We start from the raw sequence: 70,809 nt of genomic DNA, 5'->3' as shown, positions 1-70,809 counted from the left end.
ATCTCTTGGGTGTTTTTTTTTTTTTGGTGGGGAGGGTCTTTGTCCAGGATGTTATACTTCTGAGCTGGGTGTGGGGGTGCATTCGTGTCCTAGAGTGTAATGTTTGTTAACTCTGAGCATTTTGGCATTGTATGTCTGATAGGTGAGGTCTCTGGCCTGTTTGTGGGTCTGCTTTCCAGATTGTGAGGTTAATGAACTCTTTGAGGGTTTCTGTCCCATTATGGGAGGTGTCAAGCTGTGTGGGCATACATTGCCAGGATGTGCTGTCTCTGAGCTCTTTTTGTGTCTGCCTTCTGGGTTAGAAGTTCACTGGGTTGAGAGCCTGTGTCCACAATGTGACATCCCTAAGCTGTTGTGGGTCTGTGCCCCAGTCTCCTCTGTTTGTGGCAGACTTTGAATAGAATGTGAGGTTTCTTGGCTCTTTGGTGATGTGTCCATTGAGCGTCAGGTATCTGAAATCTTTCTGGATAGGAGTACAAAGTGGGAGTTCCATAAATGGTTTAGGGGTCTGAGTTCAGGGTATATTTCTGAATCATTTGGAGGTCTGTTGAGAGTGTGAAGATTCTGAGCTGCTCGGGGATGTAACCCTAGGATAGGTTTCTAAGCCGTTTCGTGTCTGCGTCCAGGATATGTGATCTCAGAGCCGTTGGGGGTCTGTATTACACGGTGTGAAGTCTCTGAGCTATGTAGAGGATTTGTATCCACATTTTCAGGTCTCTGAGCGGTTTGGGGATCGGTCTCTGTGTATGAAGGCTCTGAGCTATTTTGGGGAAATCTGCGTCCAGTACATGACAGGACATCTGTGAACAGGAATCTGTATCAAAGGTGCAAGAACTCTGAGCTGGTTTAGGGCCTGTGTTTCAGTGTGTATGATTTCGGGGCTCTCTTGTGTTCAGAGTAGGTCTAAGCGGTCTGGTGGTCTGAGAAGAGGGTGTAAGGTCTCTGAACTGTCCATCCTTATCCCAGTTTGGAAGTTCTTTTGAGAAATTGGTGGGTCTTTATCCCTAATTGTGAAGCTTTGTGGAGGTGTGTAATCAGATTTTCAGGTCTTTGAGCTCTTGGGGAATGTGGGTTACAAAGTGTGAGGTCTCTGGGGTTTGGTAGTCTTTCCTAGGATGTCCTGAGTGAACCGTCTAGAGGTCTGTCAGGTGTGGGGTCACTGAGCTGTATGTATATAGATGTTTCCCAGGGCTGGAATTTTTTTTTTAATGTTTATTTTTGAGAGAGAGAGAGAGAGAGAGCACGAGCAGGGGAGGGGCAGAGAAGAAGACACAGAATATGAAGCAGCCTCCAGGTACTGAGCTGTCAGCACAGAGCCCTGACAGGGGGCTCGAACTCACAAACCATGAGATCATGACCTAAGCCGAAGTCAAATGCTTAACCAACTTAGCCACCCAGGCATCCCAGGATTGAAATTAACAAGGATCTGTTTCTGGGCTGTGAGACCTCTGTGCTCCTTGGGGTCTGTGTCTAAGGCTTGAGCCTCTGAGTTATTTGTGGTGCTCTGTTCTAGGTAGAGGTCTCTGGGATATTTAGTGCTCTTTTCCAGGGTGTCCCTGAGCAATTTGGGGGGGGTCTGTGTCCAAGGTTTCAGAATCATTTAGGGATCTGTGCTCTGAGCATGAGGTGTTTGGGCCATCTATGTCCAGGGTGTCACATCTCCACTTTGGGAGCACTGCCCCAGGATGTGAGGCCTCCAACAAAACAGTTTGGGAATTGATGATCAGGGCGTGAAGTTTCCGAGTGGCTTGGACAGCAGTATCCCAAGTTGTGAGGTCTGGGAAATGTTTGTGCATCTCTATCCCAGAAAGTTGTTCTCTGACGTGTATGGGGTCTGAATCCTAGTGTGCAAGGTGGCATTCGAGGTCCTGGAGCTCTGTGGGAGTCAGTGTCCCACAGTTTCAGTGCAGCCTGAGTTACCTGGGGTGTCTAGATGCGAGCTCTCTGAGCTATTTGGAGATAGATAATCCAGGGTGTGAGGTCTCAGAGGTCTAGGGTCAATATCTGGGTATAAGGTCTATGAGCTGTTTGGAGGCGTGTGTCCTAGGTGCCCTGTGAGGTCTTGGACCCATTTAGGATTCTGTCACCTGTGTGCACAGTCTTCAAAATAGGTATCTGTGTCACAGCATGTGAGGTCTGTGAACAAACCAAAGGGCACTGGCTCACATTCCCGACTGAGGGGTGATGAAAACAAGTTTATCAGGAATGTCATCTCTGTTCTAGGTTTTCTACCCTGGTACCTACAGGCACTCCATAAGTATTTGCAGAAAGTTTCCCCCAGCATGCGTAGACTTTTCTCTTTGAATGCAGTAGGTAGGCTCTGGGTTCAAAGCCTGTAAGAGCAAGGGAGGGTCCAGCTCAAATTATATCCTATTTCTGTATTTCCACTGTCTTTATTTCTCTTAGTGATTTTTGTTTATGGTAAATGATAATAGTCCATTTAAACAACAGTGGATTTACTTCACTTTCACAGTATATTTAAAAAATTAAAAGGCAAGCTTATTTTAGGTCACACATTACATGGGTGATGGTGCAAGTGGTACCCTGTAGGGAGCATTGTACCAAATGGCTGCAGTCTGAGGAAAATGTTCCCAGGCACCCCAGCACCCAGCCTCTTGTGCCCCCCACCCCCACCTACACAAGGCCTTCAATCCCCACACCTTGCTTTGTTCAGTCAACGATTTGTTTTATTGATGCCCACCCCAGGCTGGGTAGGGCCAAGGGATATACAACAGGAGAATCAGATTCAGTCCATGCCTGAAGGTCAGTCTGGGGGGCAGGAAGCACGGACACAGACAGACACACAGACACACAGACCTGGCATCTGGTGGCAGGGCACACAGTCTCACATAGGGGCACTCTGAGCACAGGTAGTCAGGGAAGGCTTCCTAGAGAAGACCTCATGGGGGAAGCAAGGGGGCAAGGCAGCCATCAGAGCCTTTGCCTTCTGTACGTTTGCGGGCAGGTCACTTTTGAGGCCAGCAGACCGAAGGGGAGTGCAGAGGGCTGGGGCTGGCAGAGGCTTCCCTCACCTCATCGTACCCTCATGGGTAAACCATGCCCGCCCCACCCCCATTCTTGGCCTGCACTTTGCCTTCTGCCACATGCACCCTTTCCTGGGGTCCACCTCCATAGTTTCCAAGGCTTCCCTGAGACAATCCATGTGGAGCAGGTGCTCTGCCCAGTGCCTGGCACCTCATCAACACCCCATCAATGCACATTTTTGTCCTAAGTGCTATCTACAGCCTAGCTAGGTCTTGGTTCCAGCTCTAAGTAGTCCCAGCAGTCATCACGCCCCAGGTCAGGGCTCCCATTACCCTCCACACTCTCAAGAGCCCCAGGTGGCTTTCTATATGCACTCCCAAGGCGAGTTCAGACCCAGCCCACCTTAAGCACTGGCAAAATCTGGACTGCCTTCCTCTCACTGGTCAGTGGGCCGTGAGCACCCACTTCTCTTCCAGTGGCATAAGAACGTCCATTTCTCAGCTGTGCAACCCTCAAAAAGACCCTAGGACTCTTGGGCACGACACGACCCGGTACAGGAGCCTAAGCAGAAACCAGCCGCAGCCCCAGCCCTGGAGATCCCCTTTCTTTCACTAGTACAAAGTTTCTGTGGTAGGGGAAACATCTGGGCTGGGAACTCCAGGCTCCGATGTCCGCCTGCCCTGGGACTGCTTCCCCACACCCTTGGGGCAGTAGGGAGAGAGCCTGCAACAGACCCAAGTTCCAGGCAGAAGCAGGTGCAAAAACAGTTCTATTCTGGGGCTGGGCTGGGGCTCATCCCTTGGACTTCCTGGATAGGCCATGATTCTCAGCTGCAAAAAGTCCTGGTGTTCTGAAATTACTTCTGAAGGTGGGTGGGGGTTTGTAAGTGCAACCCACAGATGGGGCTGGGACAGGGAAAAGGGGCTCCTAGAGTCAGTCAGTCCTCACCGCAAGCCCACAGGCCCAAGCACGGGGCAGGTGGGGGCAGGTAGAGGCAGGCAGGAGGCCCAGGCAGTCATTCCTCAACAGGAGGGCAGCGGTGGGTAGGTGGGGCAGGCGGCTTTAGGCCCCCACTGTCAGTCTGGTCTCAGACTTCAAAGGGCTAGAAGAGGTATTTGCGGCAGGATTCAGTCCCACACTTGCATTCAATACGGACCCGCTTCTTGGGGGAGCCGGGGAGCCCGGCCAGGCCAAAGTTGGAGTCCATGCGGGTGCTCTCCATGTCCACGGGGTCCACTGTGGAGTCACAGCCAGGGAAGGCAGGGGGGAGGGGACTTGTTAGAAGGCCAAGGTGAAGTGTCCCGCTGCCCTTTTCACCATAAGACCCAGGAATCTTGGGTGCTGGGAGCACATCTGGGATTTGGGTCAGGTGGGGGTTGTGGGGTTGGTGGTCTGGGCTCAGCACTGGTGGTGGATGGGGTGTTCAGGTGTAAGGAAGATGGCTGGAGGTAGGGGTTTTGGAGGGAGGCAGGGGGCTGTCAGGGGGAGGGCCATGTCAGAAGTCAGGAATGGTCACCTAGACGTCCAGAGGGACATCTGAACTCTCCTGTCAAAGATCTCCCCCCACCCCTTGAGTGTCTCCGAGGTGGCTAGCTTGTCAAGAAGGGGACTGGTTGGAGACCCCAAGAGTGTCCAGATGCTTGGAATGAGCAAGGCCAAGGGGGTTAGGAGCGGGGAGGGTTGGGTGACTGGGGAAATTCAGATGAGTCAGGAGGAATATCTGAACTCTCGAGCCAAATATCCTCCCCAGGAGTCTTTAGGAAAAGTCTGTATGAGTGTCTCAGGGTTGGGGTCCAGGGATTGGAAATGAGGGGACCCCCGAAAGGTAGGCAGAGGTCCAGGAATCCAGATGGGAGGCTGGGAGTCAGGAAGAGCATCTTAAAGCTCCTTGGGGAGGGGTCCTTGTGTCCCATGTCATTGTATGCCCCTGCCCCCAGTCCCTTGCCACCCCCACCTTGCATGTTGTAATCAAAGGTGAGCTCCTCGCCTGCCCGGATGGTTCTTGTGGCAAAGAAAGCGATGCGGGGCAGTCGCTCATCAAGGTTGTCTATGAAGACGTTGTACACCTGGAGGTTGGGGTCACACTAGGCGAAAAAGAACAGCGGGAGGGTGAGGAGGGGCCCCAGCCTGCTCCTCCCGACCCCCGCCCGCCTGTGGGGTACCCACACTGTGGTTGACAAAGTGGGAGATGTTGCCATAATAGGCTGCATCCACGGTGTACACATCCTCCACGTAGTCCAGGTCGAAGAGGTAGGTGGCGCCCTGGCGGTCGTAGATCTGGCCCCGCCGCTCCGCCTCCTCTGAGGTAATGATCTGGGGAGAGGGCCGTGGGGGAGGGGAGAATGGCCAAGAAGGCTCAGGAAAACCAGCACAGCTCCTGACCCCCAGCCTGGCCCCCCCTGGGCCAGGAGAACAAGTGAGCAGAGCTGTGGCTGGCTCAGCAGGGGTAGCAGGTATGGACACATGGGGGGGGGCTGTGATGCAGAGGGTCTGTGATCCCCCCTGAGAAAGGAGCTGGGCCTCAGCTGCCCACCACCCATCCCTCCTCAGGCCTCTGGATGGCATGGTGTCTCTCAATGGTGGACAGAGGCTGGCCACAAGGTCCAGGAGTGAGACAAAGAGACCCATAGTGAGATACGCTAAGCAGATAAAAGGCAAGAAAAGGACCCAGGGCTCACAGAGAGGTGTGGGCGAGTGGGAGAGAAAGAGAGAGGCTGCAAGAGAAGAGAGCCTGAGGTGCTGTGAGACCCAGCACAAGAGAAGGCACCAGCGCTGGGCTGCGAACAAGGAGGAGCGGAGGACATGGAAAGGAAAAAGTGGCCTGGACCAGTGGGAAAGGGAGATGGAATGAATGGAAAGGAGACTCAGACAAGAGAGCTCAAGGCAGAGACTTAGACAGAATCTTAACACTAAAGACCCTGGTCCAGAGAGAAGATCAAGACCCCTGTTGAGAGTCTAAGATAAGATAGCAAGAAAGAAGCAGAGGCCAGAATCTCAGAGGCAGAAGGTGTAAGAAAGGAGGCAAGAACACGGGAAAGAGACCCTCCTTCAGCCCTGATGCTGCACAGTGCCAGCAGCCAGGATCTAAGACAGCAGTGGGCATTTCCTCCTCCCCAGATGGGTCCCTGGATGTCTTGGAAAGCCCCCGCGCCTCTCCGCCCCTCGTGTTCCCTCCTCCACCCCCAGCCAACCACAGCCTTGCCTTCTGGTAATTCCCAGGCACAGTCAACCATGCCTGACTCTGGGTGAGGGTCTTGTGGACCCCAAGACTTCCTGCTCCTCAGCCTAGGTTGCCTCCAGACTGGGGCAGATCTCATTCTCCACCCCTGGGCTTCCAGCTACCTCTGCGAACCCCTCAGAGACAAGTGCCCGCACAGCACAAAGCAGAAACACCATGAGTACCCTTTATTTTTACTCTGCTTTCTAGCCCAGTAACCTATCCTCAGTCCTGCGGAGGTCCTAAAAGCAACTCTAACACTCTCTTCCCCCCACACCCTTTCTTCCCCCCTCCCTTCATCAGAGACCCACTAGCCACCACCACCCCTGCCACTCGACACAAACCCAAAGCTGCTCTGGCTTCCTTCCTTGCTCGCCCTCATGCCAGCCATGACCATCCCCTTCCTACTTCCAGTCCTCACCACCCTCCACTTTTGCCAGCCAGGATGGCTGCACTGGTGTCTGGTCTCCTCCCTGCCTCTTACACCAGCACCTCCAGCCTCTGCTCTGATCCAATTCCTAATCAACACCTTGAGAAGACCAGGGTCTACCCCTCGGGCCACAGTGCTCACTGCCCTGCACTCAAGCTCCATTCTGAAGAACCTGCCTCCCTGACACTCCCAATTTGTGCTGGTTTGTTCACTCATTCATTCGGTGCATTTTTTTATGAGGCCTATCCCATGCCTGGTCCCAGTGCTCAGGGGCCAGTGTCTGCAGGGAGAGAGACAGGGACCAGGCTGGGCCCCTGTTGGGAGTCACAGTTGGGTCAGGGGAGACACAGGAACCAGGCTTGGTCCTGGCCCTCAGGGGTCACAGTCTGGTAAAAGAGAAATGGATTTGGATACCTGCAGTGCATGATGCTGATCGGAAAACACGGTGCTTAGGATTCCCAGGGCAGTAAAAAAGCAATACACCATCTAAAGCAAGCTACAGGTCAGAAAAGGGCTTTGACACCAGGTTGAAGAGCGGGGACTCTCTCCTGAGGGATGCAGTAGGAGCCACAGAAGTGTTCTGAGGAGGAGTTCATCAGGGTCAGTCTCCCTTCACCTCCTGAGAACACATACTCTTTCCTTGCGGAGTCAGCACAACAGACGTGACTTCTCTGCAGTATTCTTGAACCTCCCGATCCCCAGTCGCTGTGAGGAAGCTGCTGCCTCCCCGAAGCTCTCTGAAGCCCTGGGACTGAAGGGCAGCCTCTGCTGGCTCACAAGCATGCTGGGTGGTGTCCGAGTCAGCTATTTCCATTCCACATCCTCCCTGGTCTCCATCTTCCCGCCTGTTCTGCCTCTACCTGCTCCCCGAGTCTCACCAAGAGTGAGTCACAGGGTGAGCCCTCCAGGGCACAAACGGCTCCTTCTTGGTCTTCTTTCTTTCCACTCCCACTCTGTAAGGGCGGGTGTGCCCTGAAAATTTGGAAACAGAGCAGGTCATGTCTCTGCTCCCTAGCAGCTCTCCAGAATGACTGGGGAAGACAGATGGGCTATAAGCTAGCAGCCTGGAAAGGGTGTTGACGGTGAACAGTAACCAGAAGACTTAGAGTCTGGTCACTGCTCTGCCCCCATCTGGATATGGGATCCTGAATGTTCTCTCCTTCTGCCTGTTTCCTCAGCCAAAACAAACAAACAACAACAACAACAAAAAACCCACAACCCTTCACCAGGTCTGGCAGCACACCAACTTTAGACACTTGGACTTTCTTTTTTACCTATTAGCCTGATGACTCTGAGCACATTACTATACCTCTCTGGGCCTCAGTTCTCATCTGTAGAATGGGGGTGACAGTGACAATAATCCCAACTGGCAGGAGCTATTACTGTAAATATCCAATGCAATCAGGGTCGTGAAAGAGGTTTCACTTTTTGCTTTAGTTAGGATACGGAGCAATGTTAGGAATGGCTGAGTAGTGATTTTGTCCGAATCTAACATGCTCCCTTATTTTATGTGCCCTTTCCCAAGAAAGGAAAAACAGCTAATTAAATGATGCGCCATCATTTAATTAAAATAATTGAGACTCATCTTCATTTCAGCGTCGTTAAAATATGAAGAGAATTCAGGTTTCAGAATGGATAAAACGGGCTGTTGTTCTCTTCTGGGTGAAGGTGGGGATGTTCAGACAGAATGTGGAAGGGTGCAAAGGCAAGGAAGGGCAGCTCACGTATGTGGAGGGGCTGTTGGTGCAGAGACGGGAGAGTGAATGTTATGTCCAGAGCGTAGAAGGATAGCATGGTGAACAGGTATGGGGTGCATGCCCTCCATTACAGGACATCAGGTAGGGGTCTGGGACAGCACCATGGAACGGAGTAAGTTAATAGTTCTACAATGAAATTCACGAATATTCACCCCAAGTGGGATAAATAAACTACAAATAGGCCCCTATCAGGTCTGGTTGGGTTTTATAGCCAGATGGGTTACAAAAAACTTTGGGGTTTCTGAGCATTTGGGATTTTCTGGATTTTGGACTGTAATGGCTAACACATATTGAAGGCTTACTGTTAGAGAGCTTCCTCCAAGCGCTGTACACATAACTTATTTCAATCTTATAACAAGTGAATGATGTGGCTGCTACTATCACCCCCATTCTACAGACTGGGAAACAAACACAAAGAGGGTAAGTGCTGCTGAGTGGTGGAGCTAGGCTCCAACCTCAGGCAGTCGGGCTCCAGGGCCCTGCCCCCCCCCAACCATTTGGCTGTGCTGCCTCCTTACAGGGGACGCACAAAGAGGAGTTTGGCAGTGTTTGGGGGCCTATAGTGCCATGAGGAAGCCCCACAGCTCTGAGAGGTCAGAAGGGGGCCTGGAAGTCACAGAATGTGGCAGGAAGGAGGCCAAGAAATAGCTTGAGAGAGTGTGTGGAGTGGGAAGAGCGGGGACTGAGGTGAGAAGCCCCGGAAGCCACAGTGTTTATAGCATGGAACAATAGACACGAAGAAAGAGCAGCCAGAACAGCATCCTGACCAGGGGACTCTGGGGTGCCTGGGGACTGTGGACTCTCCCTCCTCTTCACTTGTCAGGATCCTCTGTTATAAAGAACTTTTCCTCAAGATTGTCAGTACAGCGAGGCTGGAGACACTCCCTTCTCTGAACTGTCAGGTTCTTGTGGGGGCTGGATACCTCCTCCTCCAGACTGTCAGGGGCTCTGGAGTGTACACACATATTTCTTCAGACTGGTGACATCCCTCTAGGCTGTTAACATCTCCTCTACACTGTAGCATCCCTCCGAGGTCTGGACATCTCCTCCAGAGTGTAAGGACACTGAGGATGTGGACATTTCTTCCAGGCTGCCAGAGTTCTCTTATGTATAAACCTGACCTCCTTTAGGCTGTCCTGATCCCTCTGGGGTGAGGACACTTCTTTTTCCTGACTGTCAGGACAGTATGGGTGTGGACACTTCCTAAGCTGGACCACCAGGGTTCTCAGGAGTGTGGAGAGCTTGCTCTCTTCCTCCTGGTCACTCTGGGACATAGACCTCTCTTCCTGCAAATTGTCAGGACCCCCACCCCAGACTGTCAGGAACCCTCTAGGGTGTGGCCACCTCCTCCTCCCCCAAGACTGTTAGGTCCTTTGATGTGTGGACATTTCTTTCACCAGACCATCAGGATTATCTGGGTGTGGACGTCCTGTCTAGACTATCAGGGTCCTCTCTGCAGTGTAGACTGCTCTGCCTCTAGGTCATCTCTGCCCCCTGGAGCTATGACTCTATAGTTCATCACTGGAAGCCTCTCCCCTCCACCAGTGTCATTACTATAGTGTGAACACCCTTAGGTGTGTGTCCCTTCCCAACCATATCACACCCCTAAGAGACCTGTGTAAATAGGAAGATATTTGGGTTGTCACCATGACAGCACACACATGGATTTAAATGGTCAAAACCCAGGGATGTTAAATGTTCCCCAATGCAGGAGATGGTCCTACATAAAAAGAATAGCTCCACCCCCAAATGCCCACCACATTTCACCTTAGAACATGACACCTGCTGTTACAGACCCTTGCCAGTTACTCGAACTCCTTTTGTTTTCCACCTGGGTACATAGCTAAATCACACTTCCCAGCCTCCCTTGCACCGAGGTTGAAGCCAGTGACTCAGTTCCAGGCAGTGGGTGTGGGCAGAAGTGATGGGTACCGTGTCCAAGCCTGGACCATTAGCAACCTCTCCTTCCACCCTCTCAGCCCACTTGCCAGCAATGCTGAGTGAGGATTAAGGGTGGCTCCAAGGCTTGAAGGCACAGCAAAAAACACAAGAGGGAAGGAGCCTAGGTGGCCACACCACTGTATAGAAAGATACTACCCAAATACCCATGATGGACTGTTATAGGAGCAAACAGACTTCTAGTGTGTAAAGCCACTAAGATCTGAGGGTTGTCTGGTGTATCAGTTAGCCTGCCTAATACAGCTGACCCTTGAATAACACAGGTTTGAACCCTGTGGGTCCACTTACGTGCAGATTCTGACAAATACAGTGTAGTACCGTAAAGGTTACTTCTTCCGTTGTAAGAATACAGTATATAATACACGTAACTTATAAAATATGTATTAGTCAACTGTTTATGTTATAGGTGAGGTCAACAGTAGGCTGGCTATTAGTAGTGAAGTTTCTGGGGAGTAAAAGTCACAAGCAAATTTGACTACATGTGCTGGGCGCCCCTAACCTCCCCCTCGCCCCCCCTCCCCTGTGTTGTTCCAGGGTCAACTGTATACACAGGCTTTCCCCAGTGTCCCGCAAGTCTGGAGAAAGAGGCAGCCAACATAAGGCATGTCTATATCCTACTCCAGAGTGATCGTGTTCCTTTGGGCAGATTAGTCAAAGGTGCTCCTCCTGGTTAGACACTGCTTGGCGGTAAGCTGGACCCTTGTGAAATGAGAAATAGTGCCTTTTTGGGTGATGCAACCTTGTGCTGACCACAATGCCTGTTAAAAGGAACACTGCTTGGATTTCAGTTCCCACTTTCCTCGTTGCTAGGTACCCTTAGGAGGTTAAACCCAGTCCAGAAGTACCTCAATGTGCTTTCAACTACCAGCTTGAAATACGTGCCCCTGCCAGGGTGTCCCTATCACACTCAGGTTAAACACCCCCACCTTTCCCTGGACAGGAAAAGCAGGGAAGTCACAGGCACACAGTGAGGCGAGCTGGGCACACACAATGGGAACACATGGTGGGAAGAGCTACACACGCGCGCACACCACACCAGGTCCCGTCTCCCTACCTCTCCCACGTACTCCATGACGAAGCTGTTCTTGCGGATCTTCTCCAGCGTGCGGACACCCCAGCCACGCCCATCATCCGTGCGGAAGATGCAGAGGTCATAGCGGATGCCTTTCTGTACCACGCGGTTGGGGCAGTCATAGCCGCAGCGGCAGCGGGAGTTGCACTCGTAGATGGGCAGCCCGGCGCGCAGCCGCACCTGACCCTGGTCATTATAGGCAAACTTGTGCAGTGATGCCCCAGGGCAGCAGCCTCCAGCGGGTGCCCACAGACAGTCCTGGCACTCACAACCCACTGCCACCTGGTTGAGGGTGATGCCCTCACCCACACGGTACTCGTTGATGTATACGAAAGCCCGCGGGGGGCCGTCCAGGTCCACCTCGTTCTCCACCGTGATGCGTCCCAGGTGGCTGCGTTTGGCATTGAGCTCCTGCTCCCAGCGCCGGAGCGCCCGCCTCTGCTTGGCCTTCTGTACCAAGTAGTTGGCCAAGCTTGGGTCCAGGTGCCGAGGTGGCTTTGACCGTTGGTGCCGCCGGAGCAGCTCCCTTTCTAAGTCCTTGTGGAACTGCTTGAGAATGCGCACACACTTGAGATTCTGCCGTGGCTCCCAGGTGCTCTCTGAGTCTGGGTATCCACGCCATTTTACCAGGTAATACTCTTGTTCCTGTTGGGGGACCAGGGGATGGAGGGGGGCACCATAAGTGGCAAAACCCTTGGACCAGCACTCCTGGGACTAACATCCCAAAACCAGTGGAGAGCACCCAAACCATCCCCTCATCTCTTCTGGAATGACTCCATGCAGTGGTTAAAAAGCACGGGCTCTAGGGGTGCCTGGGTGGCTCAGTTGAGCAGCTGACTCTTGATTTCGGCTCAGGTCACGATCCCAGGGTCAAGGGATTGAGCCCTCTGTCAGGCTGCGCCAGGAGCATGGCACTTGCTTGAGATTCTGTCTTGGTCTCTGTCTCTCTCTCTCCTCTACACCCCACCCCGCCATATAAAGAAAAAAACATGGGCTCTAGACTGAGTATTCCTAGGTTCAAATCCCATTCTCCCCCTTATTATTGCCCAAATTCCAAGTTTTAATTTAACCTGCTTCCTCCTCTCTCTTTCCTCTCATCAGCTCCCTCCCTCTAGCTGTTCAGGCCCCAACTCTTGGGAGTCATGACGGACTTCTCACTCCCACATCCACCCTCAGTAAACCCTGTCAGCTCACCTTCACACTACATCCAGAATCCGACCACTTCAAACCATCGTCACTGCCACCAGTGTCAACCCTTGCCTGGATTGCGGTAGTATCCTCCTCACTGGCCCCCCCCCCAGGTCTACCCTGGCCCCTACAGTCCATTACCCACTCAGCAGCCAGAGGGATCTTTTCTTGCAGAGAGGCAGCTATACGATACTGTTTAACTACACAGATTCTACAGTCAGACCCTCAATCTGCTGCTCCCTGGCTGTGTGGCCTTAGGCAAGTTATATAACTGTGCTGGGCCTCAGTTTCCTCATCTATAAATAAGAAAAAAAGCTAACATTTTTACAGTATTCAGTATGTAGTAGGTACTGTTCTAACCAGTTTAATCCTCATAACTCTATAGGAGCTAGACATGGATAGTCATCATCTCTACTTTACAGATGAGGAAAATGAACCACAGAGAATCTGTGTAAGTATCCCGGGGTTACAGGGCCAAAACCTGAACCCAAGCATGCTGGCCACTCTTTATCCTGCCATTACCTCCTCTGGCACTGGTAATAGTTCCCATTTTGCATTGTTGTTGGGAGGATTAAAGCAGTTTCTGAGAGGAAGTGCCCAGCCCACTCAAAGTGCTCAATAACCGCTAGCTATCATCATTTCTAGTCCTGGACTCAGCATCTCAATCTTTGGTCTGTATTCCTGTGGAGGTGGCAAGAGAGACTTATTTATTTGGGGATTCATTCTGGCTCCTGCCTCCCTGAGGAAGCCACTTAGTTTCCTCACCTGTAAAACAAGGATGATCTAAGAAGGCCTACTAATCCTAATTTTTTAAGATCAGAGGAGAAAACTCCCTTTGGAAACAGATGCAGGCAGTGGGGAGCAAGGGGGCAGTAAGCCAGCTTCCTTGACACACCCCTGCCCTGGCCATGGTCACCCCAGACTCACGCGGATCTTTTTGTAATCACACAGGTACTCGACTTCAAAGTCATAGAGATTCCTCTTGGAGATGCCGAGGGCAGGGCAGGAGAGCTTGGCCAGGCGACACAGGTCCTGTAGCTGATTCCAAGAAGACTTGCAACACACACTGCAGCCTAGAACAAGGAGGCCAGAAAGAACTTACTGGGCATCCTGGTGAAGCCAGGGATCAAAGGGGACCTCAAATCCTCTTTGGAACTTGAGTGAGATTTCATCCACAGGCTTTACCAATGCTAAGACCCTTCTACCACGAAATTGTGCCACTTCCTTCAAACCCCAGTGCTCATTCCAAAGCTACCCCTAGTACAGCAGACCTCAAAGCAGACCTGCTGCAGGGATTGTTCCGTACTGTTCCTAAAACTGCCCGCAAACCTGCCTTGGGTTCAGGACCTAATCATCCCTCTCCCCACTTAGCAAAATAAAGAGAACAATCCCCCACCTCAGTAGGGTGCATTGCCCCAAGGGAATGGGTGGGGATGGGATTACAACCTCTAGGCACCAAACAAAAGCTTAACTGGAAAGACTGGTCGGGGATCCCGTATCTGAAACTCCTGGAGCTAGAGGTGTTTAGGAATTCAGATTTTCTTGGATTTTTACAAATGTAGTTTTAGGTATACCCCATACATTACCTAACACCCTCTGTATGGTCAGGGACATCAATCCACAAACATATTAATAGTTCTGCAGCAATAATCAGAATTTTCACATTAAATAGGAGAAATAAAGAGGCAAGACAGTCCCACTTTACAATCCAGTTTTGCCACCAAATTTAAGTTTTCAGGGCTTTTTTAGATTTCAGGATTATGAATAAGAGATTGCGGAGTGGTATTAGATTTCAGGAAGCTTCCTTGAATGATTAGTCTGGGTGCCTTAAACCTACAAGGTACATTTTTTCCCACGGCATTTTGATGGTCTGTCTCATCTACATTTCTCTGAAGGGTAAAGCTCACCCAAAGGAGTATGCTCTGAATTCAGGAACCAGAACAGTACAGGTTATTGACAATTCTTTTAAATATAACTGGAATGTTTCTGGGGTTGCCAGAAATTTTCAAGACATGGATTTAAAAAAAAAAAAGGGCTTCTGATTCAAGGCACAATGTGCTTTAGAAGCCATTTTATCAAATCGTTTCACAGGAACATTTATTCTAAATGCAGTCTGCCCTCATCCTATTATTATTCTCTACCTCCCATTACGAAAACCAAACATTTGAAGTCATAACGAAATACTATAGACGTCACCCTGAAAATGTACAAGAGCTTTGCAAAATTATTTCGTGTGCACATCCCCCCCCCTCCACTTAGGCAGGCCTAGTGGAGACTCAAGCCTGTGCCCACGCTTTCCTCTCCTCCCTATGATGACTCTCCCTTTCAACCCCCTTAACTTGCATTTGAAACCCCACTGAAGCGGTCCCAAGTAACATCTCCAGCAGCTGGCTCCGCACAGACCACAGGTGGATTCCTACCCCTCAGACGTCCCCCTCACACTGTGGACCCCATCCTCCCCGCAACTCTCCTCACCCAGAGGAGCCCACCCTCCCCAACATACTGGAAAAGTCACCCCTCTTTCCCTGCACACGAGGGAGTCCAGCTCTTCTATTAGAGAAGCCCCATTCCCCTCTTCCTGGGGGAGTCTTCGCTACAGCAAACCCTTCCCCCATCACGCTGAAAAAAAAAACCCTCTCCCTGAAGAGTCCCCTGTCCCCTCACTCTGAAAAGGAGGTCCGTCCCCTTCCCTTCCCTCCCCTTCCGGCGTCTCGCGTGGACACCAACCGGGTAACGGTCACCGGCGGCCGATTTTCCCGCGCGCGGGCGCGGCCTCCCCGACAAGCCCCCGCGCGTGCGCGCGCCGGCTGGTCGCGATCAGAGGCGCGCGCCCCCCTCCCGCGTCCCCACTTAGCCCCGCGCCCGCCGCGTTCTGAGGCACGCGCCCCCTCCCCTCAGCCCCGCCCAGCCCCGCGCGCCAGGCCCGGGCTCCCTGAGCCCCATCCTTTCCGCGCCAGGCTTCCGGCTCCCGGCTCCGTGGCCTCGGACGCCGGGGCCCCGAGCCCGCGACGCCACCCCTCCAGCCCACCCGGCCCGGCCAGCAGGCCCGCGCCGCTGCCGCCACTGCTTCACCTTTTAAATTTTCCGCCATCTTTCCCCACGGCTAACGACATTCGGGCCTAACCGGCCTCGCGAGAAGAGAGCTCGCGCGGGCGTGGCCGAGAACACGCAGCCTATTGGCCGCGCGGCGCCGCGAGCAGCGCCCGCGCGGACCAACCGGCGAGCCGTGACCGGACCCCTCCCCGCCACCCCGCTCCGTCCCGGAGGCGGGTGCTCGCCAGAGCTTTCCCAGAGTGCGTCTGGGCGGTGGCGGCGGCAGCGGCAACTGAGTTCGCCGGAGGCCCTGCCCGTACGCAGGCCTATTACGTCGTCAGCCAATCACGTTGTCAGCCCGCCGTACGGGGGATTCTCTGTCCTGTCAGACCCCCAATTACCACCGTCAGTCAGTCGTCACCACGTTTTAACCCAAAGCAGGCCGTGACTCTCAAGATGGACTGTCGCCACGGACAGTCCCCAGACTCGAATCAGACAATGGGCCCATCACCGCAGAGAACTGTTTAGACTCCGCCACCACCACCCCCCCTTCACGCTGTCTACCAGTCAACAGCAGCAGCATCCATTCCTGCCTCCAGGCAGACACACGGCGCTAACAACTACCCTGTCAGCCAACCTGTCATTCCCTCTCTCTTTCATACAGTCCAGCAGCCGCTCTCTCCATTTACTTTGCTCTAGGGGCAGCTCTGAATCCCCCTGGGGAAACTATCTCAGAGCCACCAGCCATGCCCTCAGGCAGGCCGTGATTATTACTTCAGGACAGTCTGTCACTGTCAGCATCTTCTGTCGCCCTCTCAGGCAGTCACGCATCCAATGCTAGTTGGTCACTCTCTAATTCCCTCGGGTTACTCCTCATTCACACCATGATCAGGCAGTTATTCCCTCAAAGCAGTCACAGCAACTAAAGCCTCCACGCCACCTGACAGTGGCTCAGCAGCCTGTCCCTTCTCAGGCAAGGTATGCCCAACATTGGTCATTCAATCAGTCTCCTCTGACCCAGGGGGCTGCCTCAAGGCGGCTTTGATTCCAGCCTGGCACAGCCATTGAATCCAGCAGCTACACTGATCTTTCAATTGGTCAGCTGGCCTGTGACTCATTCGCTGCCCTTCATCATATTGTCAATCAGCCAGGCAGCCATTCTCGGCATCTGACTACAGGGTCTGTCAAGCATGCCGTGATTTGCCCAGGGTGGACAGTCACCAGATACAGCTACCTATCAGGCAGTCACAGATCTCTCCATCAGGCAGCATGAAATTCCCTCTTACGCTTCATCAGACAGTATAACATCCAGACACTCCCTCAGGCCAGATGTGACTCCTAGCAATAGTCAGGCCATTCACAACGTCCTGCCACCCAGGCAGGCAGCCTGGCAGTCTTTCAGGAGGCTGCCCATCCTTTACACTATCTGACCACCAACCAGCCCCAGACAGCCCCAGGCTGGTGTAATTTAGTTACACATTGAGTACCCCACAGCATCAGGAAATTGCACTGTCAGTTCCTCAAACTGCCCCTCTCCCTGTTGGTCCATGAGTTATGTAGTCAACCAAACAGTTACACAGTTAAGCAAATGGCCTGCTAAGTCTAGCTACGAGCTAGTTGGAGAAACGGCTGGTCAGTCTGAGGTTGCATGTCAGCCCCTGCTTACCACGAGTGGAACAGTCAACAGCGCACGTCCCACCACGCATCTTCTTGCATTCATTATTCCTTCTAGAACACATGCTGGTCTTCGCATGTCCCCTGGTCTCCCTGGACGGGCAGAACTTTCCCATCCCAGGAGTCCAGGACTCCTGTCCAACCCACAAGGATGATTTAAAGCATGACTGAGCCTGGGGGTGGGTCATGTAGGGGGTCCGTGGGTGTGGGGAAACATTCCTTTGTTAAGGTTAAAAACTGCCAGTTATTTAAGGAGCAACAGCTGCATTTATTCAGGAATAGCTGAGAATTGCAATGGAAGACTAGCAAGGTGTGGCAAAACCATTTGCCAGTTCAATAAACAAAGGAGAGGAACGTTACATTCTGGAGAAGGAGGAATTTGGGAGGGGTTGTTTGGAACCAAAGTCTATTGGATAAAAGTAAGAGTTCCTAGTGATGATGGGTTGTCATTGGCAAGTTACAGGACTAGTCTGTTTCTTGTAGGAGATACAATGCACCTCTTTCCCTGCAAGGGGCCTGTAATTGATCATTCTTGCCTTTTGACATACTTCTCTTGGGGGGGGGGTGTAATTGACAACCTTTCTTGTAATTGATATTGAGTGGTAAGCTTCTTATACCAGCCTCCCCTTCTAGCATCCTGAGTCCATTTTAGAAAGGTTTCCCTCTATTAATTTTTTATACCTCGGTCCTCCCCAAACATTGTATATAGTGTAGTGGATCCTGGAGCCTAGCTATCTGGTTCAAATACTAGCTCCATCATTGTGTGACCTTAGGCAGTTTCTTCATCTGTAAAACCTCAGATGAGTGACCTTGGGGTGGGAGCATCTCTAGCTCATGTGGAAATGAATCTTTCTCGACTAGCATCTGTTCAGATATCAAAAGTAAGATGCCACCTTGTTATTACTGTGTCCCACTCCCAGCCACTTGTCTGTTTATTCAGCATTAATTTAGTGCCAACTGTGTATATTGCCTTACCTAGTGCTGGGGCCAGTATAAGGTCTTTTCCATTCCAAGCTGTACAGGTTTGATCTGTTTTTAATGTAAACCTCATATTTGATTGTACTACACATACATGAGTGCACAGACCATGGGTGACCAGTATCATGAGTTCTCACAAGCAAACATCCATGTGGAACCAGAACGCAGGTTAAGGAACATCCCCAGCCAGCGTTCCAGGAGCATGTCATTTTTAACATCTCTGAAATCAGGCTGCATCTCTCAAGCACTGGTGAGTCATAATTCAATCCGCAGTTTTTTGTCTTTCTTAGTGATACATAAAATAATGGGGCATTTTATAATCAGCGGTGACTCAGGATCAGTGACAACCGGTAAGAACAAGAACAGTAGCAGCAGCAGCATCTAATGTTTACAGAGGACTCAAGGAGCCAGGCACTCTGCAGACGCCATCTACTTTAATTCTCTCCACAACCCTGGGAAGTAAGCATTTTTAGTCTCCATGGAAAGACTGAGGAAACTGAGGTCCAGAAAGGTTCAAGCAACTTGTCCACAGTGGATACTTTTAAGCCAAGTCTGTGCCTGCTCCAGGCAGCGCTCCTGGGGATTCAGAGGTTGTGTGATGGAAGTTTCTTCCCCAGGACAAAGCCTGCTGAGGGGGTCCCAGAACACTGGATTTCTAGGGTTTCCTAGCAGGGGGTGGGGAGGCAGGTAAGTGATACTGACAGGCCCTTCCTAGACTCAGCTTGCTCCTGGGACCTGGCCGACGTGCCTACGTGCTGTGCAGTGGGGAGGGGAGTAAAAGGTGAAGAACAATGAAAGAATTAAAAAGAACCTGAGACTCCCTCCTTCTTCAGCTTCTGAGGCTGCAGGCGAATTCTTAAGGAGCAAAACCAACTCCCACCTCCCACACCTCCACCCTCACCCTGGCTCTCCTTCGTTCCCTCCCCTAAGCCCTTGCCTGCACCTTGGATGGTTCAGAAATTCTTACACTAGTCTTGCAGATGGATGAGGCCTTTCCTCTCTGGATTCCTCCTCACTGTTATCTTTCTCCCCATTCCCCTCCTTGTTCTCTAAAAGGTAGGATACTTGAGATCTTGAATCCACCAGATGTTAGAAATGGGAAGGAGTAGGCACCTCTTCTAAGGCTCTGGTGAGCAAGAGGTACTAATCACTCCCTTGGAAACAGCTTTAAACACCAAGGACAGTTTTGACTTGCTCCTTTTTTCTTTCTGGTGAGTAATTCCTAGAGGAGGAAGGGTGTCTCAGTGCGATCTCAGTTGGGAATCGGTTACATATTGTAAAACTCCATTGTATAGATGAAGAAACTGAGGCTCAGAGGTGGGGCATCTTGCCTGGGTTCTAGTGCAGATCTATCTGATTACTAAGTCTTTGCCTCTTTCATTGCCATCGGCCAGGACTTGGTTTGCACTGAGAACTGGGCAGAACCAAATTTAAAAATTGAGAGGGGGTCCTGCCCATCAGGATCCTGGTGTGTGAGTTGTGGGCATGGAGAGTAAGTCTGACCACTGAGTAGTCTCTTGATCTAATATAATGCTGATTTAATGTTTTGGGTTTTTTTTTTAATTACTAAATAAGTAAATTAATAATAAATAATTCCTGCTCATTCACCACACTCACCCTCACACCAAGCACCTCAGGGCCCTTGCACTGGCTGTTCCCTCCAACTAGAGTGCCCTCACACTGGCTGTTCCCTCCACCTGCAGTGCCCTCCCCCCAAATATTTATTGGTTGACTCCTCTCTTTAGGTTCTGCACAACTGTCACCTCCTCCAGGTGACTTTCCATGAAGTTTCCATCTGAATGTCATTCCCCCTCAGCATATCACAGCACTTAACCATGATCTGTATCTTTTGTTTCTATTTGATTCCTTGTTTTAGAGCTGTCTCCTCCACTAGAATGTTGGCCTCACTAGGTTTTTTTCCCCACTGCCTTATCCCCAGCCCCTAAAGTAGTGCCTGGCAGTAAATGTGGAAAGAAAGAAGGGCAAAAGGAAGCAAAGAAATCAATGAGGGAACAAATGAGTGAATATATACATGTAAGGCTAAATAAATGAAATGGTATAGATGAATAAAAGAGACTATATGGAAAAAGGACCCCAACTTTCCATATTTGGAATATAAACAGATTGAGAGAAACAAAAAGACAGTTATTTTATTTCTGTTTAAAAATCCTTATGTGAGGAGAACTAGAAATTTTATATAAAAAGGGGCCCTGGCAATTTGCTAGGGTGAATGTTGGGGATCAGTCAGAGATGACAGCATTGGAAGGGTTGGTGGGGGAGAAATGGGGCTTGAGGGCCTGGAGGCCAGGAGTGGAGGGCAGGAAACAGCGGCTGCCAGGGGAGGAGGCGCAGAACAGGTGGGCAGGGTGACTCAGTCATCCCACTCATCGTCCTCATCCTCATCACCGGCCTGGTCCTCCCCTTCGTCTGGAGGAAAAGAGAAAGCAGGTCTCAGGATGAGCATAAGGGTTCAAGGGACCTGAGTGGGGTGAGGTTCCTGGGGTCTGAGAGTCAGGACTCAGGGTCCTGGGGGACTGAGGTCTCCTGCTGGAAATCACATCCGGGGCCTGTGTAGTTGGATGAGGAAGGGGCCCCCTCAGAGGAACAAGAGTTAGGGTATGGGTTGGAGTTGGAGTTGAAGTTAATGTCATTGTCAAAAATATGGTTAATTGGGATATTACTGTCGCTCACACAAGGGTTAACGTTAACGGGTTTGTTACTTAATTGGGTGGATTTAAATATTATTAGCAAAGATGGAGTATATTACAATATTACTATTTCATACCAGGTTAATGTTTATATTGTTGATACATAATGGGTTATTGACAATATCGCTATCAAAGATGAGATTCATTACAATATTGTCATATAATGGATTCATAGTAATCTTGTGGATGTACTCTGGGATACATGTTAATACTGCCAATAATAGGTTGAGGTCCATATTACCCTCATATAATTGTCATATAATGACAATATCGTTGACACATCAGGGGATTAATGTTAACATTATTATATAAAGATTTGACTAGTTATATAATTATCACATAATGAGCTAATGTTCACCTATTGACACATGGAGTTAGAGTTAATATTATTGTCCAAGGTGAGGTTCTTTATAATATCATCACACGTGGACTAATGTTAACACTACTGAACATACAGGATTAATATTAATACTGTGGACATGCCTTGGCATTAATGATAATATTATCATCAAAGATAGAGTGAAACAGGTACGCCTGGGTGGCTCAGTCAGTTAAGCCTCCAGCTCTTGATTTCAGCTCAGGTCACGATCTCACAGGTTTGTGAGTTCAAGCCGGTCATCAGGCTTTGCACTAATAGTGCAGAGCCTGCCTGGGATTCTCTCTCTCCCTCTCTCTCTCTGCCCCTCCCCCTCCTGCATATGCCTGTGCCCTCGCTCTCTCTCTCTCTCAAAACAAATAAACTTTAAAAAAAGATAGAGTGAATTATATTATTGTTCCATAATACAATGTTAACATTGTCAAAAAGGAGATTGATACAAGAGTCATGTATGGATACTATTACTATTGATGGTAACCGTTGGGGTTATTTTTAGACCAACACTAGCCTTGGGAACCAGGCTCTGTCCTGGCAAAGGGCAGGCTCTCACCTGAGGAGTGGATGGCTCTGCTTCTCTTCTGCATCACGTGCATCAGGGCTCCCACCAACCCTTCCGATCTCGGAGGTGGAGGCTGCAGCGCTGAGCTCTCTGGGGCCCCAGGGGTCTGCAGCAAGCAGGGTTCAGCACAGAGGGTTCAAAGTCCGTGACTGGAGCACTCCTCCCTGCCCCTTCATTACTTCCCCTCCCATACACTCCAGTCCCCTTCAAGGTTCCCAGCCTACCTCGCCCCACCAACCTCCCAGCCCTGTTACTGAAACCCCAAAGACTGGGACCTCCATTAATTTCAGCCCTGGCCCCCTAATATCCTGGCTTGCCCAGCACACCCGAGCCCCAGACCCCCAACCCTCAATCCTGCCCATCTTCACCTTGTTCAGCTGAATTCCCTGCCGGATTTGATCCAAAAGTGCCCCCCGACCTCCACTGGGGGCCAGGCCCCCCACAGGCCCCAGAGCAGGAGGAGGGGGAGGGACTGGCCCATCATCAGAGCTGGGTGGTGGTGGTGGTGGTGGTGGTGGTGGTGGAGGCACAGGAGTCCCTCCAGGTCCAGAGGGCGGAGGGGGCGGTGGTCCAGAACGTCCAGTGGCTGGAGGGGGTGGTGGTGGAGGGCCCCCTCGGCCTGGGGGTGGGGGTCCCCGGGGAGTTGGAGGGGGTGGAGCACCTCCCAAAGGTACAGGGGGCAGTGGACCAGAACGACCCTTGTTGCTCCCAATAGTAGGGGGCCGGGGGGGCTGGTTTCCTCCTCGGGATGGCGGTGGGGGCGGTGGAAGTGGCTCTGAGGGGGGAAAATAACACATAGCTATTGTTATAGTTTTCTTCAGAGCCTCAGTTTTGCTCATTTATAAAATGGGTACCCCAACTGATCAACTCCTCATTCAAGGAGTATAAGGGTTTCCATGAGGACTGAGTGACTATATCTCTTAAAAACCAGCTACTAGGGCTGGAGAAGAAGGGGGGGACTCACCCTGGCGCCTCATCTCCTGCCGCACAGCCTCCAGCCCACCCTGGTCCTCAATGAAATCATAGATAAGCTTGGAGGTCTCGGCATCTGTGAGCTGGGCCTCACTGATTCCTGCCCTGGAGAACAGACTCCGCAGATCCGGGTCCAGGTTGTTTACCTGCCCAGGAGGAAAAAGGCCAGGGCAGGGGTGGGGGAATAAAGTGGATAGGGAAGGGGCACAGGTTATCAATAGGTCCACCCCCGAGAGGGATCTTCTGAGAGGGGTGTAGAAAGGGTGGGGTCTAGGGGTAGGTCTGAGCCAGTGGACTATGGAAGGGCAGGTGGGTAGTAAAGTGGGTCAAGGGGTCTTTGGAATTACTCACGTCAAATCCATTCTGGGGGTCCCACCCCACGTGGCTGACATGTCTGGGGGAGGTGAGGAGATCCCAGTGAAACCCCACTGCGCTTCCTTCCCTCCCTTCCTAGTGAAGCCCTCTTGCCTTCTGCCCAGAGAGACTCCGAGGAGCCAGAATTAATGAATGAGTCACAAGTGAATGACTGAGTGACTGAATGAGAGCAACAGTTATAGAATTAGAAGGGGTCCATAGTTTGTGGTGCCCATCTGTCTACCCATCCCTTTTTCTACCATCCATCCACCCATCCATTTGCCCACCTAGCCATTTGCATCCACCTGTCAGACCACTGATCTATTGTACATTTGTTTCTCTACTCATCTTCCTATATACATCTGTTTACCCATTTGTCCACCAATCTATCTTCACACATACTTGATCATCCACCCAACCACTTACCCATGTGCTCACCTTTCAATCCATCTACTCTTTTGTCCACCCATTCAACCACATACTTTTGTCTGTCTACTTATCCATTGAACTGTCCATTCATCCACATATCTGGCCACCTGTCCATCCCCATCCACCTTGTTTGTGAACCAACCAGATATCCATCCATCTGTCCACACACTCATCCACTCACCCATCCATCTGCCTACCCACTTTCCATTTACCCATTCACCCATCCATCCACCCACCTATCCATTCATTCCCCAACTCACTCACTCTTTCATCCATCCATTCATCCATTCATCCATTTACCCATCTACCCACCCATCCATTCACCCACCAGCCCACCCAGAGTGGGACTTAGGTGAAGCAAGTGAGGTGCCTAAGGCGTAAAATTTAATGGGGCCCTCACTCTCAGAGTCATTAGTTACAGTTGCATGACCCTTAGAGTAACTACCTCTATAAATTTTGCAACCTTGGCACCTCGCTTGCCTCTCCCTAGTCGTGGCCTTGCATCCACCCACCTATCCACGCATCTACCTACCCACCCACCCATGTGCCCATCCTTCCATCTACTCAGCTCTCTTCCTGTCCAACTTTTCATTCACCCCCCCCAGAGGGATCTGTGGGACCAGTGGGGAGAGGTTCTCACTTGAATCCACTGGGTGCACCAATATCAGCTTTGCTGATCTTTTTCTTCCCTGAGCGTTTCTTATCAGCTGGGCCAGGCCCAGGTGCTGGGAGCCCACGGTATCGTGAACTTGTAATGTCCGGGTTTTGGATGTCCACTGTTACTAGCCCCAGGGACAGGGGGCCAGCTGCTGGGCCTGTGGGGAAAATAGTGTGATTGAGCCATTGACCTACTTACCTACCAACCAAAGCATAGGGGCAAGAGACAGGAAGAGTGTTGAGGGAATCTGTGTGTGTGTGTTTGATGGTCACAGAGGGAGTGGGTAAGGGGTCCAAGTAGGGTTTATGGAGAAGTGGATGAGTGGATTCTACAAGCCATTCTTACATTCACCAATTCATTTATTTATTCATTCACTCATGCTTATCACTTAAGTATTGATTCATTCATTCATGGCTCATTGACCAAATTATTTGTTAAATTATTCATTCAGTCAGTCGTTCATTCAATCATTGCTTTATTCACTGATTGAAATGTTATGTCAATTATTCATTTATTTGCTGTTCAATTCATTCACTTATTCATTGATTTACTCAATCATCCATCCATCTATTCATCCATATATCCACATACTCATTCTCCTATACATCTATGTTTTCATCTTCCCATCAATTCATCCCCCACTCAACCATCTATCCACCACCAATCCATCTACCCACCCATTCGCCCACTTATCTCTACACCCACCCAACTACTCATCCATCCACCCACTCCCCACCCATCTATCCATCCACTCCCCCACCCACCTGTCCACTCAGAGACACAGGAAAGAATCAGCACTCACCCCCTTGGTCTCCACCTGGGTGCGGAGGCAGGGGTGGGGGCCCTCTTCTCTCTGGAGAGATGGAACGGATAGAGAGCTATTACAACCCTGCCACAGGTTCCTGGGCTAGCCCTTTATTACCTTCCTTGAACTTGAGGACTCACCTTCATTGGCTGGTGCTGGTGGTGGGGGTAGCTGGCGTCTATCTGTGGAGAGACGGATGGACTGGGAACCAGAACCATAAGAGGAGCTTTTCCAGCTCCCTACCTTTGCATGTACTCCTGCCCAACCTCGTTTTCTCCCCCAAGGCCTCCTCACCTCCACTTTGCCTCTGATTCCTTTTTTGTATCTTCTCCTGCACCAGGGCCCGGAAGGCCTGGGCCTCGCCCTCGTCTGCAAAGTTCAGCCCTGCTTGGCAGTCCTGCACATATCTTGGGTTCAATAGCCTTCCAGGCCCCCCACACCTTTCCCATCTCCTCCCCACATCCCAACTGAGGCCCAGGGGTTGAGTGGCCACTTACATCTCCAGCAAAAGTGTGGAAGTAGGGGGTGGGAGTGGAGTAGACCAACTGTGAGTACAGTTCCTGTTCCCAGAGCAGCTGGCCAGCCTGGAGAGGTGGGAAACACACTGGCACTGAGGCCTGCCCGGGGTGGCAGGCCTCTGTTATCTGGGCAAGGAGAATGATATCATAATTTGGGGCCCCAGGATCACATTAGAGATTTCCAGCTTAGCATCAGGGAGTTGGGGGTCTAGATGTCAGATGTGGAGGGTTGAGGTACAGTATGGGAGTTGGACACTGCAGTCAGAGATTTGGATTTGGGGTTCAGGGCCCTAGATGTGGGACTTGGGGGCTTGAATAGGAGGATTTAGGACTCTAGTCCTAGGAAACTGAACCCATTCACAGACTCCATCTTACATCCTTCCTTTATGGGGGCCTTCATTTGGACAGGTAGGGCTCCAGTCCTGGGAGTTGGGGTTGATATTTGAGGTTCAGACATATAGACTTGAAAGCTTTGGGGGTGGGGGATTCAGCCAAGGTGTATGTGCGATTTGAGGTTTGTGGAGCAGAGCTATGGCTTAGGAGCTAGGCAAACATTTAGGGTTCAGGAGTTATGATAGGGAATTTATGGGACCCAAAATGTTAAGTTTAGAAAAGATTTGAAGTTAAGGTAAAAATACAGGGCTCTTTTTGTTTGGAGTTCATTAAACAGAACTATACTGTTAGATTTAGGAGTTATACTAATATTTGGGGTTTTATAGATCTTGACATGGAGATTCTGGGTCAATTATCAAAAACAAAGAAAGGCAAACCAGAGTTTGACATCTGGATGAAGTCTTTGGTCCCGGGGCTCAGGTTTACTGATCTGTCCAAGGCCTTGGGGCTATGGACACAGGTATGGGTTTGCAGGGTTGAAAACTGGTTTGCATGTCCAGTGCGGGGAGGTGGGAGTCACCTGAAGGCCGTAAAGACGGATGAAGTAGGACTTCTGGGGGTTATCCTTCACGAAGCACACAGCCCCACAATGCTCCTTGGTCCAGTGCTCTGCTCCGGGAGGCAGTGCCAGGTAGAGCTGAACAACGGCGGTGGCCAGTGTCTGGGAGGGAAGAGCAGGGCTCATTGGAATCTGGTCAGCCAGAGGGTCCAGTTCTCCCATGTCCGTGGCTGTTAGGGCTCCAAAGGAAGAGCCACGGCCAGAGGGAGAGTTGACAGACTTGGAAATCAAGATCTTCCTGGGATCGGTGAATGGGGCTAAGTGGATTCTAAGAGAGGAGATGATGGAGAAGGGAAGGAGGAGAGGAAGAGGGGAAGGAAGAAGAGGAAAGGAGAAGGATGGGGAAGATGAGGAGGCAGAGAGGAGTAGAGGAAGAGGAGGAAAGGGAGGGAGACAGGGAGGGCTAGGAGATCCCCAGCTCACCCAGCATTTCCGACCCAGCATCTCGAAGAGTCGCTGGTTCTCGTGGTCCTGGAGGAGCGTGGAGGGTACGTTCTGCTGAACCCCTGGTCCTCCGCGAACCCCAGACCTGCCTCCCACAGGGCCCCCACTCATGGTGCCTCCTGCCCTTGTCCTCTCCGGCTAGGCTCTGGGTGCAGGGTAAGAAGAGGAACTTCCGCAGTGAGCAGGGGAACAGGAAGTGCAAAAAACCACAAGGGAAACAAGTCCTCCAGGGGCCCCTGGGTGGGCCTGGCCTCCTCCTCCCTCCCTAGAACAGGCTTGGACCCTCCTCCCTCAGACTGGGGCCCTCTTCCATTCAACTGGTTAAGACCCATCTTTTCGACCAGCTCAGGTCCTCTTCTTCTATTCTTACTCCCTGAGGCCCATCTCCCTCTGACTGGCTCAGATCCTCTTCCCTCTGATTGGATGACAGCAAGAGCTAGGCCACTGCTGCACTTCTGCCGGGGGACACTATGGCAGGGAGCAGTCATGGAGCTGGGCAGTCTCCTTCCTCCCCAAAGCATCCAGTTGGTCTGGGCCTGAGGCCCAAGGCCCCTCATGCTGAAGAATTACTGTGTTTAAACCTTTCTTCTAATGACACTGGGAGTGCCTGGGATCCCACCCCTCTCCTGAGACCCCAACAATGCGTATGCACCCAGCTCACTTCCCCATCCCTTACTCTTGCCTCCCCACAGTTCCCAAATGATTTTCTGCTTATCATCCTTTTATAGCATATATGAATGCCTAGTCAACATCTTGTTTAGTTTTCATTGCTTTTGAACTTTTAAAAGTCAGTCATCTTCAGAGTCTTGCTTTTTCCCCACACAACATTCTATTTTTATCCAACGTTTATGTAGCACTGAACATGTATGCCACACTGTTCTGCCCTCTTCGTAAATATCGACTCATCTAAATCCTCATAACAGCCTATGGGGCATACACTCTTACCATGTCCATTTGATAGTGGGAAATGAGGGAACTGAGGCACACGGCGTTTCCATGATTTTTCCCAGTAGCTCCCAGCTCGCAAGTGGTAGTTCAGTCCTCATTTCTCCGTGGGCCTCAATTTACCATTTGGGGACATGAAGCTCTCAGGCACATACAGCAGTCTGGGGGAGCTGAGCAGGTCTGGGGTGTAACTGACATTCTCTGGTACCTGCAGGGAAACAACACATCTCAAGGTGGGACCCACACTCGTGCCTGGAAACCTTCAAGCAAGTACAGAGCTTCTCTCCCAAGCCGAAACTCAAAGTTCCTTCTGATGGGGCAATTCCAGCCTCCCTCCCTCCCCTCCTCACAACTCAGCCTTGGGCACCTACAACTCACCAGACAATTTAGGCAATTTCGTACCTCTGCCTGGAGCGCCTTCTGGCTTGTCCATAGGGCAAAGCTCTGCTTTGTTGCTTTGTCAAAGAGCCATTGTATTCATTCATTTTAATACTGCTCATCATGCTCTTGCCCTGTGCCATGCGTATCTCCAGTATCTGGCACAAACTAGACACCAAATAAATGTTTACTGAAGGAATCAATAAGGGATTAGTGTCGGATTTAGGTTTTCTTTTTTTAATTTTTTAATTTTTTGTGGGGGAGGGGCAGACAGAATCCCAAGCAGGCTCCACACTATCAGTGTGGAGCCCAATGTGGGGCTCAGACTCACGAAACATGAGACCACGGCCTGAGCCAAAATCAAAAGTCGGATGCTTATGTATGTTAACTACCTTGAATTTATTTATTTTTTTTTTTATGAGAGAGAGAGAGAGAGAGAGAGAGAGAGAGGGAAGGGCACAATGAGTGAGGGGCAGAGTGAGAGAGAATCCCAGGAGGAGCAGAGGGAGGGAGAGAGAGAGAGAGAAAAGAGGGGCTCACCCAATGCGGGGCTCAAGATCACCCAAAGCAAGGCTCAAGCTCACCCGATGGGGGATTCAAACCCACGAACTGTGAGATCATGACCTGAGCCGAAGTCCTGAGCCACCCAGGCACCCACTAACTTGAATTTAAATAAATAAATTAATTAATTATTTAAAAAAAAAAGTCTGATGCTTAACTGACTGAACCACCCAGGTGCCCCTGATTTAGTGTTCTGAGCTTTTTCTAAGTGCCTTACATTTATTAACTGGTTTCACTTTCACAAATGACCCCACGAGGGAAGCACTGCTCTTATCCCCATTTTGCCCATAGGGAAGCTGAGGCCCAGAAAAGTTAGCTAACTTGCCCAAGATCACCCAGCTTGTGAACGGTGGAGCTGAGGCCAAATACATGAGAAATGATTCCTAATCTGTCAAGTGCCACGTGGGAACAGAGAAAATTCTTCTGCTCCTTCTCGGCCTTGTGTTCTCAACCTTCCACCTCCTTCTTTCTCTGCCACTAGATCTGTCTCCCTTGAGTCTACATCAGAAGGCCTTAAACCTCTGCCACATTTGCTGGTTGTTTTTTAAATTAACATTTTTTTAAATGTTTATTCATTTTTGAGAGACAGAAAGAAGAGTGAGCAGGGGAGGGGCAGAAAGAAAGAGAGAATCCCAAGCAGGCTCAATGCTGTCAGCACAGAGCCTGATGCGGGGCTCGAACCCACAAACCGTGAGATCATGACCTGAGCCGAAATCAAGAGTCGGACGCTTAACCAACTGAACCACCGAGGCACCCCTAAATTAATATTTAAAAGTTATATACTTCCAGTTCTAAGTAGCAGACAAGTTTAAAATTTATATTTTTTTCCAAAAATAAATAAATAAATAAATAAATTTTATATGTTTCTCTAAATAAAAAACCTAGAGTTTTATTTTAGTCCTTCATAGAATGAGTGTCCCCACCCTGGAATATAGTGACTTAGAAATCATTTTTCCCATTATCCAGATTATTGAATTACTTTGTTGACCTGCATTAATAATTTGGAGCTGGTTTATTTTACTTTTATGTATTCCCATTGATGCAGTGCTTTTCTGCACTGGATGACAGTACTTGGTGAAGTGAGGACCTCAAAGGTAATTTGCTCTCCAGGACCTTCAAAAAGACTTAAAAGAACAAAAACCTCAATTTAGCTTTTATGGTTCGCAGCAGGAGGGTGGGTCCAATACCAGTCCACCACAGCTGGGAGCAGTGGTTCAAACTCACTTCTTAGCAATCCAGTGAATACCAGGAACCCCCCAGAACCAGGATATAACCAATAACTTAGACCATCCTGATGTCCCTCCACCCCCCCCCCCCCGCCGGGGTCACCAGATGGAGAACAATTTCCTGTTTATATCCTGTGCTTATTTTGCTTTATTCTGAGAGGATCTTGCCTACAAGATCCTGATTGCCACACCTCAAGCCCTGAGTAGGAAATAAGACACAGTCAGTGATAAGACATGGGGTGTCTTCCCCACTTTGGTCCTACCACATGACTGAGTCCATGGAGGAGAAGTAGGCACAGGTAGGGCCCTACTGGGGGGCCCTACTGCTGTCCCATAAGACCAAACTGAGGCCAAGATGGCAAAATGTCCTTTGCCATGCCATCCTTCTCCCCTTCCTTCCCTGCCTCTCCTGGTCCTCTGTACCCCTGACTGAGGGGTGCTTCCTAGGGACAGGCCTAAGGAAACGGCAGTTCCCAACCATCTGACCCTGGAATGACATTCAGGTACATTACAAGGGTTGGTGGTGTGGGACTGTCCCCCAGCATCCTAGCCACCCCCCCCCCCATTCAATGCCAAAACACCCCCATCATTGTGACAACCGAAGTCTGCCTACCAGGAATTCCCAAAACACACTCCCAGGTCAGGAAGGAACATGACCCTTGTCTGTCTGGTTCTTTGCCAGTATCCCCACCACCCTAGCACAAGACCCTGCATGCAGCTCAGTCAGCATTTGTTGAGTAATCATCGTACAGTCCGGCTATCTATGCTGTGATTTACTGCCCGCTGTCCACAAGGCTCCCCTGTCCTCTCTTCACCCCTCCTGCCTAGGGAAAGGGGGAAGAAAAGAACTCAAGAGTGTGCAGGGGCCAGCCTCTCCCACAAAGGTGTCTAAACTGCTCATGGATGTTATGGGCAAATGGGTACTTTAGGGGTTCTCAGGAGAGGGGCTGATTTCTAGTCCTGATGGGGATGGAGTAAGGACAGGGGGTGCACAGAAAAGCAGAGATACCTGAAAAGATAAGAATGGTTCAGTGGTGGGGTGCCTGGCTGGCTCAGTCAGTAGAGAGTAGGTGACTCTTGACCTCAGGGTCATGAGTTCAAACCCCATGTTGGACTTAGAGCTAACATTAAAAAAGAAAAAGAAGAAAAAAAATTGAGAGAAGAATGGCTCAGTGGTTAGAACCACAGATTCTGGGGCCTTACAGCCTAGCTCCAGCTCTGGCTCTGGCTGTGCCACTTACCAGCTGTTAAAAGTCTGGGAGCCTCTCAGTGCCTCCCTTGTCTCATCCGTAAAGTGAAGATAATAGCAGTTAATGTTGTTTTGAAGGCTAAATGAGATAATTCATGCAAAGTGATTAGGACAGGGCTTAACATGTTATAATCATGCATAGTTGTTTTTATGAAACAGCAGTGACTTGGATAACCGAACTATCATCCCTTCAGCCTAGCATTTTCCCACCCTCTCCCCCTTCCTTTCCTCACCCTCCTCCTTTGCACTTTAATTGGTGGACAGTCAGAGACCCAGGGTACACGACCACCTTCCCACTGCCCTTTTTCAACTTTCCCTTGCATCCCTGAGATGCAAAGACCATCTCAGAGAGCCATTCCGTGAGCCCTGGCCAGACTCCTCCAGGGCTGTGACCTGTTCCTGGCGCCCTCCCGGCCAACCTGGGAGGTGCCACCCACCACTTGTTTCCTGCCCTACTCCCCCAGGCCCAGCACAGGAAAACACCGCCAGGCAAGCCCTCCTACCCCCTTCTAGGTTTGTGTCCCCTCCAAGTCCCTACCCTGTCCACAACCTCAAAGTCTCCCTAGATAGGTGCCCGCTACCTCTGTGCACCCCAATGTGTGTGTCCATTCCCTAGTCTGTGACACCAGAATTGTACACACCCAAGTGTGTGTGACCCCTTGCGTGTCCAAACCCGTGTGTGTGTGACTCTAGGAACATCCACTTGTGCTGACACCCTTGACTGTGAGCCCCAAACAGCCAAAACGCTGCAGCCTGGAAAGCACCACTGCTGGTGTGGGGAGGAACGCAAAATGGAGCAGTCCGCCCAGGATCATACCTCTAGAAAGGGGATGGCCACCTTACAACATACCATTTGTTTGTGGGGGAGGATTGCGACAGCTGCCTCACCCCTAATGGAGAGGGGAATGTCGCAATCTTGCTTGTCCCAAGATTCCCGTCCCGTCCTCCCGACTCCCACCCGCCTCAGGCGTGCCTTGCGCTCTGGTCGCGCCCTCAACCTCTCTCGCATCCGCCATCTTAACCACTCTCACCCCCCTCGATTCCTTAGAAGCCTCTGTCATTGTACCGGAACCTCCAATTGGCTCAGGGCTGGGGAATCAGAGACTGCCGTGGGCTCTTATTGGTCGATGGTAGAATTCCGCTTGGGTCTCAGAGCCTAACAGCCCGCCTCCGCTCGCGCGCGCCGGTCTCCCATTGGTCACGGGCTCGGGCATGTGCAGTGGGTGCCAGACCCGGGTGCCCAGCCACTGAAGCGAGGCTTTGGAGATTTCCGATGGCGGGTTCGAATACCATCTCGGGAGGGTCAGTTGGTTCACCTGTAAAAAGGTGGTGCTTCCTGTTGGGGGTTAGTGAGATGACATACCGGGCCATGATGCCCTGTGTAAACGCTAAATTGTAAACTCTAACAAAGCCAGTAGGGTTTTCCTGCCCGTACCCAGTTGTTCTTGGGTGCATTTATTTTCTAGTTAACGCAGAATAGAAAGTATTCTCTGAGTTTGGGTTCTAGGAAATACTCTACGTTACTTTAATAAAATAAAATTAAGCCGCAGTAGGACGGGCACAGGTTGGTTGTCTGGCTCTCCCAATACCATAAATTGCAGAGTGAACATCTGTGGTCTTTGGGTTCAGTGTGCTAAAATCATTATTTTACTCCTCTGATAGATGGGTACAAAATTGACAACATCCCTCATGGCGAGGACTTTGACAAAATATGTTTAAGAGAATAAATATTTTCCCCAGTTTTCGAACCAGAGGGGACAGGATCATTGTGATTGACGTGTTATTTAATATACGTAGGTGGCTCAGTCTGTTAGGCGCCGACTTAGGCTCAGGTCATGATCTCACATCCGTGAGTTCGAGCCCTGACTCGGGCTCTTGATCTCACATCCGTGAGTTCGAGCCCTGCCTCGGGCTCTGTGCTGACAGCTCAGAGCCTGGAACCTGCTTTGGATTCTGTGTCTCCCTCTCTCTCTCTCTCTGCCCCACCCCTGCTTTCTCTCTCACTCTCTCTGTCTCTCAAAAATGAATAAACGTTAAAAAAATTTAATATACATCGTAGGTGATCTAGCCAGTTACCTGTCTTAAAGTTTGCAATTTTTACATTATATATGTATGTAAATTAAAATTTAAGCATATATATGTGCATTATAAAATACATACAAATAATAAATACATGATTCATAGGGATGTAGATGATGTAGATGGAGGAGTGGGGCTTCGGTTCACTGTCCTGGGTCAGTTACATGCTGAAAGGCAAGTAACTGTTGATAATTTCACATGGTGATCTCAATTTTAGGAAGCCTGAGCCCTGAGCCCCCTGCCTTCACCAGGTGGGGCACATTTCCCTTAATTTGCTTGGAAACTCCAAATCTATGGCCAGCGCTGCCTCCACTGCTGAAAACACAAGCTGACCTCTGCGTCAGCTCTGATCCTGGGAAGATTGTTATTTTAAGTGTGTGTATGGGTGTGTGGCGTACTGGGTCGGGGTACTTTGTCATCACTGGATGTTTCTGATGGTGGCTGGGTTTATAACATTATATACTTCAGTTTAGTATCTTCCCCCCTGGGGGCCATTGTTGGTGAGAGGTGAATTGCTTTCATTTGGGATCTTGCCCTAATTATTATACTATGGTATAGCCCAACAGGCAATAAATACACCCCAAAGTGATACAATTGAAGAGGACTGGAGGGGAACTAAAGACAATCTTTAGCCTCTGAATAAAAGAATGAGCCTATCTAAAATAAAGTGCTTAAAGGAAACCTCCAAGAGGGGCACCTGGGTGGCTCAGTCAGTTAAGTGTCCAACTTAGGCTCAGGTCATGATCTTACAGTTCATGAATTTGAGTCCTGCTTTGGGCTCTGTGCTGACAGCTCAGAGCCTGGAGCCTGCTTCTGATTCTGGGTCTCCCTCTCTCTCTCTGGCCCTCCCCCACTCATGCTTTGTCTCTCTTTCTCTCTCTCTCCCAAAAATAAATAAATATTTAAAAATATTAAAAAAGAAAACCTGCAAGAAATGTAGTTTTCGTTGTTCATCTGTAGCCCTTTAAATTACGCAGATTTCATCATCAACCCCAGTTTAGACCTTGATTACAAGCAACTTGAAAAAAAATTGGTTTTTGTTTATTTGCTAGGTTTGGCAGCTATGGGAAAACACAGTGTGTGCGTTTATAATTTTATGATCAATGGAGCTTTTAGGAAATGGGGTGATAGATATGCACATATGCTTGCTTGAGTCCTGCAAGTTAGTCAGGAAGTTTTAATGTCTATTTCTTTCTTTCTTTTTTTTTTTTTTTTTGCCAACGATGGTCTTTTAAAGTCGAAGCAAAACCTTCTCAAGCTTTTTTTTTTTTCTCTTGATTTTCTTTGATTTGTGACTGAAAGATACTTTGTCAATGTTTGCAAATAGGAGTCTGGGTCTGGGTTCTAGCTCCACAGCAGGGAGGGATGGGACATTTGGGAGGGCAGGGATTTAGTGGGTTTTTTTTCTGATTAATTAGTCATAGTCTTATCAAAGATAGATGAACTCCTATGTAAAATTTGAATTATAAAAGAATTATAGTGGTGTGGGGTATCTGGCAATGAGTGAGGCCAGGTACCAAACAGAATCTCTCCTCCCTCCTGAATCAGGCTGTGAATATCTGCTTGTGAAATCCCTGAACGCCCTAGCAGTTTGGGTTCCACAAAGAGTAAAAATAGGTGCCAGGTAGGGTGCAGTGAGTGGCCAGGCGGCTTCTGAGCCTCATCCCAGATTTATTTTCCCAGATGAAGGAAACCACGTGTTGAAATCAAACAACCAATTGGAGTAAAATATCTTGTAATTGGTTTGTAACCAAGTGCACTTGGGTAGGTTGTTTGCAAAGATGAGCGTTATGGACTGAATTGTGTCCTTTGAAAATTCATATGTTGAGGCCCTAACCCCTAATGTGACTGTATTTGCAGATGGGGACTTTTAAGAGATATCTACGGTTGAATGAGGTCACAAAGGCGGGACCCTTATCCAATAGGGCTGGTGTCCTTACAAAAAGAAGAAGAGAGGGATGCCTGGGTGGCTCAGTTGGTTAGAGTTAGGCATCTGATTTCAGCTCAGGTCATGATCTCACCATTCGTGGGTTGAGGCCCATGTTGGGCTCTGTGCTGACAGCTCAGAGCCTGGAGCCTGCTTCAGACTCTGTGTCTCCCTCTCTCTCTGCCCCTCCCCCCTCAAAAATGAATAAACATTTAAAAAAAGGGGAGGAAGAGGCACCAGAGGTTTGTGTACAGAGAAAAGGCCACGTGAGGACACAGTGAGAAGGTGGCCATCTGCAAGCCAAGGAGAGAGACTTCAAGAGAAACCAGACTTGCCAACACCTTTGATGAGAGAGCGCTGAGCAAGCTGAGGGCGAAGTACAGGCTAACAGCACCCTCCCCCTCAAGGTGGGATATGTGTGATATTCCTCAGACACTCCGGCTGCCCAAGAACAGGGGAAAGGAAAGAAAGCAAATGGTTGACTGATAGAGATCACAGTCGTGCAGGACAGGAGTCTCCTTCAGTTTATGGACAACTTAGTAAAGTCACAGTATACTGCAAATAAAAGGCAATCTAATCCATAGCCTAATCTCCACACACCTATAGACTCCGTTTCCTGGAGCCCTAATATCACGCTCATCAAGATGTAAGGGAGTTTAAGTGCTTGCCATGGTGATGTGGGAAACAAAGGCAAATGAAAAATTATATTCCCTTACTGCCTACAGCCCATTGACAAGTCTTTCAAACAGGCAGAGTGACCTTCTTCTAGGAACTCAACTGCCTCGATGATGACACTTTGCTAGGGGCAAAAGGAATCTTGGCTTAACATTATCCCGACCCCCCAGGATCCTGTGAGTCTCCTCAAACACAGAAAACTTCCTTTGCAAACCTCCTTTATGTTTAACCCCCAAGTATATGTTGACAATTATACTCTAAGCATATGGCCCCTGATATACATATCTGAAGGCTCTCATGACTGAGGTTTTACTAAACAGTATTAAATGACGTTTTCCTAACAACAGCTAGCCCCTCAAGGTCCTGGAGACCTGGCTCCTAAAATTCCTTAGAGACTTATGCTGTCCCTAACCCCCTCCCAACCTGAAGGTATATAATCAGTCACTCTTCCCAACCCCAATGCAGCTCTTTCTGCCCACGGGTCCTGTCCCTGTGCTTTAATAAAATCACCTTTCTGCACCAAAGACGTCTTCAAGAATTCTTTCTTGGCCATTGGCTCTGAACCCCACCATCACCCCAAAACTCCATCACCTTGATCTTGGACTTCCACCCTCCAGAGCTGTGAGAAAAATATATTTCTCTTGTTTAAGCCAACCAGTCTGTGGTATTCTGTAATGGCAGCCCTGGCAGATGAACAGAGACGGCCACAAACATTCCCCCGTATCTGCAGTCCTGCCCCTTAGCAATGTGATTTTGCAGCTACCATATCCAGAGCTGGAGTCTGTTTCCTCACCCCTTGAAACTAGGCTGGCCTTGTGACTTGCTGTGACCAACAGCATACAGCAGAAGTGCCATTATGTGAGATCCAGAGACTAGTCCTCAAGAAGGATGCAGCCTTGGCCATAGTGGAGCAGGGCTCTGAGCCCTCCTGGTGAGGAAGCCGACCTGGCTTCTTGAGAGGAGGTGTGGCAGAGAACCAAGACACCCCTGATGACAGCCAGCACCAACCACCAGACTTGTGAGCCAACCCTCCAGTTGACTACAGCCAAGAGAGAGCAGAGGAAACTCTAAGAGAGGAACCACCAGCTGATCCCAGCTCACCATACACAGTTGTAATTCAAAGCCACTATGTTCTGTAGTTACATTGCAACAGCAACTGAACTGACACAGTTCTTCTCTCCCTGACCAGGGCTGAGTGGACCCGGCAGTGTTCCTCAAGAGCAAATTTTTTTTTGGTGGCCAAAGGCCCGATCCTTGGGAGGCCTGGAACTACCACAGGGAGACGGACCCTCCAGTCCCCCAGGGCTGGGAGTCCCAGTGTGACACTCAACACTTGTCGGCTTCAATTCTCTTTCCCCAGATTAAAAGTCAGTAGTAGCCTTTGCTGTCTTGGAAATTGCAGTGACAACTACTGGAAAATCCAAAAACAAAGAAAGGCTTCTTTAAGCAATTATGAGGCTTCGCTAGAGAAATGGCGCTACAAGGTATATTATGGACAAGTGATGGTATATAATTTGAATACCTAGTTATTAGTGTGAATAACCAAGATGAAGGTGCTGTATATGTTTGTTTGTTTGTTTGTTTGTTTGTTTGTTTGTTTATTGAGAGAGAGTACAAGCAGGGAATGGGCAGAGGGAGAGGGAGAAAGAGAATACCAACCAGGCTCCAAGCCCAGCGCAGAGCCTGACACAGGGCTTGATCCCACAACCTTGAGACCATAACCTGAGCCAAACTTAAGAGTCAGACACTCAGCCCACTGAATCACCTAGGCGCCCCTAGTGCTGTAGGTTTTTTTAAGTTTATTTATTTATTTTGAGAGAGAGAGAAAGAGAGAGAGAGAGAGGGAGCACAAGCAGGGGAGGGGCAGAGAGAGAGGGAGTGAGAGAGAATCCCAAGCAGGCTCCATGCTGTCAGCACAGAGCCAGACATGGGGCTCAAACTCATGAACCGTGAGATCATAACCTGAGCCCAAATCAAGAGTCGGATGCTTAACTGACCGAGCCACCCAGGTGCCCTTAGTAATGTATAAGTTTAAATGTAGAAAGGGACACCTGGCTGGTTCAGTCCAAAGAGCACTGACTCTTGATCTTGGGGTTGTGATTTCGAGCCCCATGTTGAATATAGAGTACTTAAATAAACATTAACAAAAAATAAGTGTATAAACAGCATTTTTCAAAATCAGAGAGAAAAGTGTTAAAATTGCCTGATTATTTTAATACATTCACTCAGCATGTTACAGAGTGCTTTACATTGTCAAAGAGTAGTTGGAATTTTTTCTTGATTTCAAGTTAAATCCACAATGTTAAAACACATTGTGGGGCACCTGGGTGGCTCAGTTGGTTGAGCATCTGACTTTGGCTCAGGTCATGATCTCACAGTTCGTGAGTTCAAGCCCCACATCAGGCTCACTGCTATCAGCCTGTCAGCTCAGAGCCTGCTTCAGATCCTCTGTCCCTCTCTCTGTGCCCCTCCCCCGCTTATACTCTGTGGGGGAGGGGCAAATATAAAATAAAAATAAATAAATAAAATAAAAATAAATAATAAATAAATAAAAATATTTTTAAAAACACACATTGTAATTTCCATCAGTAACTTGTTGGCATTGGGTGAGAGGAAACCCCTCCTCTTCCAAAGGTGTGATTTCTGCTGAAGACTTTCAAAGACATTCTCTAATGCAGTGTCATTAAGAAGGTCTTTTAGGGGCATCTGGGTGTCTCAGTCAGTTAAGCATCTGACTTCATCTCAGGTCATGATCTCACCGTTTGTGGGTTCGAGCCCCGCGTTGGGCTCTGTGCCAACAGCTCAGAGCCTGGAGCCTGTTTCAGATTCTGCGTCTCCCTCTCTGACCCCCCCCCCACACTCTGTCTCCCTCTGTCTCAAAAATAAATAAACATTAAAAAAATTTTTTTTAAAAAGAAGGTCTTTTATATCTCTGCCCACATGAGCACTGACTTTCGGGCTGAGACTTTCCATTTCATATTTTGATTAAGCAGTGAGTAGGTTTGTGTCCAACACTGATTGAAATAGGAAACTGAGGGGCACCTGAGTGGCTCAATCAGTTAAGCATCCAACTTTGGCTCAGCTCATTGTCTCACACACAGTGCAGAGCCTGCTTCAGATCCTCTGTCTCCCTCTCTCTCAACCCCTCTCCCGCTCTTTCTCTCTCAAAAATACATAAACATAAAAAAGGTAACTGAAATACATCCCCAGGTTGCAGAGGGAAAGGTGAGCCACATGGCTGAGAGATCTCCAGAAACTCTGGCAAACGAATGTATGTATATACTTCACATGCATACTCACACACAGACAGGAGCATGCGTGTTTGTGTGGCTCATAGAGCCGCGGATTGGTCAGGGACCTCAAGGGGGAAAAACCTAATATTGTCACTGAAGTGATTTGGTAGGTGACACCACCATCCTCAGTACTTAATTATTTTCCTCAAATAGTTCAGTGAGTAACTGCACAAGAGTTCAGGATTCAATCTTAGGCATGAGAGGAACACCTATAAAATTTGTAGAATGCATTAGATCCGGTGAACCAAAATGTATTCATTCAACAAATATTTTTGAGTGCCAGCTCTGTCCCAGGCACTGCGTTCAGCCTGGTGGTTAAAAACCTGAGCAGAGCTGCTGCCCTCACAGGGCTTCCATCCAGAAGTGAAAATGGACAGGTCAGCAGGCAAGAATTGATTGCTTGGCTCCAAAACAAGAGATTCATGATTAAAGTTTATAAACTATCTCATTCTTTTTTCTTTCCAGCTTTACTGAGAGAGAATTGACAAATAAAATTGGTATATATTTAGGGTGTACAAAGTGATGGTTTGATAGATGATACATTGTGGAATGAGGACCACAATCAAGTTACTAACACATCCCATCACCTCATAGAGCTACTGTGTGTGTGTGTGTGTGTGTGTGTGTGTGTGTAGAGAAGACTTCATTTCTATTCTCTTAGCAAACGTCAAGTATACAATATAGTATTGTTAACTATAATCACCATGCTGTGCCTCGGATCTCCAGAATTTACTCATCTTATAATTGGAAGTTTGTACCCTTTGACCAACGTCTCCCCATTCCCTTCACCTCTCTCTTCCTGCCAGGCCCTGGCAGCCACTATCAAATTCTAAAGACATCATTACAGGGCACCTGGGTGGCTAAATAGGTGGAGCATACAACTCTCCATCTTGGGGACCCCGAGCCCCACATTAGATGTGGAGATTACTTAAAAATCAAATCTTCTAGGGGTGCTGGCTCAGTCTGTGGACTGTCCGACTCTTGATTTCAGCTCAGATCATGATCTCATGGTTTGTGAGTTTGAGCCCCATGTGTGGCTCTCTGGTGGCAGGGAGGAGCCTGCTTGGGGTTCTCTCTCTCCCTCTCTTTCTGCCTCTTCCCTTCTCTCTTTCATGCTCTCTCTCTCTCTCAAGGTAAATCAACTTTAAAAAAATAAAATAAAATCTTTTTTAAAAAGGATATCATATGGGGCTCCTGGGTGGCTCACTGGGTTAAGTGTCTGACATCGGCTGAGGTCATGACCTCATGTTTCATAGGCTCGAGCCCCGTGTCAGGCTCTGTGTTGACAGCTCAGAGCCTGGAGTCTGCTTCAGACTCTGTCTCCCTCTCTCTCTTCCCCTCGCCTAGTCATGCTCTGTCTCTCTCAGTCTCTCAAAAATGAATAAATGTTAAAAAAAAGGACATCATACAGCATTGTGTCTTTTAAAATACAGTTAACTATGCTTCCTGAATTTGGCGAACTCCACAAAAATGTGGGATTTTTCAGTCTCCATAATTTTAATTCTATTTTAGGCACAGAATTGAGCATTGAGCATTTCCCTGCTTGGGTAAATCTGATCTGCTCACTTCCAGGGAAATTTGGGACCCTAAACACCAAATCTTCCCTCTTATTATAGAATGTGAAGCTGCTGCCAGTGGCAAGAGGTGGTAACTAAACCGACCAGAGCACCATCAGTGGTCCCTTCCCCAAACTCAGGGTGCAGATTGGCCCGTCTCCGCATCCACAGGTTGAAACTTTCAGGATCAATTTCCCTTTTGGCAGACTGTATAACTTGTGAAATACGGTCTGATGGCCTGCAATCGTGGATTGCAATCCAGATTGCAGATGCTGGTTCGGTCAGCTGTCCTCGATGCCTTCGCACACCAGAGATCTGTCCCTGCTTAAGACAGGGGGATTGACTTGATGAATTACTGAGGTATCTCTACGCCATCAGATGCCTGTTGCACATCTGCTACATGCTGCACGTTCTGCTGGATGCTTTATCTATATCCTCTGCTCTAAACCTTCATGACAAGCCCACAAGATAGCTATTTTGTCCCCATTTTACTAGCAAGGAAACTGAGATTCAGAGAGATCTGAATCGCAATAGTACATAAACTTAAAGACAAACAAACAAACAAATATAAATAAATAAATAACACTAAGGCATAAACCACAAAACTGGGGGGGAAAAAACCCGAAATGGCTATTGCATGAGTGAATAAATGAACGTGTGAATGATGCACTCCCCCAGTCTCCAGTACCCCACAGTCCACCCCCTTACATAGGGCCTGCCAGTGCTGAGCCCCCTGGGGTGGGGGACAGAGTACAAAAACAAATGAGACCCACATTTTCTAGTTCATTGCTAGTTAGGGAGACATTCCAGAAAATAATGGTAATGTAGAGTGCCCGAGCTGGAGGAGAGGATGGGGTGGAGGGAGGGCAGCTGAGGGAAGGAAAATCAACTGACATCACTAGAGATGAAACACATAGTTTGTTTCACCCAAACAATTTTCTCAATTCAAATATGAGAACAATCATCTCAATATAAATTGCAGACTAGAGAATTGAACCTCACGCCTTAACAGTCAGATGCTGATGCATAGACGAAGTGAGCACATTTTTACCTGTGAGTGATTTATTATTTACAAGGGGGTATTATTGCAAGTGACCTATTATTTGCCAGTAGTTCTAAGGCATTTTGCATGTCACTCATCCCCTAGTCCCTGCTTGCTCAGTCACACATTGCCCTCCTCCTGATTCCCAGCTCTGGCCCTCACTCCCTCACTAGGCTAGTTCTCTCTGGACAGTACGAGGATGAGTCCCCTGCCTCCCGGAAGGCTGGAAGCAATATGAGGACAGGAACAAAGAGTGACTCATATTTCTGTGTTCCCTCCACAGCATTTGGGGCAGGTCAGACCAAAAGATGGAGTAAGGTATATGGTATGTGCCTGATAGATAATGTACTGCTTTCCTGTAAATGTGGAGGGCTCTCCGTTTGTCTCTCAGACCCTAATTCAGATTTCCCTGGTCTAATAGTTTTGGATTTCACTCCAGTAGGCATGGGCGGTTTGCCTCTGCCCAAGGCACCATGAACTTCAGGCCCAGGCCAAACAGCACACAGTTCCCATCACAGACTGAGAAGCCTCTGTCTCTTTTGCTATTTGTTTGACACCATTAATTCTTGTCATTCAACGTGCCTTTTTCTTTGGTTCTGGCATGGGAAAAGAGGTGGAACAAAGGGAACCCTGGCCTGGTCCTGTGAGTCTTCTGCCTTCTGATAAATCACTGGCTTTCTAATTGCGCGACAACTGGGAGGAGCCTCCCCGCTGCTCCCCCTGCTCCCCCTACTCCTCCTACTCCCCAGGCTCCCCCTACTCTCCGCTGCTCCCCTGCTCCCCTTTGTTCCCCCTGCTCCCCGCTGCTACCCCTGCTTGTTCTGCTCTTTCTGCTTAGCTTCTTCCCAGCTGCTGCCTGCTGCTTCCCACTGGGGCTGCTTACACTGCTTACCCTGCTCCCCCTGCTCCCACTACTCCAGGCTGTTCTACTGTTCCCCCTGCTCTCAGTACTCCCTGCTGCTCCCCCTGCTCCCCACCGTTCTCCCTTCTCCTCCCGCTCCCACTGCTCCCCACTGCTCCCCCTGCTCCTCCTGCTCCCCCTTCTCCCCACAGTTGCCCTCTGCTCCCAGAGGCGCCACCCTTCACCCTCCTGTAAGAGAGAAGGAATCAGTGCCTCTGGAACTTAGGTTGAGGCTCTTCAACCAGAAACTGCGTCTGCTACCTCCTTTCACAGAGTGACCTGAAGGCCACCTTTCGGCAGTGCCTGCGCCTAGAAGGGATTCCTGCTGCCACGCTCAGGGAGGATGAATAACCAAAGTCAAGGTTCCACTGGAATCACAGGGGAAAACATATTGGGATCTTGCTGAAGATACATTTTTTTTAAATTATTTTCTTTACTAACCAGTTGACACGTGTTTGAAATGTTCATGGTAGAAATTGTCCATGTTTGGGGCGCCTGGGTGGCTCAGTCGGTTAAACCTCCTGTTCTTGATCTCGGCTTATGTCATGATCTCAAGGTTCATGGGTTTGAGCTCTGAGTAGGGCTCTGTGCTGATGGTGCTGATGGAGAAGGCGCAGAGCCTACTTGGGATTCTGTATCTCCCTTCTGCCCCTCCCCGGCTTGTACTCTCTCTTGCTCTCTCAAAATAAAAAAATAAACGAAAAAGAAATTGCTCATGTTTTAGGCCTTAATCAGCCACTGGATTCTACCGGTGTTTGTTTGGTTGCAGTTCTGCGATGATTCCAAAGAGGTTAGAAATTGTTTTTCAAAAAACGTTTATTAAATACCTTCCTGCACATGGCAGTTTGCCAGGCAATGCGTAAGGATAATAAAATGCCTGGCCTCTCCTCTCCAGAAAATCATCACTGGGAAAGGGCACAGGCATGCAAGATAAAGAGCAGAATCAGGGCTAAACCCATGCAGGCGGGGAAAGCTATTCCCCTTATCGTATTCAGACCAGAGACACATACATTCTGGAAACGGTTTTTAAAAAGGTAGAAAGCAAAGAACAGGGCCACCAGAGAACAAAATTTTAACATTAGCAGTTGGGATTAGATCCCATACAGTTGAATAAACAAGACCTCCATTGCCAAGAGTCCAAGTTTTTCTACATTGTATTTTTCTGCCATCATCAGTATCATCATCAGCAGCAGCAGCAGCATCACTGTTACATTACATGTTATTTACATCTTGGCAGCTACCGCTTAGATAGTACCTCCTTGTGGTCACCTCTGCCTCGAATCCCACTGCATCCAGAATTGTTGTTCTTTTCTCTTTTGCTGTGTGTTTGTGGGGCCACAGGAGAAGGACGATAGCCCTGAGCCACCCAGCAGAAAACGTAAAATCAAATACAGGACATCCACTTTCTTAGAAGTGCTCTCAGCGCTGGAAGGCAGGGATTCCTGCTCCCCAGCTTGCCCTGGTGTGCTGGGCACCTTCAACTTTTGAAGTTTTATTTTAGAGAGATTGAAAGAGAGCACAAGCAGGGGAAAAGGGCAGAGGGGGAGAGAGAAAATCTCAAGCAGGCTTCATGCTCAGACCCCAACACGAAGCTTGATCCCATGAAACATGATTGACCTGAGCTGAAATCAAGAGTGGGACGCCACCCAGGCGCCCCTACTTCTCTATTTCATTCATCCAAGATTGCCTCTGGCCATTTCCTTGAGGCGATGCCTGGCACAGGACCCAACTTGTAGCTATAATTATGTTTTTTCCTATTGTTCCTTTAGCAGATCCACCCTTCTGCAAAGGTTGCCTTTCTTAGAGATGATATGGAGAATATGGGTGACTTTGTTATAAATTATTTTATGATAAATACTACATAAATTTCTACAGTATAAGAAATTTTAGATATATAATGTGGATACTAGTCAAATGAATTATGGACTAATGAATCTCCCCCCCCAAAAAAAACAGGTGTAGCCATGTATGTGAATATGTGGGAGGGGGCAGAGGTTGGCCAATTTTCAATTTCCCCAAGTTAAGACATTCAAAAAGTAAGAAAGCTTCAACTTCTAACTATTCCCACCATAATTTTATGAAAGAAAGGACATTTTTCACATAAAAAAAAAGCAGGAAGGACATAATCTCAGAATATAGCCATGTCATCCTCCGGGACTCCAGAGGTCCAGAGAAGAAAGCAAGAATGGGTATGAAGAACAGACATATGAAAAGACACTCAACATCACTCATCATCAGGGAAGTGCAAATCAAAACTACAATGAGAGAGCACCTCACATCTGGTGGAATGGCTACTATCAAAAAGGCAAGAAACAACAGGTGTTGGGGTGCCTGGGTGGCTCAGTTAGCTGGGTGTCTGACTTTGGCTCAGGTCATGATCTTGCAGTTGGTGAGTTGGGGCCCTGTGTTGGGCTCTGTGCTGAAAGCTCAGAGCTTGGAGCCTGCTTCGGATTCTGTTGTCTCCCTCTCTCTCTGCCCCTCCCCTGCTTGTGCTCTCTCTCTGTTTCTCAAAAAATAAATAAACATTAAAAAAAATTTTTTTAAAGAAATAACAGGTGTTGGCAAGGGTGTGGAGAAAAAGGAACCCTCATGCACTGTTGGTGGCAATGTAAATTGGTGCAGCCACTGTGGAAAACAGTATGGAGGTTCCTCAAAAAATTAAAAATAGAAAAACCATGTGATCCAGTAATTGCACTGCTGGTATTTACCCAGAGAAACCTAAAACAGTAGCTCAAAAATATATATATATACTCCCATATTTACTGCAGCATTATTTGCAATAGCCAAGATACGGAAGCAACTCAAGTGTCCATCTATAGATGAATGGATAACAAAGATGTGGTATATTACAATGGAATATTACTAAGCCATAAAAAAGAATGAAATCTTGCCATTTGCAACAACATAGATGGACCTAGAGGGTATTATGCTAAGTGACATAAGTCAGATAGAGAAAGAAGATACCATATGATTTCACTTTTTTGTGGAATCTAAAAAACAAAACAGAAACAGAACAGACTCATAGAGAACAAACTGGTGGTTGCCAGAGGAGAGGAGAGTAGAGGGATGGGTGAAATAGGTGAAGAAGATTAAGAGAAACAAACTTCTAGTTTAGAGAAAAAAAGAATGAGGGACGCCTCGGTGGCTCAGATGGTTAAGTGTCAGATTCTTAATTTCATCTCAGATCATGATCTAATGGTCGTGGGAGCAAGCCCCAAGTCGGGCTCTGTGATGGGCATGGAGCCTGCTTGGGATTCGCTCACTCTCTCTCTCTCTCTCTCTTTCTCTCTTTCTCTCTCCCTCTCTGCCTCTCCCTTGCTTGCCTGTGCTCTTGCTCTCTCTCAAAAAAAAAAAAAAAAACATTAAAAAAAAGAAATTGGTGCAACCATATCCCACTTGTCAGTGGTAATGATTTGGGGGGAAATAAGGGGATAGCACAGAAACCATGGTCTATTTGTGGAAGCCTGGAAATGTCTGATTTCAAGCTAAGAAAAAGAAATATTTTGTTGTGAAGACTTCTGGAAAAAGTTTCTCACGTTTCTAATGGCAGGTCCTTGGGGAAGTCAACAGTCTCTGGTCAGGGGAATGGTGGGTGGTGGCTGTAGCATTCCCCAGCTCGCTCGCTCTCTCTCTCTCTGTCTCATCTATGGCACCAGGGTGAACCCTGGTCTTGGCTTCCAGGCACACACTGATTGGTGTTGCTGTGGCTGCTGGGGCAAGATAAAACCTGTCCATCTTTTCTGGCGCTGGGCACATTTTCATAGTTTTATTAAGGTATAGTCTACATACCATAACACACCCATTGTTAGTGTACAATTCGCTGAGTTTTAGTACATTTATAGACTTGTGCAAACATCATCACAAGCCAAAATTTCTATCACCTCCACAATTTCTCTAGAGCCCACTAGTAGTTACTGCCCACTCTGAAACTCCAGTCCCAGGCAACCACTCACCTTTCTGTCTCTATGGATTTGCTTTGTATGGACATTTCATATAAATGGAATCATACAACATATGGAACTCTGTATCTAGCTTCTTTCACTTAGTGTCATGTTTTTGAGGTCCATCCATGTTGCCAGTATTTTGTTCCTTTTTATTGCTGACAATAATCCATTGTGTATCAGATATACCACATTTGGTTTATCTGTTCATCATTAACGGACATATGGATAGTTTCTGGATTTTTGTTATTATGAATAATGCTGCTATAAATATTGGCATACGAGTTTTTCTGCGCACATGTTTTTATTCTCTTGAACAGATTCCTACGTGAAATTGCTAGGTCACCTGGTTAGTTTATGAGTAAATTGTCAAGAAACCTGTCAAACTCCTTTCCAAAATGGCTATGCCATTTTTAATTCCTACCAACAATGTATGAAGGTTCCAGTTTCTCCACAGCCTCACCAATGCTTGGTATTATCTGTCTTTTTGGTTATTGTCTTTCTAAATGGCATGTTGTGGCATCTTATTTTGGTTTTAATTTTCATTTCCTTAATGTCTAATGATGCTATGTTTTCATGTGCTTCTTAGCCATTCCTATATCTTTTTTGGTGAAATATCTATTCAAATCTTTTGCCCATTTTTATTAATTAATTAATTAATTAATTTTATTTTTTAAAAAGTTTATTTATTTTTGAGAGAGAGAGAGACAGAGCGTGAGTGGGAGAGGGGCAGAGAGAGAAGGAGACACAGAATCTAAAGCAGGCTCCAGGCTCCAAGCTGTCAGCACAGAGCCTGACACGGGGCTTGAACTCACAAACTGACAGATCATGACCTGAGCCGAAGTCAGGTTATTAACCGACTGAGCCACCCAGGCGCCCCTCTTTTGCCCATTTTTAAATTGAGTTGTTTGTCTTCTTATTGACTTTTTTTTTGTTTGTTTTTTCAATATATGAAATTTATTGTCAAATTGGTTTCCATACAACACCCAGTGCTCATCCCAAAAGGTGCCCTCCTCAATACCCATCACCCACCCCCCCACCCCCCATCAACCCTCAGTTTGTTCTCAGTTTTTAAGAGTCTCTTATGCTTTGGCTCTCTCCCACTCTAACCTCTTTTTTTTTTCCTTCCCCTCCCCCATGGGTTTCTGTTAAGTTTCTCAGGATCCACATAAGAGTGAAACCATATGGTATCTGTCTTTCTCTGTTCTTATTGACTTTTAAGAGTTCTTTGTATTTTCTGGATACAAGTCTTTTATCAGATATGTGGTTTGAAAATGGTCTATGGCTTGTCTTTTCATTTTCTTTCTTTTTTCTGAGAAACAATATTTATCTTACAATATTCATTGAAATAAATACTGGACAGGTATATATCAAGTCTGCAGTATGGTTATCCTAAGATGATAGAAATTTTAGGTCGTGAACTTTTTATTTTTCGTATTAAATATTTCTGTATTTTTTTCATTTTTTCATTTTTTCAAAGATTCTATTCTTATTTTTTAAAACGTATTTATTTATTTTGAGAGAGAATGCAAGCAGATGAGCAGGGGAGGGGCAGAGACAGAGGGAGAGAGAGAGAGAATTCCAAGCAGGCTCCACACTGTTAGCACGCAGCCCAGTGCAGGGCTCGATTCCATGAACTGCAAGATCATGACCTGAGCTGAAATCAAGAATCAGATGCTCAACCGACTGAGCCACCCAGGTGCCCCATAAAGATTTTATTTTTTTAAGTCATCTTGACACCCAACGTAGGGCTCAAACTCACCACCCTGAGATCAAGAGTTGCATGCTCTACCAACTGAACCAGCCAGGTGTCCCTAATTTATTCACTTCATTTCATTTCATTATTTCCTTTCATTTCATTTATTTAAAAAAAATTTTTAATGTTTATTTTTCTAAGAGAGAGAGACACACACACAGCGTGAGCCGGGGAGAGGCAGAAAGAGACCAAGTCATGGATTCTGAAGCAGGCTCCAGGCTCTGAGCTGTCAGCACAGAGCCCAATGCGGGGATTGAATTCACGAACCATGAGATCATGACCTGAGTGGAAATTGGACCCCTAACCAACTGAGTCACCCAGGTGCCCCCGTTTCATTTCATTTCGAGGGGGAGCAAGGAGGGGAAAAGGGCAGAGAAAGTAAGAGAGAATCTCAAGCAGGCTCCACTTTCAGTGTAGAGCTCCTCACGGGGCAATGATCCCTGGGATCATGACCTGAGCTAAATCAAGATACTCAACTGACTGAGCCACCCTAATGTTTTCATTTTAATGGGTATTACTTTTTTCTGGAAAAATATGAAACACCTCATGAGCACTGCTTGTTTTCTTTTTTTATTAAAAATTTTTTTATGTTTACTTATTTTTGAGAGAAAGAGACAGAACACGAGCAGGGGAGGGGCAGAGAGAGACACACACACAGAATCTGAATCAGGTTCCAGGCTCTGAGCTGTCAGCACAGAGCCAGACGCGGAGCTTGAACTCACAAACTGTGAGATCATGACCTGAGCTGAAGTCGGACACTCAACCGCCTGAGCCACTCAGGCACCCCTGTCTTTTTGTTTTCTTAGAGGTGTCTTTTTTTTAGTTTAGCTTAGTTTTTTTTTTTTTTTTTTTCATGCCCAGGGTGGAGTCAGATTCGGGGCTTGAACTCAAGACCCTAAGATCAAGACCTCAGATGAGATAAGGAGTCAGAAGACTGAGCCACCCAGGCACTCCTCTTAGTGGTGTCTTTTGAAGCACAAACACTTTTAATTTTAATGAAGTCCAACTCATCAACTTTTTTTCTTTTATAGGCTCTTGTGGTGTCTTTATTTATTTTGAGAGAGAGAGAGATCGTGTGGGCAAGAGCAGGAGAAGGGCAGAGAGAGACAGAGAAAGAGAATCTTAATCAGGCTCCACACCATCAGTGCAGAGCCCGATGCAGGGCTTGAACCCACAAACCACAAGATCATGACCTGAGCTGAAATCAGGAGTTGGATACTCAACCAAATGAGCCCCTATTTTTTTTTTACTTTATTTATTTTGAGAGAGAGAGAGAGGGTGCAAGTAAGTGAGGGGCAGAGACAGAGAGGGAGAGAGAGAGAGAGAATCCCACAAGGGGCAGAGAGAGAAGTAGGGCTCACCCAAAGTGGGGCTTGTGTTCACCTGAAGTGGGCTGGAGCTCACCAAGTGCTGGACTCGAACTCACAAGCTGTGAGATCATGACCTGAGCTGAAGTCAAATGCTTAATCAACTGAGCCACCCAGGTGCCCTGTGGTGTCTTTTTATTTTTAAGTTTTCATTTGCTTATTTTTTTAGTAATCTCTATACCCAGCATGGGACTCGAACTCACCACCCAAGATCAAGAGTCTCATACTCTTCTGACTGAGCCAGCCAGGCACTTCTCTTTTGAGTGTCTTTTTAAAGAACTCTTTGCCTCTAGGTTGCAAAGATTTTCTCCTATGCTTTCTTCTAAACATTTTATAGGTTTACATATAGGTCTATGACCCATTTGAGTTAATTTTTCTGTATGGTGTGAGCTAACAGTCTAAATTGACAGTTTGCATATGAATAGTCAATTGTCCTGGCACCATTTGTTGAAAAGACTGTCTTTCCTCCCACTGAATTCTCTTAGTAGCTTTGTAAAAATCAGTTAGCCATAAATGTAGGGGTTCTTTCTAGACTCTCAATACTATTCTATCAATCTATATGCCTTTGTCAATACCACACTGTCTTGATTACTGTAGGTTTTTGGAAAGTTCTGAAATTAGGTAGTAGAAGTTCTCCACCTTTGTTCTTTATTTTTGAGAGAGTGAGAGACAGAGCACAAATGGGGGAGGGACAGAGAGAGAGGGTGACACAGAATCCGAAGCAGGCTCCAGGCTCTGAGCTGTCAGCACAGAATTGGACTCCATGAACCATGAGATCAAGACCTGAGCCAAAGTCAGATGCTTAACCAACTGAGCCATCCAGGTGCCCCAGGCTTCTCAATTTCTACAAAGCCCTCTGGGATTTTCTTAGGGATTTCTCTGGATCTGTAGATCAATTTGGGGACAACTGGCATCTTACCAATATTGAGTCTTTCCCATTAGCATAAAAAGTTTCTCCATTTATTTAGATCTTTAATTCCTCTCAGCAAAGTTTTTAGTGCACATATCTTGAGTTGCTTTTGTTAAATTTATTCCTAAGTATTTTATTCTTTTGGATACAATTGTCAATGCAATTGTTTTCTTAATTTTACTTTTGGATTGTTCACTGCTAGTATCTAGAACTGCAATGGATTTTGTTTGTTGATTTTGTATCCTGAAACCTTGCTAAACTCACTAGTTTTAGTAGTTATTTTGTAATGGATTCCTTAGGATAGGATTCTCTACATAAAGGATCATGTTGTTTGTGAATAAATGGGGGCGCCTGGGTGTATCAGTCAGTTAAGTGTCAGACTTTAGATTTCCCTTCAGGTCATGATCTCATGGTCGTTGGATTTGAGCCAGGTGCCGGGCTCTGCGCTAACATCTCTGAGCCTGCTTGGGATTCTGTCTCTCCTTCTTCCTCTGCCCCTCCCTCCCTCTCTCTTTCTCTCTCTCTTAAAAATGAATAAACTTTAAAAAAAAAAGGTTCTCTCTCTCGCTCTCTGTCCCTCTCCCCTGCTCACACACTATCTCTTTCTCTCTAAAAAAAAATTTTTTAAAAGACAGTTTGAACTTGTTCCTCTCCAATGTGCATGCTTTTCATCCCCACTCCATTTCTTTTTCTTTCTTTCTTTCTTTCTTTCTTCTTTTTTTTTTTTTTTTTTTTGGCTGGTTGCACAGGCTAGAACCTCCATTACAGTGTAGATTAGAAATGGCAAGAGCACACCTCTCACCTTGTTCCCGAAACTGGTGAAATAAACTTTTCCTTCACTTCAAATAAGAAGCTCGGGGCACCTGGGTGTCTTAGTTGGTTAGGCGTCCGACTTCAGCTCAGGTCATAATCTCACAGTTGGTGAGTTCGAGCCCCACATTGGGCTCCCTGCTGACTGTGTGGAGCCTGCTTAGGATTCTATCTCCCTCTCTCTCTGCCCCTCTCCCACTTGTGCTCTCTCTCTCTCTCTCTCTCTCAAAAATGAATAAACATTAAAAAAAATTTTTTTTAGGGGCGCCTGGGTGGCTCAGTTGGTTAAATGTCAGACTTTGGCTCAGGTCATGATCTCGCGGTCTGTGGGTTTGAGCCCCGCGCCGGGCTCTGTGCTGACTGCTCAGCCTGTTTCAGATTTTGTGTCTCCCTCTTTCTCTGACCCTCCCCTGTTCCTGCTCTCTCTCTCTCTCTCTCTCTCTGTCTCAAAAATAAATAAATGTTAAAAAAAAATTTTTTTTTTAATTTTTTTTAAAAACCCAGGATGCTCAATGCTGGGGCACCTGGGTGGCTCAGTCAGTCAAGCGTTCCGCTCAGGTCATGATCTCACAGTTCCTGAGTTCGAGCCCCACACCGGCTCTGCACTATCAGTGCTTCAGATTCTCTGTCTCCCTCTCTCTCTCTCTGCCCCTCCCCCACTTTCTCTCTCTCTCTCTCTCTCTCTCTCTCTCTCTCAAAAATAAATAAACATTAAAAAATAAGCTTGATGCAAAGATATTTTTTGATGACGTTTGAACAACAGCAAGGGGTTACTTAAAAATGCCCTTTTCCAATTTTATGTTAGTGTTATATATAAATCTTTCTAAGAATTGTCTATTAGCTGACTTTGCTGCATAACAAACAGTCCCCAAACTTAATGACTTAAAACAATAAACATTAAATTATTTCTTGTGATTCTGTGGGTTAGCTGAGTGGTTCTGGTGTGGGCCAGCTCCATTGGGGCTGGAGGGTAGAGGATGGCCTTGCTCATGTATCTGGCAATTGGCAGGCTGTTCAGTCTAAGAGGAGCATCTATTGGCTTGGCACAACTCTGCTCCAGCAGGCTAGCCTGGGCTCAGGGTTCCCAAGAGCATCATTCATAAGCATGTCTCAAGCCTCTGCTTGCATCACGTTTGCTACTGTCTTATAGGCCAAAGTAAGTCTTAAGGCCAGCTTACATTCAAGGGTGAAGAAATAGATTCTACCTCTTGGTGGGAGGAGCTATAAAGTCGCAGGGCACAGGGGCGTGGAAACAGGGAAGAGTGGAGATTTGGGGCCATTTCTACGATCTATCACAAATAGGTTTGATCTCTAACCATTGAATACTTACAGGCCTCTGGATGTTACTCACATTGATTATGAATTTTATGTATGTCAACCCCGAGTGTGCAGAGATAAAGCCTATAATTTAACTAAAGCTTCCTTGGTTATGTTTGGCACAAATTAATTTCTCTCCAAATCATCTGATCTTCAGTGTGATGCTGAATTGGAGCATAGGAAAGAAACTGCTTGGTGCGTCTGGTTGGCTTCTAAAGTCATATTCAGATTAGAAGCAATCAAGGACCATTAGGGAACTCCTTGGGAAAACAAAGGCCTTGACTTCAGAGGCAAAACCTTAGGTTGATTGGGGCAACTGGATGAGGCTGAAACTGCCTGTAACTTCCCCCCAAGGCTCACCTGGGTGTTGGCCTGGACTCTCCTAAAATGCTCTGCATACAGTTCTGTTAACAGAAATATTTCTACTCTGCAATGAGCAATGAAGTTACAGGAATTAGCTTTGTAGCCCAGCTGGATATTATATAATCATTTTTAAAGGATTTTGTTTTTTATTTCTTTTAATTATTTTTTTTTAATTTTTTTGTTTATTTTTGGAGAGAGCGAGAGTGGGGGAGGGCCAGAGAGGGGTCCAAGACAGAGGAACCAAAGTGGGCTCTGTGCTGATAGGGTGACAGCAGTGAGCCCAATGCAGGGCTCCAACTCACGAACAGTGAGGTCACAATCTGAGCTGAAGTTGGATGCTCAACGGACTGAGCCACCCAGGCGCCCCTGTTTTTTTTTTTTTTTTTAAATAGGATCTGCACTCAACATGGGGCTTGAACTTATGACCCTGAGATCAAGAGTCACATACTCTACTTGACTGAGCCAGCCGGGCTCCCCTTTCACAATCATTTTAAGAATTATGTAGTAGCTTGTCAATGGGTTCAGGCAGCTTGGTGTGATTGAAGAAACTGGGGTTGGAAGGATTAAAGAAGCAAACTGCAGCCTGATCCACCCAGTCTGTCTGTTTTGCCTTCCCATCAGCATCTCCAGTCTGACCAGGGCTTATATAAACCCTCTTTGCATAAACAAAATCATTGAAATGGTTGGGCTTTCTCCAACGTGTAACAAAACATGTTAGAAGAATAAAGGACAGGAAAACCACATGATCAGGGTGCCCGGCTGGCTCAGTTGGTGGAGTGTGCAACACTTGTTCTTGGGGTTGTGAGTTCAGGCCCCATGTTGGGTGTGTAGAAAGATTACTTAAAAAAATTTTTTTAAGGGGCGCCTAGGTGGCTCAGCCCATTAAGTGCCTGACTCTTGATTTCAGCTCAGGTCATGAGCTCATGGTTCATAAGCCTCACATTGGTCTCTGCACTGTAAGCTTGGAGCCTGCTTGTGATTCTCTCTCTGCCTGTCCTGTACACGCACACACACTCTCTCTCTCTCTCTCTCTCTCTCTCTCTCTCTCAAAATAAATAAATAATTAAAAAAAGAAAAAGAAAACCTAATTTCTTTAAATGGGGGAAAGATTTGAATAGATATGCTACCAAAGGGGTTATAAGGATGGCAAATAAGCTCTTAAAAAAATATTCAGGGGCGCCGAGGTGGTTCAGTCGGTTAAGCATCCGACTCTTGATTTCAGCTCAAGTCATGATTTCACAGTTGGTGGGTTCGGGCCCCAGGTAGAGCTCTGCACTCACAGTGTAGAGCCTGCTTGGGATTCTCTCTCTCCCTCTCTCTACGCACCTCCACTGCTCTCTCTCTCTCAAAATTAATAAATGAAACTTAAAATTTTTTTCAAGTCTTAAATAAAAGAAAATCACATGACCGTCTCAATAGACACAGAAAAGACATTTGACAAAATCCAACACCCTTTCATGATAAAAACAGTCAACAAACTAGGAATAGAAATGATTTTCCTCAACCTGATAAGGGCATTTACCAAAAAATATACAGCTTACATCATAATGGTGAAAGACTGAATGGTTTCATCCTAAGATTGGGAGGAAGGCCAGGATGTCCACTCTAACCATTCTATTGGACATAGTAATACATTGTTAAGTAGTGCAATTAAGGAAAAAAAAGTAAAAGGCATACAGATTGGAAAGGAAGAAATTAAACTGCTTCTATTCACAGACAACAGAATTGTCTATGTACAAAGTCTCAAGGAGTCTACAAAAGATAAACAAACAAAAAAACCCCTCCTATAACTAATAAGTAAGCTTAGCATGGTCTTAGTGTACAAGGTCAACAAACAAAAATCAATCACATTGGAAACCAATGTGGAATTGGAAACCAAAGAAATGTACAACAGCTCCAACAAAAATGAAATACAGTAAACCGTGGTTTGCGGGCATAATTTGTTTTGGAAACATGGTTGTAATCCAAAGCACTTGTATATAAAAATGAATTTCCCATTGGCCCAGTATGTGAAATTTAGCATCACATACTACTCATATTGTAAGACATCACTCGCTTATCAAGTTAAAATTTATTAGAAATGATTGTTTGTCTTGTGGAACACTTGCAGAACAAGTTACTCACAATCCAAGGTTTTACCGTACTTAGTTATAAACCTAATAAAACATGTACAGGGAATGTATGGTGTAATCTACAAAATGTTGGTGAAAGAAATCAAGAACAGCTCAATAAATGGAGAGGCATGTTGTGTTCAGTGACTGGAAGACTTAACACAGTAAAGATGTCAGCTCTCTCCAAAGTGATCTAAATATATGATGCAATACCAATCAAAATCCCAGCAGGAGTGGTTAAGTGTCCGACTTCAGTTCAGGTCATGATCTCATTGCTTGTGGGTTCGAGCCCCACGTCAGGCTCTGTGCTGACAGTTCAGAGCCTGGAGCTGCTTCAGATTCTGTGCCTCCCTCTCTCTCTGCCCCTCCCCTGCTCATGCTCTGTCTCTCTCTCTCTGTCTCAAAAATAAATAGACATTAAAAAAAATCCCAGCAGGAGTTTGTGTAAATATAGACAAACTGACTCTAAAATTTATATGGAGGACAAAGGAACTAGAGTAGCTAACATAATTTTGAGAAGCAAGAATAAAGTTGGAGGAATCACACTACCCAATTTTTGAAATTAAATTAAATTTTTAATTTTTTTTTTTTCTTAGAGAGAGAGAGAGAGATTGTGCAAGCAGGGGAGAGGGGCAAGGGAAGAGAGAAAGAGAATCCTAAGTAGGTTCCATGCTCAGTGCAGAGGCTGACACGGGGTTTGATCCCCCAACCTTGGGATCATGACCTGAGCCAAAATCAAGAGTTGGATGTTCAACCCACTGAGCCATCCAGGTGCCCCCACACTACTCAATTTTTAAAATTATGATACAATTACAGTTCACAAGGCTGGTTCAGCAGGTAGAGCATGTGACTCTTGATCTCAGGGTCCTGAGTTCAAGCCCCACCTTGGGCATGGAGCCTACTTAAAAGAAAACTACAGTACCCAAGACAGTGTGCTATTGGCAAAGGAACAGGCACATAGATCAATGGAGCAGAAGAGCTCAGAAATAGACTCACACAAATACTGACATTTTATTTTTGACAAATATGCAAAAGAAATTCGGTGGAGGCAGGAGAGTCTTTTCAACAAGGTGTTAGAACCATTGCTTTTGCACAGGGAAGGAAACAGTCACCAAAACTAAAAGGCAATCTACGGAATGGGAGACTATATTTGCAACCTCATAAAGTGTTTGTATCCAAAATCTATAAAAAACTTACACAACTCAGGGCACCTGGGCGGCTTAGTCGGTTAAGCATCTGACTTCAGCTCGGGTCGTGATCTCGTGGTCTGTGGGTTTTAGCCCTGCATCAGGCTCTGCTGACAGCTCAGAGACTGGAGCCTGCTTTCAGATTTTGTCTCTCTCTCTCTCTGCCCCTCCCCCACTCCCACTCTCTCTCTCAAAAATAAAATAAAAACATTAAAAAAAAGAACTTACACAACTCAACACCCAAAGTACAAATAATCCAATTTAAAAAATGGGCAGAAGACATAAACAGACATTTCTCCAAAGAATACATACAGATGGCCAACAGACTTACGAAAAAATGCTCAACAGCACTCATCATCAGGGAAGTGCAAATCAAACCATGAGATATCACACCTGTCAGAATGGCTAAAATAAACACAAAAAACAACAAATATCAGCAAGAATGTGGAGACAAAGGAAATATCATGTGCTGTTGGTGGGAACGCAAAACGGTGCAGCCAGTATTGAGGTTCCTCAAAAAGTTAAAGATAGAACTACTCTACAATCCAGCAACCACACTACTGTGTATTTACCCAAAGATCATAAAAACACTAATTCAAAGGGACACATACATCCCTATGTTTATAGCAGCATTATTTACAATAATGGAAGCAGCCCAAGTGTCCATCCATAGATGAATGGATTAAGAAGTGGTATATATATATATATATATATACATATACATAAATTCAGCCATAATAAAGAGTGAAATCTTGTTATTTGCAACAACATGGATGGAGCTAGAGAGTATCGTGCTAAACAAAATAAGTCAATCAGAGGTAAACATACCATATGATCTCACTCATATATCAAATTTAAGAAACAAAAGAGCAAAGGGCAAAAAAAGAGAGAGAGGCAAATCAAGAAACAGACTCTTCAGGGCACCTGGGTCGCTCAGTCATTAAGCATCTGACTTCGGCTCAGGTCACAATCTCACAGGTTCGTGAGCTCGATCCCCGAATCAGGTGAATTTGAGCCCTACTTCAGGTGAGCATGAGTCCCGCTTTGGGTGAGCCCTGCTTCTCTCTCTCTCTCTCTCTCTGCCCCTCTCTCACTTGTGCCCTCTCTCCCAAAAAAAGAAAAAGAAAAGAAAAGAAAAGAAAAGAAAAAAAAGAAAAGAAAAGAAAAGAAAAGAAAAGGGACTCTTCACTATAGAGAACAAATGGATCCTTACCAGAGGGGAGGTGGGTGGGGGGATGGGTGAAATAGGTGATAGGGGTTAGGAAGGGCATTTGTCGTGATGAGCACTGGGTGTTGTATGGAAGTGTTGAATCACTATATTGTACATCTGAAACTAATATAACACTGTATGTTAGCTATACTGGAATTAAAAGAAAAAACGTGGGTGTTCCTGGCTGGCTTAGTCGGTAGAGCATGATCTCCAGGTCATGAGTTCAAGCCCCACGTTGGGCATAGAGATTACTTAATTAAAAAAAAAAAAAAACCTCTGTAATTATATTTTATTTTTTTAGAAGTGGTTACAGTCACTTTTTTAAGTTTATTTATTTTGAGAGAGAGAGAGAAATTGTGAGCAGGGGTAGGGGCAGACAGAGAGGGAGAGAGATAGAATCCCAAGCAGGCTCCACTGGGGCTTGAACTCACAAACCATGAGATCATGACCTGAGCCAAAATCAGGAGTCAAACACACAGTCGAAGAGCCACCCAAGCGCCTCTGTAATTATATATATTTTTAAAAGTGTTGGGTGGCTCAGTCAGTTGAGCATCTGACTGTTGATTTCGGCTCATTCATGAATTTGTGGTTTGTGAGTTCAAGCCCCAGTGAAGCCTGCTTGGGATTTTCTCTCTCTCTCTCTCTCTCTCTCAAAATAAATAAGTAAACTTTTAAAAAAGTGTTGGAACAATTGCTCATCCATATGTGAAAAATGAACCGCAATGAAAACCTCACCCTTTATACAAGAATTAATGAAAAGTGAGTGGATCATAGATCTATATGTCAAACATAAAACAATCAAACTTTTAAAAGAAGACATGGGAGAAAATCTTTGTAACCAGGAATTAGGTGAAGAGTTCTTAGACATGACACCAAACATATGATCCATAATAGAAAAAAAATGATTAAATTTGACTTCATCAAAATTAAAACTTTTGCTTTGTGAGAGACACTGTTAAAAGAATGCAAACACGGGGACACCTGGGTGGCTCAGTTAAGTGTCTGACTCTTGATTTCTTCTCAGGTCGTGATCTCAGGGTCATGAAATAGAGCCTTGCTGCAGACTCCATAATGTCAGCTAGGAGCCTGCTTGTGATTCTCTGTCTCTGCCCCTCCTGTGCACTCTCTCTCTCAAAATAAATACATAAAAACTTAAAAAAAAAAAGAAAGGAAGCCTAATTTCTTTAATTAAGGAAGAGATTTTAATAGATATGTTACCAAAGGGCTTATAAGGATAGTAAGTAAGCTCTTTAAAAATGTTCAGGGGGTGCTTGGTTGGACAGCTCAGTTGGTTAAATGTCCGACTCCGGCTCAGGTCATGGTTTCACAGTTGGTGAGCTCGAGCCCCTCATAGGGCTCTGTGCTAACAGCTCAGAGCCTGGAGCCTCCTTTGGATTCTGTGTGTGTGCATGTCTCTCTCTGCCACTCCCCTGCTCATATTCTGTCTCTCTCTCTAAAAAATGAATAAACATTAAAATTTTTTTTTAATCTTCAGGGGCGCCTGGGTGGTTCAGTCAGTTAGGTGTGTGACTCGATTTCAGCTCAGGTCATGATCTCACAGTTCATGGGTTTGAGCCCTAAATAGAGTTCTGCACTCACAGCATTGGAGCCTGCTTGGGATTCTCTCTCTCACCCCACCCCATCTGCCCCTCCCCAACTCATGCTGGCGCTCATTCTCTCTCTCAAAATAAATAAAGAAAAAAAGATGTTCAACATCATTAGCCATTAAAGAATTGCAGATTACCACCATGATGAGATATGTATATATTAGAATGACTAAAATACATAATGCTGACAACACCAAATTCTGGCATGGATATGGAGAAACTAGATCACTCATACACTGCTGGTAGGAAAGCAAAATGGCACACCCCCTCTGGAAAATGGTTTGCAATTTCGTGTGAAGTTAAACATATACTTACCTTGTGACCCAGTAATTTCAGTCCCAGATATTTACCCTAGAGAAATGAAAACTTTAAAAAAATGTAATTTTAGAGGGTGGGTAGGGGCAGAGGGAGAGAGACAGAGAGAGGGTGAATCTCAAGCAGGCTCCATGGTCAGTGGGCAGCCCTACATGGGGCTCGATACCATGACCCTGGGATCATGACCTGAGCCAAAATCAAGAGTCAGACACTTAAACCAACTGAGCCACCCACGTGCCCCAAGAAATGAAAACTTATGTTCACACAAAAACCTGTACATGGAATGTTTACAGCAGCTCTGATCATAATTTCCCAAAGCTGGAAATAATCCAAATATCCATGAATATATAAATGGATAAACACACTGTAGTATAGATTATATTCATATAATTGAGTATTACTCCAAACTTTTGATACACAGTACAACTTTCATAAATCTTAGTGTCATTATGGTGAACAAAAAAACCTGGCTAGAAAGGTCACATACTTTATGATTCCATTTATATGACATTCTTGAACAGACAAAACTAGTGATAGGAACAGATCCATGATTTACAGCGGGTAGGGGTGGGGGCAGGGTATATCTAAGAAGGGATAACATGAAGGGCGTCTCGGTGGCTCAGTTGGTTAAGCATCTGACTTCGGCTCAGGTCATGATCTCACCGTTGGTGGGTTTGAGCCCCGCGTTGGGCTCTGTGCTGACACCACAGGGCCTGGAGCCTGCTTCCGATTCTGTGTCTCCCTCTCTCTCTGCCCCTCCCCTGCTCGTGCTCTGTCTCTCTCTCTCATTCAAAAATAAATAAACATTAAAAAGGGATAGCATGAAGGTGTTTCTTGGGGTGATGAAAATGTCTGTATCCTAATTGTGGTGGTGCTCACATCTGTATGTGGTAAAAGGCATAGAACTGTACAGTAAAAGATGGGGCGCCTGGGTGGTTCAGTTGGTTAAGCATACAACTTCCACGCAGGTCATGATCTTACGGTTCGCGAGCTCGAGCCCCACATTGGGCTCTGTGCTGACTGTGGGGGGCCTGCTTGGGATTCTCTTTCTTTCCCTCTCTCTCTTCCCTTTCCTCATGCACATGAGTGCACACGGTCTCTCTCAAAATAAACCAACTTAAAAAAAAAAGAACTGTACAGAAAAAGAAAAAGAGTCAATTTTGCAGTATGATATTCCAAACAAAATAAAAGATGGGTGCCTAGCTAGCTCAGTACTCTTGATCTTGGCGTCATGAGTTTGAGCTCCACATTGGGTGTGGAGCCTGCTTTAGAAAAATAAATAAAATATTTAAAAAATAAAATAAAAGATACAACCCTTGCCCTGAAGAGTATGTGGATCAGTCAGGGAGTAGGAGGTGTAGACATATCCTACATGACATGTAAGTCACTTGGCTATGTGTAGAGTGCTGTGAGAACACAGAGCAAGGAGGAGATTATTACCTGGGACGGGGATCAAGGAAGGCATCACAGAGAAGTAATACTTCTTTGATTATTAGGCAGCTGTAGAATATATTTTTTCTTCTTTTTAAAAATTTTTTAAATGTTTATTATTTTTGACAGAGAAAGACAGAGAGAGAGAGAGAGAGAGAGAGCAAGTGGGGAGAGGGGTAGAGAGAGAGGGAGACAGAATCCGAAGCAGGCTCCAGACTCTGAGCTGTCAGCACAGAGCCCAAACGCGGGGTTTGAACCCACAAACCGCGGTATCATGACCTGAACCAAAGTCAGATGCTCACCCGACTGAGCCACCCAGGCGCCTCTGTTGAATATATTTTCATATGTGTTTTGGCCACTTGTGTTTAAATTTTTTTTAACGTTTATTCATTTTTTGAGAGACAGAGACAGAGCATGAGCAGGGCAGGGTCAGAGAGAGGAAGACACAGAATCCAAAGCAGGCTTCAGCACAGAGCCCTACGCAGGGCTCAAACTCACGAACTGTGAGATCATGACCTGAGCCGAAGTCGGACGCTCAACCGACTGAGCCACCCAGGCGCCCCTTGGCCACTTGTGTTTAAAAAAAATAATTTATCATCCAATGCCCTCTTAAAAATTGGAATGTCTTTGTAAGAACTGTTTATGTATTAAAGATATTGATGCTTCAGCTTTTATGTCTGTACATCTTTCCAGTTATTTCCCCTTTATGTTTTTGTGTTATAAAATTTGTGATAAAACAGTTTTATTTTTGAGAAAGAAAAAGTAGACTTTTCTAAAGATTTTATTTATTTATTTATTTATTTATTTATGAGAGAGAGCAAGCAGGGGAAAAGGGCAGAGGGGGAGAGAGAAAGAGAATCTCAAGTAGGCTCCATTCCATGCTCAGTGCTGAGTCAGCCTTGGGGCTCAATCCCAGGACCATGGGATCATGACCTGAACTGAAATCAAGAGTCAGATGCTCAACCAACTGAGCCACCCAGGTGCCCCTAAGATTTTATATTTAAGTAATTTCTACACCCAATATGGGGCTCAAACTTACAACCCCAAGATCCAAACTCACACACTCTGCTGAATGAGCCAGCCAGGCACTCCCAGAGTAGATGTTATTTTGATCTTGAACCCCTCATGGATCTTCATGTTGGGAGACCTTAAGAATGGGTGGAGCATCCCAGGCTGATCCCAAGTCCCTTCTTGTAGCTCTCACTCCCCACCCCACTTCCCCCTGCCCTACCATCCACCACCTTCCCTGACTGGCTCCCACTGGTAATGGCTGACAGAGGAGTGCCTCCACCCATCCTGTGAATGATGCTAGGGCCCCCCACCATGGCATTCCTTATCACTTTGATAAACTGAGTATCCCCTGGGCCCTCCCAGGGGACATTTTTATGGGGATTTCCTGATCCACATCATACATCCACTCCAGCAGGCCCTTGTCTTTGACCCTTCTTCCACCATAGGCTCTGGTAACTCTGACATTTCTACTCCACTTTGCTTGATGCTTTCTCCAAGCTTTAGAGATAGCAGTGAAACTTCAAGAGAGCAACTATCTAAAGAACATCCTGAAAAAAGATTAAGAAGAAAAACAGATTAAATTTGTAAGAATAAGGATCAAAGTGGTATCTCATTTGTCATTCAATTGGATACAGAAGATAAGTGCTGTTTTTCCTTTGGTGTATATAGTCCTTAGAACAGTGCCAGACACATAGTAGACAGTAAACACTGGTTACATGACTGATTGAAGAAGTTTCTTTAAAAATAGCTTTAGGGCTGGGACGCCTGGGTGCCTCAGTCAAACATCTGACTTGGGCTCAGGTCATGATCTCACAGTCAGTGAGTTTGAGCCCCGAGTCAGGCTCTGTGCTGACAGCTCGGAGCCCAGAGCCTGCTTTAGATTCTGTGTCTCCCTCTCTCTCTGCCCCTCCCCTGCTCACATTCTGTCTCTCTCTGTCAAAAATAAATAAACATTAAAAAAATTAAAAAAAATAGCTTTAGGGGTGCCTCGGTGGCTATGTCAGTTAAGCACCCAACTCTTGATTTTGGGACAGGTCATGATCTCACCGGTTTGTGGGATAGAGCCCCGTGTAGGGCTCTAAGCTGAAAGTGTGGCGCCTGCTTGGTATTCTCTCTCCCTCTCTCTCTGCCCTTCCCCCACTGGAGCATGCGTGCTCTCTCTCTCTCTCTCTCTCTCAAAATAAGCATTAAAACAAAACCAAAATAGCTTTAAACCTAGATCTATATCACCTCCCAGTTAACCTTCAAGAGTGAGGGCAAAATGTGGTTATGAGCAGACAAATACGGATTCAATAATCAATACCCATAGACTCTAGATGAAAAATGTTCCAAGGATGTGCTTCAGCTGACAGAGAAGTAAGAAAAGGAAGTAATGGGATGCAAGAGTAAAAAGTGAGCAAAGCAATTGGTATAGAATGCTAGCATATATAAATAAACACTGACTATCAAATAGGATAACAGCATGTTTATTAAACTTTTGATAACTTTTGATGACAAGCTAGGGGCACCTTGGTGGCTCAGTAGGTTAAGCATCGGATTCTTTTTTTTTTTTTTTAATGAAATTTATTGTCAAATTGGTTTCCATACAACACCCAGTGCTCATCCCAAAAGGTGCCCTCCTCAATACCCATCACCCACCCTCCCCTCCCTCCCACCCCCCACCTACCCTCAGTTTGTTCCCAGTTAAGCATCGGATTGTTGATTTCAGCTCAGGTCAAGAGTTTGCAGTTCATGGGATCGAGCCCCGTTTTGGGCTCTGTGCTGAGCATGGAGCCCGCTTTGGATCCTCTATCCCCCTCTCTCTGCCCCTCCCCATTTGTGCTCTCTCAAAAATAAATGAACTTTTAAAAACAATTTAAAAAATTGAAAAGTCACTTTCGATGACAAGCTAGAGATTAAATTACTGAAAATATTAACATGAGAGATGGGAGGAAGAGTGTCCTGCAGTGCCAATGAATCTGTTCTTGTAAACTAAAGTGCTATGTCAGGCTTTTAAAAAGCAGTCAAGGGGCTTCTGGGCGACACAGTTGGTTGAGCATCCAATCTTTTTTTTTTTAATGTTTATTTATTTTTTTTTTTGAGAGAGACAGAGACAGAATGCGAGTGGGTTAGGGGCGGGGGGCGGGGGGGACACAGAAGCAGAAGCAGGCTCCAGGCTCTGAGCTGTCAGCACAGAGCCTGACACAGGGCTTGAACTCACAGGCTGTGAGATCATGCTGAGCCGAAGTCAGATGCTCAACTGACTGAGCCATCCAGGCACCCCGGCTGAGCGTCCAGTCTTGATTTCAGTTCAAGTCATGATCCCAGGTTCATGCGATCCAGCCCTGAGTGGGGCTCTGGGCTGAGCATGGAGCCTACTTGAGATTCTCTCTCTCTCTCTCTCTCTCTCTCTCTCTCTCTGCCTGTCTCCCCAGCTCACTTGCATGCTCCCTCTCTAAAATAAATAAATAAATTTAAAAATAAATAAATAAAAATGAAAAGCAGACAACAGGGGTGCTTGGCTGGTTCATTTGGTGGAGCGTGCGACTCTTGATCTCAGGGTCATGAGTTCGAGCCCTATGTTGGGTGTAGAGATTACTTATTTACAAATAAACAAATTGAAAAAAAAAGCAGGCAATAAAAAAAAGAGAAACAGACTCAAGTACAGAGAACAAATTGGTGATGGGGATCAAGAGGAACAAACGTCCAGTTCTAAAATAAGTCATGCAGATGAAAAGTACAGCACAGGGAATCTAGTCAATCGTGTTGTAAGGGTGCCTGGCTGGCTCAGTCAGTGGAGTGTGTGACTCTAGATCTTGGGCTGTGGAGTTCAAGCCCCATGTTGCATGCAGAGATTACTTAAATAAATGAATAAAAAACTAAAAAAAAATTGTAATAATTTGTGTGCTGATGCATGTTGATTATACTTACTGTGGTGAGCATTTAATGGTGTATATTGTTGAATCAGTATGTTGTAAACTTTAAGCTAATATGTCAATTATACTTCAATTACAAAGAAAAAAGAAGGTGCCTGGCTGGCCCAGTCTGAAGAGTAGGACTCTTGAGCTTGGGGTCATGAGTTCAAGCCCCACATTGGGTGTAGAGATCACTTAAAAAAAAAAAAAGCAGACAATAACTTATTAACTTTCATTATTGGTAGGAAAATGTAGGTTTCAGTTTAAGAATTCTATATAAAGATTAAGGGGCTCCTGGGTGGCTCAGTCAGTCAAGCATCCAACTCTTTATTTCAGCTCAGGTCATGATTTCACGGTTCGTGGGTTTGAGCACTACAATGGGCTCTACAATGACAGTGCAGATCCTGTTTGCGATTCTCTGTCTTCCTATCTCTCTGCCCCTTTCCTGCTTGCTCGTGCTCTCGCTCTCTCTCTCTTTCTCTCTCAAAAATAAATACACTTGATTTTAGCCAAAAGGCCAAGAAGCGATTCTCTCAAAAATAAATACATAAACTTTTTTTTTAGGTATCTAATTATTAGTGATTGTTTTTATTTGTATGTAGCTCTTTGGGTAGTGTTTTTTTTTTAATTAATTAATTAATTAATTTTAAAATTTACATCCAAGTTAGTTAGCATACAGTGCAATGCTTTCAGGAGTAGATTCTTTAATGCCCCTTACCCATTTAGCCCATCCCCCTCCCACAACCCCTCCAGCAACCCTCTGTTCTCTATATTTAAGAGTCTCTTATGGTTTGTCCCCCTCCCTGTTTTTATATTATTTTTGCTTCCCTTCCCTTATGTTCATCTGTATTGTATCTTAAAGTCCTCATATGAGTGAAGTCATATATTTGTATTTCTCTAATTTCGCTTAGCATAACACCCTCCAGTTCCATCCACATATTTGCAAATGGCAAGATTTCATTCTTTTTGATCGCCAGTAATACTCCATCGTATATACATACCACATCTTCTTTATCCATTCATCCGTCGATGGACATTGGGGCTCTTTCCATACTTTGGCTATTGTTGAAAGCACTGCTATAAACATTGGGATGCATATGCCCCTTCTAATCAGCACTCCTGTATCCTTTGGATAAATACCTAGTAGTGCAATCGCTGGGTCGTAGGGCAGTTCTATTTTTAATTTTTTGAGGATCCTCCACACTGTTTTCCAGAGTGGCTGTACCAGTTTGCAGTCCCCCCCCCCAAAAAATAAATAAACTTTCAAAAAAAGTTTAAAATCATGGGAATAGAAAATATAACTTCCAAGCCATTGAGAGAAAACAGGAAATAAAAACCCCTAAATCAATCCAGGAAGTGAAACAAATGTACATATAGACTGATAGTTTGTTGTAAAAATACTTATATCTATATATGGGTAGATTAAAAATAAGGGGTTATACGACTAGTTAAATTAAACCATCCTGCTAATTAAGTTAAAAAGTCATTTGGTCTGAAGAATAGGATTAGCCTGTTTAGGCCTTTATTTTTTGGATAATTTTGGAAATACAAACTTGTGAGTAACAATCATAACATGATGGAGAAATATTATATAAAACTCTGTAGAAAATAATTCCACTTTTATGTAAAATATAAATATTATAAAAGCCTAAAATGAAATGCACCTATAAATTTTATTTATTTTTAAAGATTTTAATTATTTTTTTTAATGTTCTTTTTGTTGTTGGGGCACCTGGGTGGCTCAGTCAGTTAAGTGTCTGACTCTTGGTTTTGGCTCAGGTCATGATCTCTTGGCTCGTGGGTTTGAGCCCTGCCTCGGGATCCAAGCTGCAAGTACAGGGCCTGCTTGGGACTCTCTCTCTCCTCTCTCTGCTCTTTCTCCACTCACTCTTTCTCTCAAAATAAACTTTAAAATTTTTTTTTTGGTTTTGTTTGTTTTAAATATTTATTTTCCTGTGACAGAGTGAGTGATCAGGGGAGGGGCAGAGAGAGAGGGAGACAGAGTACTGGAAGCAGGCTGTGCACTGTCAGGGCAGAGCCTGATGCAGGGCTCAAACTCACAAACCACAAGATCATGACCTGAGTGGGTCTTGAAATCACGAACCGCGAGATCATGACCTGAGCCAAGGTCGGATGTTTAACCGACTGAGCCTGCCAGGTGCCCCTTAAAGATTTTACTTTTAAGTATTCTCTACACCCAACACGCAGCTTGAACTCACAGCTCTGAGATCAATAGTCACATGCTCTACAGACTGAGCCAGGCAGGTGCCCTTGAACCTAAACATTTTAAATGTGTATTTTTTATGAGGGATAAAGGTATAGGATTTGCTTATTTATCATTTCTAACTGTTCTAAACTTTGCAAATGAATGTGTTGAATTTTCAATAAGAATAAACACCTTTTTTTAACTTATAAAAAATAAATAGCAGGCACTTTGAGAATAGCTATAAGGGACATTATAATATGAGGGTAAATGATGAATTGAGGGCATGAACATTGTATGTGACATGGTCTTAATTGTATAAAAGAAAAAAATGTACAATGTATTGTTGTTTATAAATATGCTTACATATATACTTAAATATATCTTATAGGGCTCATCAGTACTGATGAGCCTTGGGCATTTTGTATCCATGCTCATATATAAGATATAACTGAATGGTTGTAAATAGAGTTTGGAATTATGCAAATCAGGCCAATAATACTGGATATATTTCTAGAAAGTTGAGATTTGAAATATTTATTTTATGTGTATTTCTGATTGTTTCACTACAATTATTACATTTTTATTTTAAAATTGTATAATATGCCTTTGCAAATTATTGTCACTGGAAAATTGCATGTTATATAACAGTATAAACAGAAGTGAAAAAGCACAATCCAAAATGATATATGTACAAATAGAGATAAAGGAGATTAAGAAATACAAACTTTCAGGGTCACCTGGGTGGCTCAGTGGGTTAAACCTCTGACTTCAGCTCAGGTCATGCTCTCTGGGTTTGTGAGCCTGAGCCCTGCATCTGGCTCTCTGCTGTCGGTTCTGTGCCTGCTTTGGGTCCCCTGTCCCTCCTCCTCCTGCAAGCACATGTGTTCTTTCTCTCTCTCAAAGGTAAACACTAAAAAAAAAAGAGGTACCAGCTTCCAGTTACAAAATAAATAAGTTACAGAGACAGAAAGTACAGCATTAGGGAATAGAGTCAACAATATTGTAATAATGTTGTTTGGTGACAGATGGTGACTACACTTACCATGATAAGCACTTAGTAATGTATCAAATTGTTGAATGACTATGTTGTACACCTGACACTAATATAACACTGTATGTTAATTATATTTCAATAATAAATAAACTTTAAAATAATGTGTTCCTGGGGCGCCTGGGTGGCTCAGTCAGTTAAGCGTCGGACTTTGTCTCAGGTCATGATCTCACCATTCGTGGGTTCAAGCCCCATGTCCGGCTCTGTGCTGACAGCTCAGAGCCTGGAGCCTGCTTTGGATTCTGTGTCTCCCTCTCTCTCTGCCCCTCCCCTGCTCCTGCTCTGTCTCCCTCTCTCTAAAAAATAAATAAACACACACACAAAAATTAAAATAATGTGTTCCAGTAAATCCAATTTTATAAGGACATATTTATGCAAATATAAACATGGAAATGTAGAAATATATAAACATGTAAAGTTTGTATGAACAAGTAAAGAAACGAGAAATTCCTAGGATGTTGGGTTTATATTTGCCATTCTAGCTCTACAATATAGCTCCTTCTTTTCTGAAAAGCCTCCAAGTAGCACGGCCTTTTTTTTTCTTCAAGAAATCTCTATCTCCAATGTGGGGGCTCGAACTCTTGACCCTGAGATCAAGAGTCGCAAGCTTCCCAGTGAGCCAGGCAGGATCTCCTGGCGGGGGGAGGTGGATTTTTCTATTTACACTGAACACTCTTCCTGAAATCAAAGTAATAGAGATGAGAAGCAACGGAAGGCTACCTAAATGGCGTGAGAAAGGGTTCCTGCTCCAATATCAGTGATAAAACCGCAAGACAAAACTGTCCCTCCCCTTCGCGGAGGGTGCGCGCGCGCCGGTCCTCTGAGCAGAGTACGGTGCGCAGCGATAAACTGATCCCGACCATCTGACCGGTCCTCCAAAGACGTGCCCCAAATAGCTACTTCCCACTGAACACAGCAGAACTAGTGCACTGATTCTCAGAATCCACTGGAGGGCTTGCTTAAGCACGGGCTGCTGGGACGCATCCCCAGTTCCCACGCAGTGGGTCTGGGTTAGGGGTCTGATAAGTTGCATTTCTAGTACGTTCTCAGTGATGCAGATGCTGCTGATCCACGGAGTACACTTTGAGAACCCCCGGCCTGGTGTCTGGATCCACACAGGGAGGCGGACACCTGGGGCCTGGAAGGTGTGGCAGCCAGCCCTCCCCGCCCCCACCCGCGCCCCCGCCCCCGCCCCCGCCCTCGCCCTCGCCCTCCAGGCTTCCTGGCTGAGGGATGCTTTCTTTCCTCCAGGCCTTTAGCGTCCAGCACTTCGGGACAACAGGGGAAAATCGCTGGGATCTAAGGTGGAGGGCAGACTTACGAAGCCTAGGAAGAGTAGAAATGGAATTCTAGAAATGATGCCTGATGAGTGTTTGCTGTTGAGACTTCAGAGATTTGATTTCAGAGTCCAAGAAAGCAGGCAAAGTACCCCAGCAGCAAACAGGTTTGCTGCAAACCTGGCAACGCACAGCTTCCTTTCAGGAGGCTTTCAAGCTCGCTGGCGTTTTTTTCAGACCCGAAGGGCGGGAGAGGAGACCGTGTGTCGATGGGGGTGGGGTGAGGGATGGCGGGCTTCTTGGCATTTCTGGAGCAACACTGTCACCAAGAGGAAACTCTGACAAAGCTCAAGCCATGTGGGCAAACTGGATGAGCCTGCAATACCAGAAAGAAAGGAATGCTTTGTTAAAGCAGAAAATCCGGAAATTCTGAGAAAGGAACCTGAAGCCAACTTGATGATCCCACTGATTGTGGATGGGACAATTTGAGCGTCGCCAAGGACGATCATTGCAATGGATCGAAACACATTAAATATAAACGTGTTTACAATCCACAGGTTGGGGCACCTGGCTGGCGCAGTCGGTAGAGCTAGCGACTCTTGATCTCCAGGTTGTAAGTTCGAGCCCTGCGTTGGGTGTAGAGATTATTGTAAAATAAAATCTTAAGAAATAAGATCCACAAGTTAGACTCTTAATTAACTATAGAGAACAAACTAATGGCTACTAGAGAGGAGTTGGGTGGGTCGGGGGATGGCTGAAATAGGTGAAGGGGATTGAGAGTATGCTTACCTTGATAAGCACTGAGAAATACATAGAATTGTTGAATCACTATATTGTACACTTGAAACTAATATAACCCTGTATGTTAACTATATTGGAATTAAAATAAAAAACTGAAATGAAATCCACAAGTTCCTGAATAAATAATAATAGCTCATTAAATAAAAATAGCTCACTGTTTACCTTGAGAGGATGCTTGGGGAAACAACTCTTTATATTGAAAACTGGTAAATACAGGGAAAGAATTGAGCTGTTGACCTGTTTTTCTTATACAAGCCAGAGTTGGCCAGGGGGAAGTTCTCTTGGGCTAATAAATGAAGGAAGGAGGGAATCAGAACATTCCATTTTGCCACCCCTTGTGATTA

The 70,809-nt window shown here is 46.4% G+C and overlaps 2 protein-coding genes across 4 annotated transcripts; both read right to left on the bottom strand.

Annotated features, from left to right (window-relative positions):
* Positions 1 to 2,665: 2,665 nt before the first annotated feature.
* SUV39H1 (SUV39H1 histone lysine methyltransferase) lies at positions 2,666 to 17,454 on the bottom strand. Of its 3 annotated transcripts, none has more exons than XM_027054037.2 (6): positions 17,308 to 17,454; positions 13,536 to 13,681; positions 11,403 to 12,065; positions 5,152 to 5,298; positions 4,940 to 5,069; positions 2,666 to 4,221 (listed from the first exon to the last, which is right to left on the bottom strand). In XM_027054037.2, exons 1-6 carry the CDS (start codon positions 17,429 to 17,431, stop codon positions 4,088 to 4,090), a joined length of 1,344 nt encoding a protein of 447 aa, XP_026909838.1. In that variant the 5' UTR covers positions 17,432 to 17,454; the 3' UTR covers positions 2,666 to 4,087. The 3 variants fall into 3 exon arrangements, with proteins under 3 accessions (XP_026909838.1, XP_026909841.1, XP_026909839.1); XM_027054040.2 differs by lacking the exon at positions 17,308 to 17,454 and adding an exon at positions 15,681 to 15,906; XM_027054038.2 differs by lacking the exon at positions 17,308 to 17,454 and adding an exon at positions 15,112 to 15,257.
* A 2,963-nt stretch (positions 17,455 to 20,417) lies between these two features.
* Positions 20,418 to 27,494, bottom strand: WAS (WASP actin nucleation promoting factor). The gene is made up of 12 exons (XM_027054077.2): positions 27,048 to 27,494; positions 26,586 to 26,726; positions 25,652 to 25,738; positions 25,449 to 25,551; positions 25,295 to 25,336; positions 25,152 to 25,202; positions 24,332 to 24,506; positions 23,260 to 23,302; positions 22,901 to 23,054; positions 22,305 to 22,711; positions 21,928 to 22,042; positions 20,418 to 20,720 (listed from the first exon to the last, which is right to left on the bottom strand). Exons 1-12 carry the CDS (start codon positions 27,177 to 27,179, stop codon positions 20,665 to 20,667), a joined length of 1,506 nt encoding a protein of 501 aa, XP_026909878.1. The 5' UTR covers positions 27,180 to 27,494; the 3' UTR covers positions 20,418 to 20,664.
* Positions 27,495 to 70,809: the final 43,315 nt, after the last annotated feature.

Source organism: Acinonyx jubatus, chromosome X (genome assembly GCF_027475565.1).
Source record: "Acinonyx jubatus isolate Ajub_Pintada_27869175 chromosome X, VMU_Ajub_asm_v1.0, whole genome shotgun sequence".
Lineage (NCBI taxonomy): Eukaryota > Metazoa > Chordata > Mammalia > Carnivora > Felidae > Acinonyx > Acinonyx jubatus.
Note: the sequence above shows the minus strand (reverse complement) of the source record. Positions and strands in the feature narration are given on the sequence as shown.

Coding starts and splice junctions, on each gene's coding strand:
- SUV39H1 (XM_027054037.2), bottom strand. CDS start 17,431: ATGGGAAAGTTCTGCCCGTCCAGGGAGACCAGGGGACATGCGAAGACC. Junction 12,066..13,535: donor GTGATTACAAAAAGATCCGC/GTGAGTCTGGGG, acceptor GTCCCCCAACAG/GAACAAGAGTATTACCTGGT. Junction 4,222..4,939: donor CTTTGATTACAACATGCAAG/GTGGGGGTGGCA, acceptor GTGACTCCACAG/TGGACCCCGTGGACATGGAG.
- WAS (XM_027054077.2), bottom strand. CDS start 27,179: ATGAGTGGGGGCCCTGTGGGAGGCAGGTCTGGGGTTCGCGGAGGACCA. Junction 24,507..25,151: donor CCCAGGTGGAGACCAAGGGG/GTGAGTGCTGAT, acceptor TTTTCCCCACAG/GCCCAGCAGCTGGCCCCCTG. Junction 23,303..24,331: donor GGTGCACCCAGTGGATTCAA/GTGAGAACCTCT, acceptor CACCTCCCCCAG/ACATGTCAGCCACGTGGGGT.